Source organism: Nicotiana tomentosiformis, chromosome 12 (genome assembly GCF_000390325.3).
Source record: "Nicotiana tomentosiformis chromosome 12, ASM39032v3, whole genome shotgun sequence".
Classification (NCBI taxonomy): domain Eukaryota; kingdom Viridiplantae; phylum Streptophyta; class Magnoliopsida; order Solanales; family Solanaceae; genus Nicotiana; species Nicotiana tomentosiformis.
In genome coordinates, this window is record NC_090823.1 from 132,635,046 (window position 1) to 132,707,134 (window position 72,089).

The 72,089-nt window shown below is 40.2% G+C and overlaps 1 protein-coding gene, 1 long non-coding RNA gene and 2 pseudogenes across 2 annotated transcripts; all 4 read right to left on the reverse strand.

Annotated features, from left to right (window-relative positions):
- Positions 1-56: 56 nt before the first annotated feature.
- On the reverse strand, positions 57-5,348 carry LOC104097615 (uncharacterized; annotated as a pseudogene).
- A 10,542-nt stretch (positions 5,349-15,890) lies between these two features.
- Positions 15,891-43,019, reverse strand: LOC104097955 (uncharacterized). Its single transcript, XM_070191930.1, is given in 15 exon segments — positions 15,891-16,204; positions 16,321-16,615; positions 20,009-20,103; positions 21,009-21,074; positions 21,076-21,091; positions 21,177-21,226; positions 21,343-21,411; positions 21,532-21,630; positions 21,898-21,976; positions 22,120-22,220; positions 37,445-37,513; positions 37,973-38,013; positions 38,352-39,015; positions 39,128-39,548; positions 39,832-43,019. Coding segments are annotated over 14 exon segments (2,061 nt in total). The 5' UTR covers positions 39,996-43,019; the 3' UTR covers positions 15,891-16,204; positions 16,321-16,488.
- Positions 22,854-29,604, reverse strand: LOC104097956 (uncharacterized; annotated as a pseudogene).
- On the reverse strand, positions 34,688-37,438 carry LOC138903566 (uncharacterized). The gene is made up of 2 exons (XR_011412840.1): positions 36,322-37,438; positions 34,688-36,193 (listed from the first exon to the last, which is right to left on the reverse strand). It is a non-coding gene; the product is annotated as an uncharacterized lncRNA (long non-coding RNA).
- Positions 43,020-72,089: the final 29,070 nt, after the last annotated feature.

A 72,089-nucleotide genomic window follows, 5' to 3' on the forward strand; every position in this document is an offset into this window, starting at 1 on the left:
CAAAAGTCTTCTTTTGTTCCTTAAACTTTGTGTCAAGTCAAACTACATCATATAAATTGAAACGAAGAGAGTAATAAACAAGCTTCACTTGTAAGTGTTTTGAAACAATTTGTGTAACAAGTACATAACAAGATAATTCAATCCAAAAAGAGTACCTCACAGGGAATGAACAAGCTATATATACAGGAGTAGTCTCTTATAACAAACTTAAAAAAAAAGCTTAGCAACCACTTGGGAGTACAAAATACTAGTCTAAAACATGAAGGATGATCACAACAAATGGCTAATAAAACACTTTTTAGAGAGCAGGCAACTTTCTGGCTGTTGTTATTTAGAGTCTTCAGTCTTCACTTGATACAGTGCTTCAATCTCTTCAGATCAAATGTGTGCCTGAAATTCAAAGACGGCACGTTTCAATCGTATAGAAAAAAGAAATTCGGTCTAATGTAGAAGAACAGTTAATGGAAGGGCACCACAAAATGGCATTTGAATCATTACCCAATTTACCCGATAAGACAAACAGAACGCGCCAGCACGAACAGCCCTCTGAACTTAGGATCGGACTACACGAGCAGCTTGTGAGCTCTGACTGGCCAACTTTCATGTGACAGCCATAAAACCTTGAAGAGTTAGCAAAAATGCATCTGCTAGCAATCTGACGATGAACCTGAAGCACAAGCGCTTTCTGTATTTACTGTTCCTTATGGCTGCTACGTCAGTGCTACTTGCTGTCTGGGATTGAATAACATACTCCCTCTGCAGATCGTTAAGTTTCTCCACCAATTCTTGGAAAGATGGGCGATACTGTGTCTCACTGAGTTGGACGAAACAGTAAAGTTGCATACCAGGTCAGTTGAGAAGATGAGGAAAATTAAAGTGATTCAAAGCCAAAAGTTGCCAGGGCTAGCGTGGAAAATAGTGGACAATCAGGCAATACAAATTTAAAATGCAACTCAATTTGTACTACGTGTGGAAGTTAGTTATTAGGATGTGTATTGGCTACTGAACATGTATATTTGTGTTTTATGCTCTCAGTTTTTATAGGCAATCGGAGATGTTCCTAGCACATAGGCAAAATGGATCTTCTCTTCACTTCTGTTTGGTCCACAGATAGCAAAGCATTCATCAGATCAGATGTTGTCATTGTCTTAATCTTCCATATACTCTCCGTCTTTAATAGTATAGGTTCTTGAAAATCAAATAATTAACACTGATATAGCTATAGTGATGTTTCATGAAGAACTTTAGTCGTCAATCCAGGAGGATAACCTAAAGTTCTAGCAAACTTGCACCACGACCAAAGTATACGCAATGCTCCATCTTAGAAGTTAACATGATCAAATAATGAATTAAAAATAAGACTAACTAGACAGGCTTACCCATTGGCTCAGAGATCAAAATATCAGCTTTCTCAGGCAACTCTACATCTTCAACCTTTCCTATGATTACCTAAACATCCATAGATGAAACATTAACAAAAACGCATAAGAAGCACTACCAAGATACTATATGAATATGTCGGATAGCATTGGAAAAGACACCGGAAAAAAACAAGAGAACGATCAATAAATCAAAAACACCTCAATCCCATACTAAGTGGAGTCAGCTTAAACAAGTAAAAGAACACTTGCTGTAATTCTTTCATTCAGTGATGGATTTCCAGCAATCAGTTTTCTGGCATATTCGGCCATTTCAGAAGCTTCTATGGCATAAACATGCTTTGCACCAGCCTATGAGGTTTTTTGGGTGTGAAGAGAGGTTGGAAAAAGAAAAGATAATAGAGTAGAGATATCAGCATAAATGGCTGTGCTATGGTTGATATCGTTCATCGAAAAGCACAAGATGCATTGGTACAAACAGATCACCTGAGCTGCAAATAATGACAAAATGCCACTACCAGCACCAACATCAACCACTATGCGACCCTCTAGAAAAATAGCCAGTAAGATCTAGTCTTCAAGCGTTGATTAGAAAGATGAGTGTCAGAAACCTCATGTAATTAACAACACAAATACTGGTTTAGAGTAGGCTTAGACATCATCCATATGATAGGACCAAGAGACCAGAATTTAGACATTGCGGTACCACGCCATAAGCATAAGCTTGATTCCAAAAATTCTATGATCAAGTTTGGAGTAACTGATAGACTTGTCTTTGACAATTTAACCTGTAAAAGGAATTTCACGCACCTTCTCCAATATGTTCTTCAATTGTTAAGTCCTCCCACAAGATTTCGTAATCCGGGCAGTCAGTATCCATGTCCACCTTATTAACATCACTACTGCTGGTGCTTCCGAAGCTACTAGTACTGCTTATGCTGTTGACATCAAATGAAGTAGACCAGGATCCCGAAGCTTCATTGGTGGTTGTCCAGTTAGCATCAATGAACTGATTGTCTGGTATTAATGCATTATAACTGTTACTGTAATTAAACTCATGGTCAATGTTTAGCCAAGCCTGTACAAATCTCGTACTCCCTGTCTCTGACGCATCTCGCTTGTTGCCTTTCCATGGCCATGGTAAGCTCTTCTTCGCCATCCATGCCTCTGTCTTCAAGGTGATAGCCTTACAAATCCCTTGTTTTCCCTCACTCTCATCCCCAGAATAGCTTGAGTGTTTCCCCTGAGAATGTTCCTCTTTTGCAAGATTAGAGAATAATCCAAAGGGAGAAGTGTGAACATCTCCCAAACGCGTACGCGCTCCAATGGAATTTGCATCCTCCCAGTGATCTGAGAGAGCAGCCCCAGAAAATGCACGGCTCAAGTAATGACTATCTCCACTTCCACCTTCATGATGCACGCTGCTCTCTCCTGTCCTTATTTTTGACTTAACCTTGTTGCTCACCTTTGAGGCCTGTTATGAGATTTCGTCATATTAGCATATGCCTACCGTTGTATACAGACAGTAAAGAGAACTAAAAGAAAACCAGGCAACTATCCAAACAAAGTGAGTACTAACCAAATTAGAAATTTTGGAGGCAATGGTAACTTGCAGGGGCTGCTGGGGATCAAGCCCAAGTTTGGAAGAAGCAAGGGTTTTCTGGCTCTAAATCTTGCATCAGGTTCCAATTGCTTCACTTCCATTGATGCAAACCCTGTTTCTTGGAAATCCCTCGCATTACTCGATACAGAAATAACACCGACAAAAGTACCATCATCGTCATAAAAAGGGGTAGTGGTAGCAATGACTAGGAATCTATCCCCTCGCTTATTCTTAACTGGAAACAGTCCAGACCAACACTCACCCCTTTTCATCACTAGATGTACAATGTTATTAGCATCAGCATAATCCTGAGCATATGCTAAGAGCTGAACGGGATCTTGTCCAAGAGCTTCTTCAGCAGAATAACCATATAGTCGTTCAGCAGATCGATTCCTGTGCAACAATGGCTCAAATTACACTCCTAAATTAATAACATTGAAAAACATGACAAACACCAATCAAGGTCTAACAATGGCTCAACTTACACTCCTATGTTACATTGAACAAACGTGATAAATAGCAGTCATGGTCTAACTAAAAAGCAAACTCAGCTAATTTTAGACACAAACACAATCTCTCCCAGCCACTTCTTTTCTCTCCCAAGTCCGAATGAACAAAAGAAAAGTGAAAAGGCAAAAGATACGAAGTCTACTTCAATTACTCACCAGTAATTTATACGATAGTTGACATCAAATTTATGCAATGCTTGTCCCATTGACTGTAATATATTCAAATAGTGTCTATCAGTAAACTTCACTGCAGCATGGCCACCACCATTACTGCTGTCACCCTCGCCTTTACTACTACTCTCTCTTCCCAATGGTGACAAATGACTGAAATAAGTTGGCCCTCTCTTCCAAACAGAGACAGCACCACCATCAAAACCACCACCAGCCCTACAACAAGGCCGCTGCTGTGGGGAGATTGAATGGGACGTTTGTCTCTGTGATCTGGGATCATCAGAAATCGTGAGCTTAGACATCTCCTGCTTTAATCGAGCATGCCCTGCCTCAGCTGGTGATGATGGTCCTTGAGCTGATGCTGTTGTATTATCCATTTCGACCCAATATTCCAAGATCGATCAAACCCCACTTCAGATTCAGCCAGTTTGATATTCCCTCCTCCAATGCTCTGAGAAAAACCAATAGGATGTATCTATGACTAATTTACTGACACCCCACTATATATCTGTGTCTATGTAGCCAAATACAAATGAAAAATTTGAAGTGCATTTCTTGCTGAAATGGAGAAAATGGTCGCCTTTTAAGTTCAAGAAGCCACTTTCTTCGGCCCCTGACAGCTAGCTTTCTCATATCATTTCCGTTAAATAATGACCGTCAAAGGTTAATGACGTAGTTTTCCAGAACTCACGGAATGGACCCATATAAGATTCGGTAACGTGATGTCACGTGCCCCAAATGCAGTTTCTAGCAAAACAGCCTTTGAAAAGGTGAAAAGGTCTTAACATCAGTTCCAACTTTGATCATCTCAGGCCTCTCATGGTTCAGATACATTGGAGGTCAAACCAATGACCAGAAAATTGGCCTCATCTGCAGCTATTGCACAACGAGCCTAGATATCTGAATTATTTGCATTTAGGCATCACAATCCAGTCTAATCCCACCTCAACTTCACTCTTCTTATGCCGACTAAACTTGCAATACATACATTCAATCTTACTTCTATGTATCCAAAAACTCTTACTCTAGAGTGCTTCTGCATAGTTCAAACTTTTGGTTTACACTCTCGTTGGTTTCGTCAATTAGCAAAAAGTTGTCTTGGAAAATATTAATCCTCATAGTTTAGAAGTGTCTTGGAAAGGTTGGAGTAGGACGGCTTACCAAGCTATTTAATGCTATACTATGAAGTGGTAGCATGCCCGACGAATGGAGAAGCACTACCTTGATTCCAATTTATTATAACAAAGGAGATATTCAAAGTAATGCGAACTATCATTTAAAATTACCAAATAAATCTTTACCCATAACTACTGACCTAAAGTTTCTCACAGCTTGTACTAATCCTAACGTACACCAATTACATAAAAGGCAGTCCAAAATTTCTGCTAAAACCAGAAAATTGAATCTTGACTGATTAATGTCAGATTTTTCCAGAATTTCTGGAATAGATTCAATATAGGATTCAGTAAAGTGATGTCAGTCACGCACCCCAAATTGCACATATAGCTAAATAAGCATTGGAAAAGGTTAGAAGGACTTAGCATGAGTACCAATTTTGATGATCTCATGCCTCCCTAGTTTCAGAATGACTAGAAAATTAGCTTCATCTGCATTAATTTTTTGGGGAACATCTGCAGGGTGCAGCCAAAGGGTTGAAATTGCTTAGTGAAAAAAAAAGGGGTTGAATTTGACCTCTTGAAAATTTTCACTTACACACTATTTACACACGATTATATAACAATAATAACATATCTAGTAAAATTATACAAGTAGAGCATTTTTGAAAAAACAACTTTTTTGAAAAGTATTTTTGAGAAAAATACACTTAGAAGCACTTTTTAAAAGCTTAGCCAAACCCTAATTGTTGCTTAAAAGAGATTTTCAAGTTAATTAGTCAAACACAAACTACTTCTCACCAAAAATATTTTTTTGAAAAGCGCTTTTCTCAAAAGCGCCTCTTAAAATAAGCGGTTTTTAGAAACTTGACCAAACAAGATATAAGATAACTAATGAGAAAAAAAATAACAACAAGGGAGGCTTCATCAGCACACGAAAATTTGGAATTCGGTCCGAATTCTAATATTTTGGCCAAAAAATGCCAAAACACGAGTAACGGTCATGCTGAAACCCTGACTATTGTTCATAAGGTTATTTTTTATGTCCACACACAATTTTAGGTGAATTGGATCCGGTAGCCCGAATTCATGCAAATGGCGTGGACTATAACACACGAAAATTTGGAAATCGACCTAAATTCAAGATCTTTGGCCCTAAAATGCCAAAACATGAGGAACGTTCATGCCGAAGCTATGACTGTTGTTCATTAAGTCAGTTTTGATGGCCCCGCAAAATATTTGGTTAATCAATCTGGTAGCCCGGATTTATGCATACGGCAGCACACAAAAATTTGAAAATCGGCAAGAATTCTAGTTTTTTGGCCCTAAAATACCAAAAAACAAGGAACGGTCATGCCGAAGCAATTACTATTGTTTATTAGGTCATTTTTGATAGCCTCGCAAAATTTTTGGCGATTAGAATCCGATAGCCCATGTTCATGCAGATAGCGAGGACTATAACGCACGAAAATTTAGAAACCGGCCAGAATTCTAGTTTTTTTTTATCCTTAAATTCTAAAAAAAATGAGGAACACTCGTGCCAAAGCCATGACTATTGTTCATTAGGTCATTTTTTTAATGGCTGCGCAAATTTTTAGGCAATTTGGATCTAGTAGCCCGGATTCATGAAAATGGTATTGACTATAGCATAAGAAAATATGAAAATCGGCTCGAATTCTTGTTTTTTGACCCTAAAATACCAAAAAACAAGAAACGGTCGGGCATGATTATTGTTCATTAGGTCATTTTTTATCCGCAAAATTTTAGGCGATTCGGATCCGGTAGTCCCGATTCATGAAAATGGCATGGACTATATATAACACACGAAAATATGAAAATCGGCTCGAATTCTAGTTTTTGGCCCTATAATGCCAAAAACAAAAAGGAATGTTCATGCCGAAATTATGACTATTGTTCATTAGGTCATTTTAGATGGTCCCACATAATTTTAAACGATTCGGATCTGGTAGCTCAGATTCATGCAGATGGCATGAAATATAACTAGTTTTTTAAAAGGCATTTTCGGGGCGAGTGCACCAAAAATGCCCCAATGCGATGGTGTGGGGAGAAAGTCTCAAAAGGCGTACACCCAGCAATTCAGGGCGTACGCCCGAGCGTTTGAGGCACAATTTTTTAGTGAGGCATAAGCCCCAAAGACTTTTTCAAATTAAAACAAAATTTGTTGAATAAGTCATTCATATAATATCCAAATTCTCAAAAATCAGCTTGTAATTACTCAAAAGTTTTAAAAAGGAACTGAAATATATTAAATTAAAAAAGTTAAGGCCCTTTTTTTATTGATTAAATCCCTAATTTATGATATTTTTCAATTCTTTATCTTGTCCGCTAGTATACTAATATCTCCCAAAAGTAACGAATCTTTAATTTTTTTTACAAATACAAAAAGAACTCCATTCTCCTACATAGTAGCAAGTTCAAAGTTCAAATTGGAGGTTAGTCATCATTTTTGTTTCTCCATGTATAAAATTTTATTCTTTTCGACTCAAATTTTATATATATATATATATCACATATTTATAGTTTTCTTCAATTTTTAAGCTATTTGACATGTTTATAAATATTTACTATAATTATATTATTTTATAAAATATTAAAATTAAATACTCATGGGGCTTACGCCCGTGCCTCGGGGCTTATGCCTCACTGAAACATATGTAAAACACCTCGCCTTATGCCCACGCCTTTTAAAATACTAATTATAACGCACGAAAATTTGAAAATCGGCCCGAATTCCAAATTTGTGGCCCTAAAATACCAAAACACGAGGAACTGTCATGCCGAAACCACGACTATTGTTCATTAGGTCATTTTGGATGGCCCCGCAAAATTTTAAGAAATTCGTATTCGGAAGCCCAGATTCATGCGGATGGCGCTAACTATAGCACACGAAAATTTAGAAATCGGCCCGAATTCTTATTTTTTGGCCCTAAACTGCCAAAGAATGAGGAACAGGCATATCGAAGACATGACTATTGTTTATTAGGTCATTTTTTATGGCCCCGCAAAATTTTAGGCGATCTGGATGCGATAGCCGGGATTTATGCTGATGGTGTAGACTGTAACACACGAAAATTTAGAAATCGGCCAGACTACTAATATTTTGACCTAAAAATGCCAAAAAAGAATAACAACCATGCCAAAGCCATGACTATTATTCATTAGGTTATTTTTATGGCCACACAAAATTTTAGGTGAATCGAATCCGGTAGCCCGGATTCATGCAGATGACATGGACTATTGCACACGAAAATTTTGAAATCGACCTAACTTCAAGTTCTTTGGCCCTAAAATGCAAAAAAAAAAAAAAAAAGGAACGTTAAAGCCGAAACTATGACTATTGTTTATTAGGTCAGTTATGATGGCCACGCAAACTATTAGGTGATTCGATCCGATAGCCCGGATTTATGCAGATGGCGTAGAGTATAGCATTCAAAAATTTAAAAATCGGGCCGAATTCTAGTCTTTTGGCCCTAAAATGCCAAAAAACGAGGAACGGTGATGACAAAGCCATTACTATTGTTCATTAGGTCATTTTTATAGCCCCATAAAATTTAGGCGATTCGGATCCGGTAGCAGATTCATACAGATAGCGTGAACTATAAAACATGCAAATTTAGAGATCGGTCCAAATTCCAGTTTTTTAGTCCTAAAATGCAAAAAAATGAGGAACGATCATGCCGAAGCCATGCAGAAAATTTAAGGGGATTAGAATCCGGTAGCTCGGATTCTAGTAGACGAGTACTATAGCGCACGAAAATTTAAAAATCGGCTCTACACTCATGCCGATGCCATGACTATTATTCATTAGGTCATTTTTTAAATGGATGCGCAAAATTTTAGGCGTTTCGGATCCGGTAGCCAGGATTTATGGAGATGGCATAGACTATAGCACACGAAAATATAAAAATCGGCTAGAATTCTAGTTTTTTTAGCCCTAAAATGCCAAAACATAATGAATGATCATGCCGAAACCATGAATATTGTTCATTAAGTTATTTTTTATCCGAAAAATATTAGGTGATTCGTATTTGGGCCCGAATTCATGCAGATGGCGTGGACAACAACATAGAGAATTTTAAAATCGACCCAAATTCTAGTTTTTAACATAAAAAAGCCAAAAAAAGGAACAGTTATGCCGAAGCCATGAATATTGTCCATTAGGACATTTTAGATAGTCCCACATAATTTTAGACGATTCATATTTGGTAACCTAGATTCATGTAGATGGCAAGGACTATAACACACGAAAATATGAAAATCGGCCCGAATTCTAATTTTTTGGCTCTAAAATGCCAAATATCGAGGAACAATCATGCCGAAGTCATGACTATTGTTCATTAGGTCATTTTTATGGTCACGCAAAATTTTAGCCTAATCGGATCCGGTAGCCCAGATTCTTGCAGATAGCGTGGACTAAAGCACACGAAAATTTTAAAATCGACCTAAATTCAAGTTCTTTGGCCCTAAAATGCAAAATAAGGAGGAACGTTCATGCCGAAGCTTTGACCATTGTTCATTAGGTCAGTTTTTATGGCCCCACAAAATTTTATGTGATTCGATCCAGTAGCCCAGATTTATGCAGATGGCGTAGACTATAGCACACAAAAAATTAAAAATCGGCCCGAATTTCAGTCTTTTGACCCTAAAATGCCAAAAACGAGGAATGGTCATGCCGAAACCATGACTATTGTTCATTGGGTAATATTTTATTGCCCTGCAAAAATTTAGGTGATTCGGATCCAGTAGCACATTCATGCAGATGGCGTGGACTTAAGAACATGCAAATTTGAAAATCGGCCCAAATTCTAGTTTTTAGCCTTAAAATGCGAAAAAGAGGAATGGTCATGCCGAAGCCATGACTATTGTTCATTAGGTTAATTTTTATGGCCCCGCAAAATTTAAAGCTATTAGAATCCGGTAGCTCAGATTCATGTAGATGGCAACGACTATAGCTCACAAATTCTAGTTTTTAGCCCTAAAATGCCAAAAAAGAGGAACGGTCATGCCGAAACCATTAATATCATTAGGTCATTTTAGATGGTCCCACATAATTTTAGACTATTCGGATCTGTTAGCCCAGATTCATGCAGATGGCATGGACTATAACACGCGAAAATTTAGAAATTGGCCCAATTCCAATTCTTTGGCCCTAAAATGCCAAAACACGAGGAACGGTCATGCAGAAGACATGACTATTATTCATTAGGTCATTTTTTATGGCCCCGCAAAATTTTAAGAGATTCGTATCCGGAAGCCCGGATTCATGCGTAATGTGCTAACTATAACACATGAAAATTTAGAAATCGGCCTGAATTCTAATTTTTTTGCCCTAAACAGCCAAAAAATGAGGAACAGTCATACTGAAGCCATTAGGTCATGTTTTATGGTCCCTCAAAACTTTAGGCGATTCGGATCCGGTAGCTCGGATTTATGTTGATGGCGTGGACTGTAGCACACGAAAATTTAGAAATCGGCCCGAATTCTAATTTTTTGGCCAAAAAAAAGCCAAAAAACGAGTAACGGTCATGCCGAAATCATGACTATTGTTAATTAGGTAATTTTTTATGGACACACTTAATTTTAGGTGAATCGGATCTGGTAGCCCGGATTCATGTAGATGGCGTGGACTATAACACACGAAAATTTTGAAATCGACCTAAATTCAAGTTCTTTGGCCCTAAAATGTCAAAAAACGAGGAGCGTTCATGCCGAAACTATGACTATTGTTCATTAAGTCAGTTTTGATGGCCCCATAAATTTTAGGTGATTCGATCCGGTAGCCTGGATTTATGCAAATGACGTAGACTATAGCATACAAAAATTTAGAAATCGGCCCGAATTCCAAATTTTTGGCCCTAAAATGCCTAAAAACGAGGAACGGTCATGCCGAAGCCATAACTATTGTTCATTAGGACATTTATTATGGCCACACAAAATATTAGGCGATTCGAATCCGGTAGCAGATTCATGTAGATGGTGTGGACTATAGAACACACAAACTTGAAAATCGACCCAAATTAGTTTTAAACCCTAAAACGCGAAAAAACGAGGAACGATCATGCCGAAACCATGGCTATTGTTCATTAGGTCATTTTTTAAATGGCTGCACAAAATTTTAGGCAATTCAGAGCCGGTAGCCCGGATTCATGTAGATAGCATGAACTAACACACGAAAATATGAAAACCGACCCGAATTTTAGTTTTTTGGCCCTAAAATGCCAAAAAAGAACGGTCATGTCTAAGCCATGAATATTGTTCATTAGGTCATTTTGTATGGTCTCACATAATTTTAGATGATTCAGATCTAGTAGCTAAGGTTCATACATATGGCGTGGACTATAACACACGAAAATTTAAAAATCGGCCCAATTCTAATTTTTTTAGCCCTAAAATGCCAAAAACGAGGAACGGTCATGGTCGAGCCATGACTATTGTTCATTAGGTCATTTTTATGGCCTCACAAAATTTTAGGAGATTCGTATCTGAAAATCCAAATTCATGCGGATGGCGCACACGAAAATTTAGAAATCGGCCCGAATCTAGTTTTTTTTGCCCTAAACTGCCAGAAAGTGAGGAACGGTCATGCCAAAGCCATGACTGTTCTTTATTAGGTTATTTTTTATGGCCTCACAAAATTTTAGGCGATTCAGATCCGGTAGCCCGGATTTATGCTGGTGATAGCACACGACAATTTGGAAATCGGCTCGAATTCCAGTTTTTTAGCCCTAAAATATCAAAAAGCGAGTAACGGTCATGCCGAAACCATTACTATTTTTCATTACCTCATTTTTTATTGCCCAGCAAAATTTTAGGTTATTCAGATTCGGTAGCCCGGATTCATGCAGATGGCGTAGACTATAACGCATAGAAATTTGGAAATCGGCCTGAATTCTAGTGTTTTTGCCCTAAACTGCCAAAACATGAGGTACAATCATGCCGAAGCCATGACTAGTCTTCATTAGGTCATTTTTTATGGCCACGCAAAATTTTAGGCGATTCGTATCTGGTAGCCCGGATTTATGCAGATGGCGTGGACTATAGCATACGAAAATTTGGAAATTGGATCGAATTTCAGCTTTTTGGCCCTAAATGCCAAAAAACTAGGAACGGTCATGCCGAAACCATGACTACAAGCCAAGCCTCACGAGCTTTGAGGCCTGTTCCTTTCCTAGTCCGTGCATTAAACGTTTTCTACTTGAGTTTGGAGTTGAGGACTCCGACCCTAACCTATAAATACCCCCTAAACGTGATTATTGATGGGTGGGTCAATTTTGAAGGCAGCAAAGGCATAGAAACACAAACGGAGCACGTAATTCATCGATTCTTCCATCTTTCATCTAGTATTCATAACTTTTATGTTTAAAAATAATATTTCGATTATTTTTATGAACATGAGTAGATAAAAACCTCATTATTCTGGGGTTATGGTTGTTATTGACACTTGTAGTTTGACGGTTGATTATTTTGCTTGAGTTATCATATTAATTTGTTTATTCAATCTTGCACTTAATTATTTTATTGCGTAGCTAACAATAGAATACTATCTACGAATTTATAGTTGAACTGAACAGTGAGAATTATAGATTGCATATAAGATTGAATAGAGTAAGTTCTTGAATCTAAGCATCATAGAAATTATTCGCGATTAGGATATACATATTCTAGTTGCCTTGGTTATTTTCGCAAGAATACACATGCATTCTTGTAAATTCTGATTCTATAGACATATAGTATTAGGTTGGCTTGAATAGGCAAACGAAACATCAAAAGAACTTCGCGAGCATAATAAACTATGTTAATCAATAAATTAGATAAATCAAGTGATTAAATCAACTGGAAGAACGCAATAGGAAAGACATTAATCCCATAACTCCGAAATATTCCCATCTCATTGAATTCTTTCTAAATGTTTGTTTGTTTATTTTGCACCTTTGAATTGTTTGCTTATTTAGTAATATCGTAGTAAATTTTAGTAGTATAAATCACAATCATCTTCTTCACAACTACTTGAGCAATAAATTTATAAATAGTTTAGATTGGACAATAATTGATCATAATTCCTCGTGGGACGATACTTTCTTATTACTTTATTACTTGTCGATCGTGTATATTTGCGTGTGCGTTGGGATCCAAAAAGTTTTTTCCATCATTGTCGGGGTTTTAGAAATTAGCTACTTGTCTAAAATAAGCTTTTATTTATTTTTGTTCAAGATTTAATTTGTTTTTTTACTGTTTCTGAATCTATAGGTGTTCACATTGAATGCTAAGAAGAAGTAACAGTTTCAATAATCTTCCTCATTTTGATCCTGAACCCGAAAGGCTCTTTCACAAGTTAAGAAGGGAGACGGAAGCAAGAGTAAGAATTGCAGAGTTGAGCATTATAGTCCAACCATAGTCAATTGAGATGGCAGAGAATGATGAGAGACCGGTGATTGAGGCCGCAAGGCCTAGTCTCGCGAACATGACTTAGGCAATCATGACGCCTGACATAACTGGGCACTTCGAGCTGAAACAGTACACGGTGCAGCTGATTCAATTCATAGGGCAATTTGTAGGTTCGTCGAATGAAGATTCGCGTAGGCACATATAGAATTTTTTGGAGATTACGGATACATACAACTATCCGAACGTCTCCAAGGACTATGTCAGACTCACTTTGTTTCCCTTTTCTCTGTTGTGAGAAGCAAAGGAATGGTTGAACAAAGAGCCAGCAAACTCAATCCGCACACGGGATGATCTAGCACGGAAATTCCTCATTAAATTATTTTCCACAAAGAAAATAAAGTCACTGAGAAGCCAAATTTTGGGGTTCAAAAAAAAAAATGGCGAGACTATGTGCCAAGCCTGGGAGAGATATAACTACTCAGAGATTTTTCGCACCACTATCAAACTAATGAAGTGTTAGGATATACTTTTATGGATGGGTAGGACGAGACCTCCAAATTGAGCCTAAACTCAGCTTGTGGAGGTAGTACATGCAAAAGCAATACAGTGAGATTCAGACTTACTGAACAGTTTCACTGCTAACGATCATAACTGGCATGGTGAGGGTGAACCAAGAAGACTGTTAAGACAGAAAGTAGCAGGTACACTCGAGCTGGATGAGATGTCAGCCATGCGAGCAAAGATTGCTAAACTCACCAACCAAGTGACTAAGATGGCAATGGGTCAAGGGTATCAAATGCAACAGGTGCAAGGGATGGCCATATGTTGTGAAATTTGGGGAGATGGTCACATGAGTGACAAATGTCTGGTGAATCCATAATCTATTTATTATGTGGGCCAGCAAGGTAGAGGTCCAATGAACCAAAATGCACAATATAGAAATACTTATTATCCCAACTAGAGGAATCACACGAACTTCTGATGGCCTCTCATGGCGGTAGAGAGGTTGTCTCCGAAGACCCTCGGCTCAAAGAAAAATAAAAAAACGCAGTAGAAACAAGTAGTAACAACAACGATATAATAAGATAACTTATGCGAAAGAAATACAGATAGTCATATAACTTTACGAACAAGAAAATACAAGGCTAATACTAATGCAATTGGTATGGCAAAGAGATACTCTCAACTACCCACTAACCTTCTATCATAATCCTCGACTTGCACACCTTACTATCAAGGTTCATTTCCTCAATAAGCTAAAGTTCTCCATGTCCTACCTAATCACCTCGCCACAATATTTCTTAGGTCTACCTCTACCTCTCCTCTGGCTCGCCAAGGCCAATCTCTCACACCTCCTTATGGTGGCATCCACGCCTCTCCTCTTCACATGCTCGTACCATCTTAACCTCACTTCTCGCATCTTGTCCTCTACAGGGGCAACTCCAACATTGTCTTGAATAACTTCATCCCTAAATTTATCTCTCTCTTCATTCCTAAATTTATCTCTCTTGGTATGCCCACAAATCTATCTTTGCATCCTCATCTCTGCTACTTTTATCTTCTGGACATGAGAGTTCTTAATTGGCCAACACTCTGCTTAAAACAACATAGTCAGTCTAACCATCATTTTACAGGACCTGCCTTTAAGTCTAGGCGGCACTTTCTTGCCACATAAAATGCCGGATGCGAGCCTTCATTTCATCCACCCCGCTCTAATACGATGTGTGACTCCTCATCAATCTCCCCATAACCTTAAATTAGTGAACCAAGGTGTATGAAACATCCTTTCTTAGGGATGACTTGAGTGTCAAGCGTCACTTCCACATCCGCTTCATGAATTCCGTCACTGAACTTGCAATCCAAGTATTCCGTTTTGGTCCTGCTCAACTTAAAACCTTTTGACTCCAGGGCCTGTCTCCAAACCTCCAGCCACACATTACACACGATTATATACATATACTATATATTCGTTGGCTATTTTTAGTTTAAGCGCTGACTATTTAGGTCAATTCTTCAACTTAACCCAAAAGATACTTTAAATTCCTTATTCGGAATGACTTGTTAGGATTGTCTTCATCGTGTTTTCTAGAAAAATGAATGTGTATATATAATTGCTTTGTAAATAAGTTTTTTTTTAAAAAAAAAATTAAAAAAAAAATTGCTGTTTTATTATATAGTTTTGACTCTATCATCTCCTACTATCCGAATGTAATCTCTAAAGTTTATATTACCATAGTAAGAATTCTATTCAGCGTTCATTCCAAAATTCTTGACATGAATTAACAGTCACTCGGTTAATTACCGATAATTAACTTACTTACGCTTACAAAGCAAAAATTCTCGCCATTGTTAGTGTAGTTAATCTGTTGCAACATGTTACTACCTTATTTTTGGGGTTACAAACTCATGCATAAGATAAACAATTACCAGTAATATAAATAGCTTTTAAATGACCTGATACTTGATATTATATAAAATTTTGCAGTGAGTGAGTTTAAGTTGAACGGCAATTAATACAAAATTCTATTCATTCTTAATAAACAAATAAGCTTTACTTGTTAAGTCTTTTAAATTGTGCAATAAGCTCATAACAAGATTCAATCCAAAAAGAGCATCTCATAGGAAATGAACAAGCTATAAGCTGGAATAACAATGAATGTTATCATTTCTATATTGGCGAAAACTCCTCGTATGAAATTAATGAAAAGAGTTGTCTCTTATATAACAACAAAAAAAAAATCAGTATAATCTCACCTTGTAAAGATATAGAGCTTGTTTCCGATAAAGAAAAATACTTAGGCGACCACTTAGGAGTACAAAATACTAGTCTACAACATGAGGAAGAATGGCCACAACAAAAGGCAAACAAAACACTTCTATATAGAATGCTGGATAGAGAGCAGGCAACTTTCTGCCTGTTGCTATTGAGAGTTTCAGTCTCCACTTGATTTAGAGAACATACATGGGTGACGGTACAGAGGCAGAGGCTGCTTCAATCTCTTCTGATCAAATGTGTGCCTGCTATTCAAAGAGGTACGTTTCAACCTTTTAGCGACTAATAATTTTCTGTTTTAACATAGATGAATCGTAAATGGAAGTGCAGCACAAAATGGCATTTGAGGCATTGTTCAACTTACCCAATAAGACCAATAGAGCGTGCCAACATGAACAGCCCTCTGAACTTAGGATCCGAGAATACAAGCAGCCCGTGAGCTATGACTGACCAACTTTTATGTGACAACCATAAGACCTTGAAGAGTTAGCAAAACGCCAATGAAACTCAAGCATAAGCGCTCTATTTGTATTTACTGTTCCTTATGGCTTCGATTTCTTGCAGTTCTACTTGCTGTCTGCGCTTGAATTACATACTCCTTCAGCAGATCGGCAAGTTTCTCCATCAATTCTTGGAAAGACGGGCGACACTGTGGTTCACTGAGTTGGACAAAACAGTAAAGTTTCATACCAGCTCAGTCCAAAAGATGAGAAAAGTTAATGTGATTCAACGAAAAATGGTTGGCAGGGCTAGCGCCTACATGATCCTGAGGGGGTTCAATTGAATCCCGTTTGTCGAAAATTATAGTGCGGAAATAAGGTAAAACAATTGCATAAGGGAAAGCTTTAGTGTAGCGGTAAAGGTGGTTCAAAAATTTCTTTAGGTCATAGGTTTGAATTCCTAGGTGTGGCATTCTTGCTTTTTTCTAAAATCCCTTGTAAGAATTCCTGGATCTGCCACAAGCCAAGGCAGATGCTTTGCCATGGAGTGAAAATGCTGAAGTGATGGGATAGGTTTATCTAAGACTTTAGTCAGAGAATCAAATTCAGCCAGTAATACTTATTAGTCACTTGTAAATGAAATGCACTGGACTCCAACCTCCTTTTCCTAAACTGTTCGTTCTTAAACATATTACTAAAACCTTAAATGCCCAAATGTCAACAGCAAGCAGCTCAGAAGAATAAGAAGAAAAAAAAGGAGGAGAAGTGGGAATGGAAGTCTAAACCTAGTCAAACTGTGGTTGAAGAGGCTCTCAACAGTAAACGAAATGTCACTACTGCAGGACAAAGTGAAGACATGCAAGCATAGATAGATGAGAGGGGCAAGGCTGTGGTGTATCATGGTGAGACTAAGAAGCCAACCCACCATTGACTGTGAAATGCTTGCAAACGAAAACCAATTGCTTCCCTGAGGATTCAGGAAAAGGATCATGTTTTTCTACCAAACACAGGATAACTAATGCATGTATTAGTTATACATAGGTTGAAAAACGCTACCAAACAAGGATTAATAATATCAAAGCTAATAGATGTATTCTTCCCCTAATACATCCTACCAAACGAACCCTAAGTATTTCCATGGCCAGTTAAAAGCTAGACAAGCTAGAAACAGAGTATCCTGCATCTACACTGAATATGATGAGAGATTAACTGAACCTAAACTGATTCAGCAGGAATTTGTGGGTTTTTTTTCAGAAGTTACTGGGTGAAGCAGCATCAGAATTACCTGGGATTGACATAAAACCTTCAATGTTCCATACATCAATATAAATTAATGTCATTGCAAGAGGCTACCCAGGTTGCATATTCTTTTTTTTGATGAAGTAATTGTTTTCATTAACGGCATCAAGAAGATGCATAAATTACAAAAGAGTGTAGCAATTGTTAACTCCTTACAAATGTTTATACTAGTACTAGGGAGCTAACAAAATTCAAAAACTATCAGGGGAGTCAATAGGGGAAAGATAAGCCCAGTTATACAAATACATGAAGCATCTGGCCTAGAGTTTGTGAGGAGATGTTGATACTCCCTCGAAACACCTGATGTTTCTTTCATTCCAAATGCTCCAAAAAATAGCTGCTGGTATCATCTTCCATACTTTCCTGATGTTGCTATCAACTTTCCAGTAACTCCAAGACTCAAAAGCATCCCTGATATTATGTGGCATGACCCATCTAAGCCCAAAGAGTGATATAAACATGCTCCATAAATCAGTTGCAACATGGCATTGAAGAAAAAGATGACTGTGAGTTTCTGCCTCCCTCTGACACATGTAGCATCTATTCACAATCTGAAAATTCCTCTTGGCTAAATTGTCTTGTGTCAGACAAGCCTCATAAAGTGCAGTCCAGTTGAAACAGATGACTTTGGGTGGCAACTTGATTTTCCATATTAACTTCCAAGGCCATTGGTTAGTTATTACATTGTGAGTTCCTGCTAACTTGTAGGATACTTTGACTGAATACTTTCCTCCATCTGAACTACCCCATTTGAACTGGTCCGGTACTAGAATGTTGCTTGAAAAATTGTTGAGTGATGAAAGAAGTCTGAGCAGATCCTCATATTCCCAATCTTGCAAGTTCCTTCTAAAAGTTATATTCCATGAGTTTCCCTCTCTGCACTGATGAACTGTTGAGTCTGGATCAATAACCATTTGAAAGATAGCAGGGTAGTTATTCCTTAGGGGTGTGTTGCCTAGCCATTTGTCCTTCCAGAATTTTATTTGCTGTCCATCTCCTACTGCGAAGTGGTGGTTTTGTGAGAACTCCTCCCAGAGTTTGCAGATGCTCTTCCAAACTCCAACTCCATGTGGCGCTCTAGATAGCTTGGTGCACCAGTGGCTTTGGGTTCCATGCTTGGCATTGACAACTTTCTTCCATAGGCTCTGCTCCTCTTGTGTATATCTCCATAGCCATTTCATTAGTAAGCATTTGTTATGCAAAGCTAAGTCCCTGACCCCTAGTCCACCTTGGTGCTTTGGTAAGATAACTTTAGACCACTTTACCAGGTGAAACTTGTGACCATCTTTAGTCCCTTCCCATAGAAAGTTCCTTCTGATCTTGTCAAGCTGCTTCAGGACCTTACTAGGCATTGGAAAGAGTGACATCTGGTAGGTTGGGATGCTGTCTAGGACATTACTGATTAGAGTTAGTCTTCCAGCCATAGACAATTACTGCAGCTGCCAAGAAGCAAGTTTCTTTTCAAATTTCTCAATGACCCCACTCCATATAGCTTCTGACCTGAACTTTGCCCCTAGTGGAAGTCCCAGGTAAGTAGTTGGTAAACATCCAGTATTGCAGCCTAAAATTCCAGCCAATTCTTCTAAATTATGCACCTCATTAACCGGATAAATTACACTTTTGAGCATGTTAATGTGAAGACCCGAAATAGCTTCAAATATAAGAAGGGTTAGATTTAGATAGAGCACTTGACTTCTGTCTGCCCCACAAAAAATCAAGGTGTCGTCTGCATAGAGCAGATGAGAAATATTGACTGTGCTTCCTCTCCCAACATAAAAACCTTTCAACCATTGCAACTGCTTAGCTTTATCCAACATCTTACTGAGTCCTTCCATTGCTAATATGAATAAGAATGGTGAGAGCGGGTCTCCCTGTCTCAATCCCCTCTGTGAAGAGAAAAAACCGACTGGGCTCCTATTGATTAGAATGGAGTACTTCACAGTGGAGATATTGAACTTGATCCATTTTAACCATCTTTCCCCAAATCCCATTTGCCTGAAAATGGAAATGAGGTAGGTCCAATTTAGTTGATCAAAGGCTTTTTCTATGTCCAGCTTACATAGGATCCCTGCAATGTCGCCTCAGGTTGCATATTCTCCATTAATGTCTTCTTTTTTTTCTCTCAGATTAGCAAAGACGATATTGTATATGTTCTGATGTCATCTCAGCCTGGTTTGCTAAGGACAACTCCCTTATAACTTCAGAATATATTTGAAAGTCATGCAGTACACCTCAGAAGTTTTCAGCATTCCTCATAGGGCTATTTGCTTCAGCAAAACAAATTATGATGGCAGAAAGAACTAAGATGCAAACCTGTGCCAACAGCTCTCAATAATAGAAGCCCACTGTGGATGAACATCCTTTGGGATATCTAGCCACTGATTCATGAATCCTACAGCTCCAATCACCTGCAATCAACTCCAAATGGTTGTTCTTTATATATATTATGATGAAAAATAATCCAATTTTATCTTTTACTTATCTTATGCGTGAAGAGTGGGGGCTCATAGAATTCAGTCAAACCCCCTCTCTTACAGAATGGGGTGGATACACTATGGCGGCAGGGACACAGCAGGGGCATTTACAAGGTTAATATAGCATACAAGTTACTGAGTCAGCCAAACCAACAGATCACTAATTGGCCATGGAAGCATATCTGGAAAGTCAAGATCCCTTAGCCTGCTTCACTTGGCTTTTAGCAAAGGAGGCTGTTTTCTTTGTGGGGAAGAAGCAGAGACAATCACCCATCTATTTTTACACTGCAGGATAACAGACCAGTTATGGAAAACCTTTATTAATCTCAGAAGTATATCCTGGACTATGCCTAACAAGATTACTGAAGCTCTCTTTAGTTGGGATGAAGCTGGAAGTGGAGCTAGAGACAGATAGATGGAGGATTGTCCCAGCATGTATTTGGTGGACAATCTGGAATGAGAGGAATGCCAGGTGTTTGTTAGTAATTCTGTGCAGAAAATCAAACTAAATTGTATTTTATTTTTTTGTTTTTGGTGTAACCAGGATTACAGAGAAGCAGGATTACAGAGAAGATACTGCTTCTATCATAGGAATTCTAGTTTCTTGTTAGGATTGCAGAACAGTGTATCTTTTTTTTTTTTTTTTTTGAATGACTGTAAATATGGTTTCAGTACAACATATGTATTGTCCTTCGAATATACACAACATGTTATCATCACGGAAAAAAAAAAGGGGGGGGGGGGGGGGGGCTCTTCACCAACCTCTGCGTACACTCTACCCTCCCCAGACCCCACGTATGGGATTTTACTGGGTTGTTGTTGTTGTCCAATGATAATACCTGCATTGAGTTGAGGTTATCCCAAGGGAGTTTTTCAGTGGCGAGTTCCCATAGTATCACCCTGTAAACTGTATAGATCAGACCTAATCGCACATCCAAAGAAGGATTGATATCATTAAAATATTCAGGAATCTGCCTAAAAATGCATGTATCTCATAGTTGACATACTTCTCATCTGAAGGTTCACTTCGAAGAACTTCTCGAGCCATCCATTGAGGCTGCAGGAGAATTTAGGTAGAAAGTGATATGAGTCAGCTGAAGTTCAAACAACGTAGGTGAACTAAAATAGCTCTTACTACCACAGTAAGGAAGAGGTTTGAGTTCAAGCTGATACCGTTCCTTTAACCGTCTTTGTTGCTAGAAACGTTTCATATTTAAGACGTGACAGACCAAAGTCCCCAACCTATTGATAGTTTCACGGTTAGATTCTCTTTTTCCACATACTAAAACCTCTTTAGTAATAGACATTAAGGAGATTGGTGAGAAAGAGAAACGATGACAGTCAGATGAACTGAAGCCAGACCTTAACAGTCCAGTTCTTGTCCACAACAAGATTTGATGACTTCAAGTCATGATGAACAATAGGTGGGTTATGATGATGAAGATAATTCATGCCACGAGCCTGAAAAAGGTAGCAAAAGTGTAACATGATTGTCAACCTAAAAGAATAACCCTGGTAGCTCCAAATATCTGAGATAAATATTATAATACTAACAGAAAGAATTTGATGATCAGCCACACATGAAGGAGAAAAGACTAAAAATGATGCTACTCATGGTAACATTTAATATAACTGGTGGTACCCGGTGGAATAATCAAGGTGCGTGCAAGCTGGTCTGATATATATATATATAAAGTAACTGGTCTTCCAAGTCTTATAGGAACTTACAATGTCTAAAGCCATGTGGATCCGTCGTCTCCATTCTAATTTGGATGAATACCTCTGTAGTAGCCTGAACAAACTTCCCCTGCATAATGGAAAAGATGAAATGGTTAATAGTTACACACGAAAAATGCTGATACAGTCACAAAGAATAAAACCAAATAAATTGTCACACAGAAGGGGAAAATAGGAACGGGTTATTCAGCATAAAGAAGGTAGACAATTTACCGTGGCAGGAACTCTGTGACAATGCAGAAGCGTTGAGGTGAAGTTACTGCACCCATGAAAAGAAGAACATTTGGATGTCGAAGACGTTTCATAAGGGACACCTACAAAAAATAAGCATAAAGCCTGTCAGAGATGCTTCTGGATTTAGCATAATTTTAACAACCTTACTTGAATTGGAGTGGAAAAGCATTAAACTTAAGTCTCCATGAACTAGTATCAGGCAAATAACCTTTTCCAATATATACTATGAATGAGATGTTACGTTCTATTTTCTTTGGCCTTTAAATCCATAAAATCAGATAGCATCTGGGTTGGAAAATAAAAGGAGGAACTCCAAGTGGAAGCTGATCAAAATTAATAGAATACTATAGATAGATTCAGAACCATGGATGTCTGATTTACAATTATCCAGACAACCAAGACTCGAGCAAAAGAAGAACTCGAAGACAGATAGCTCTCAGTCTTTGTTCCTTGTTTAAGTGCATAATGCAGGTGGTGAAGGACTTAGATAAACTATTAGCATTTTTCAAATAATTTACCACTTATTTATGTACCTCTCTTGTTGAGAATTTTAATTTCAACTAGTACCTTAGCATATTTGGTTAACATTTTCATGGATTCTATTGTTATAGTCTCTAATGAACTGGGAAGTGGTATTTTTGTTTTAGACAAACTTAATTCTCATCATTTGAAAATTGATGCTGCATTAACTGGGATTGATTACAATAAAAAGTTCAAACTTTCAAGAAATCAGTGACAGAGAGCATAAAAAGCTCCATTTTAGTGCTCAGTGAGTATAATCCAGCTTTGTCCTTCTCTTCAACAATTCAAAGCATATAATTTGTAGCAAAATATTGCTGGTGTGTTTGACCTTGGTTCACTGCATCTAAGACCTCATTAAAGGCTACAGCAATTTTATGGCGATTTTTAGGAAATAACTGAAAGACCGTGATTATGATGGCCATATAGCTTAAAGTTCAATGGGAAAACAAATATTTAATCAGGGGGTAAAAAAGAGCAAAAGCATTTCATGACAAATTTATGGAAAAAAAAAAAGACTGACCTCCTGTTTGAAGGAATAGAATATATCACTTCATCAGAATATTCTTGCTTGGAAAATACCTTAACTAACAGCGACATCCTGCACAGCAAAGACATAATTATGTTACAAAGGAGAACCAGCAAAGTCACACTTATATGGATTTTCCCTCTAGAAAAAAGCTAGTAGATCCAGATTTCAAGTGTTGATTAGAAAGAGAGTGTGAGGAACCTAATGTAATATACAACACAAATACTGGCTTATAGAAATTTTAGACTTTGACATCATCCATATGATAGGGCCAAGAAGCCAGAGTTAGCCATTGTGGTACCACGCTATAAGCATAAGCTCCCAGAGTAAATGGTAACATACAAATGTATATTCGAACAAATGATATGTTTACGATGACATCTAATCAACATTGCAGTATGTTTAGAAATAACTGACAAATAATTGCTTAGAACATAGTTTCTCCATAAAGTTTAATAACAAAAGGGGCAAAGAACTCTTGGTAAAAAAAATTAATAATAAGAGAAGAGGCAAAGAACATACTGATCCATACCACATCCCATGATAAACAGTTCCACAAGAACCTAGAGAAACACAGATTAAAAGAAAAGTGAGAATGAAGAAGTAAAAGAAAATGCGATGGTTAAAACTGTCAAATGCAGCAGCTTCGGAAAGAGATATACAAAAAGTTAGGTAAATACATAAGCCTGATTCCAAAGATTCTACGATCAAGTATGGAATAACTGATTGTTAGTTGCTATGTTTTAGGACTGCAGTTTTACTGTGAATAGTTGCAGTTACTTAGTTTGAATTCTGCAGTTATTACTTTTCCCAGTATCTTCGTTAGTTTTTTTTTAAAGTAGATCATGTGCTGATATTCAGGACCATGAAGTTAGTAGTTAAGTTTTTCTTATAAATTATAACTTATATTACAATGAAAAGTATCCTTGTTCTATATTAGTCTTATGCTCTCTCTTTTCAGATTTCTTCTCTGTTCTTCATTCCTTTAATATTCTGCTCTTTCATTAATCACAAATATTCACTTGTTTTCTGGTTTGTTGATTAAAATTAACAACAATTGGTATCAGAGCTGTTTTTCTTGAGGGGCCTGTGTGAGTGCAAGCAGATCCTGTGGACGCCATGGACGGAGAAATAAGTTTTTCTTCAATCGCACCACCAACCTTTGATGGAGATAGTTATCAGATCTGGGCAGTTAGAATGCAGACCTATTTGGAAGCATTGGATCTTTGGGAGGCTGTTGAAGATGATTACGAAATTGCTCCCTTGCCAAACAATCCCACGATGGCTCAGATCAAAAATTACAAGAGAGGAAAACCAGAAAGTCAAAGGCAAAGGCATACTTGTTTGCTGCAGTTTCATCCACCATCTTCACTCATATCATGTCTCTGAAGTCAGCAAAAGAGGTATGGGATTATCTCAAGACTGAATATGAAGGAGATGAAAAAGTTCGAGGAATGCAAGTGCTGAATTTGATGCGTGAATTTGAGTTGCAAAGGATGAAAGACAGTGAAACCATAAAGGAATATTCTGACAAACTTCTTAACATAGCAAATCGTGTCAGATTGTTGGGTTCCACTTTAAACGATTCAAGGATCGTTGAGAAAATCCTTGTAACGGTGCCTGGAAGATTTGAGGCTACCATTACAACCTTAGAAAATACTAAGGACTTGTCCAAAATCACACTAGCAGAGCTCTTGAGTGCTTTTCAAGCACAAGAGCAACGACGTGTTATGAGACAAGAAGGAGCTGTTGAAGGAGCCTTACCAGTGAAGCATCAAGACTGTAGAAGAAACCAGAAGAAGCAGAACAAAAAGATCCAAGGAGAAAACAATGAGAATGTTGGAAACAACAACAAAATCAAGACTGGAAGCAAGAAGACAAACTTTCCGCCTTGTCAACATTGTGGTAAAAAAGGTCACCCTCCTTTCAAATGTTGGAGGAGACCTGATGCAAAGTGCAGCAAGTGCAATCAGCAGGGTCACGAAGCTGTAATTTGCAAAAGCAAAATTCAGTAACATGAAGTAGAAGCTCAAGTTGTTGAACAAGAAGAAGACGATCAACTCTTTGTTGCAACTTGTTTCACAAGTTGAAACAAGTTGCGATTCAAGTGAAAGTTGGTTAATCGATAGTGGTTGCACTAACCACATGACATATGATAAGGCTCTGTTCAAAGAGTTAAGGAGCACTGAGACGAAGAAAGTTAGAATTGGAAATGGTGAGTATATTCCTGCTAAAGGCAAAGGCACCATAGCCATTGCAAGTTGTTCAGGAACTAAGTTTATCACAGATGTTCTCTATGTCCCAGATATTGATCAAAATCTGCTAAGTGTTGGTCAATTAATGGAGAAAGGATACGGACTTCACTTCGTAAACAAAGCATGTGTGATAGAAGATCCATCAGGCCATGAGATATTCAAGGTCAAAATGGTGGGCAAGAGTTTCTCACTAAATCCATTGGAGGAGGAGCAAACTGCTTTTCAAGTCAAAAAAAGTGTCACAAAAGTTTGGCATAAGAGGCTCGGGCACTATCATCATGAGGGGCTGTTGCGAATGAAATCTAAAAGGATGGCAAATGATCTTAAATTACAAGGAGAGGAAAACCAGAAAGTCAAAGGCAAAGGCATGCTTGTTTGCTGCAGTTTCATCCACCATCTTCACTCGTATCATGTCTCTGAAGTCAGCAAAAGAGGTGTTGCGAATGAAATCTAAAAGGATGGCAAATGATCTTCCAGAGTTCGGTGATCCCATTCCAAACTGCAAAGCATGTCAGTTTGGAAAGCAAAATAGGAAATCCTTTCCTAAGTCAACCTGGAGAGCCACTCACAAGAGCTTGGTATAGTAGAATTGATGACCATTTACTCAGTTTAGGCTTTGAAAAAAGCTTATCTGAGTCCACTTTGTATGTCAAATATTGTGGAAATGATACTCTAATTATTTCACTTTATGTTGACGATCTTCTGGTTACAGGAAGTAGTGCATATCAAATTGAAGATTTCAAACAAGAAATGATGAAAGTGTTTGAAATGACAGATCTTGGGCTTATGTTTTACTTCCTCGGCATGGAGATTAAACAAGATCGGGGTGAAGTGTTCATTTGTCAGAAAAAATATGCAAAAGAGATACTAAAAAAGTTTTGCATGGAAGACTGCAAAGAGATGAGCACTCCGATGAATCAAAAAGAAAAATTGAGCAAAGAAGATGGAACACAGAAAGTGGATGAGTCATATTTCAGAAGTTTGGTTGGGTGTCTCATGTATCTAACAGCAACAAGGCCTGACATCCTCAATGCTGTAAGTATTCTATCTCGCTTCATGCATTGTGCAAGTGAAGTGCATTTAAAGGCGGCAAAAAGGGTGATCAGATATGTCAAAGGAACGACTGATTTTGGAATCAAGTTTAAAAGTTGTGAACAATTCAAACTAACTGGTTTTTCCGACAGTGATTGAGGTGGTTCAGTTGACGACATGAAGAGCACTTCTGGATACTGTTTCACTATTGGTTCAGGTGTCTTTTCATGGAGTTCCAAAAAGCAGGATACAATAGCTCGATCGACAGCGGAAGCAGAATTTGTGGCAGCAGCAGCTGCGGTGAATCAAGCATTGTGGTTGAGGAAAATATTGGAAGATCTTCATCTTGAGCAGAAAGAAGAAACTGAGATATTTGTTGACAATCAGGCTGCAATAGCTATTTCTCATAATCCAGTTTTCCATGGAAAGACGAAACACTTTAATATCAAGTTGTTGTTCTTGAGAGAAGTCCAGAAGAATGGGGAGGTGACTCTCATTTATTGCAAATCAGATGATCAATTAGCTGATGCTTTTACCAAACCATTGTCAGTTCACAAGTTCGAGTCTTTGAGATCGAAACTTGGTGTCTGCAGATCCTAAAGCAAGGAGGAGTGTTAGTTGCTATGTTTTAGGACTGCAGTTTTATTGTGAATAGTTACAGTTACTTTGACTGCAGTTACTTAGTTTGAATTCTGCGGTTATTACTTTTCCCAGTATCTTCGTTAGTTTTTTTTTAAAGTAGATCATGTGCTGATATTCAGGACCATGAAGTTAGTAGTTAATTTTTTCTTATAAATTATAACTTATATTACAATGAAAAGTATCCTTGTTCTGTATTAGTCTTATGCTCTCTCTTTTCAGATTTCTTCTCTGTTCTTCATTCCTTTAATATTCTGCTCTTTCATTAATCACAAATATTCACTTGTTTTCTGGTTTGTTGATTAAAATTAACAACACTGATAGAGTTGTCTTTGACAGTTTAACCTGTAAAAGGAATTTCACGTACTTTCTCCAATATGTTCTCCAATTGTTAAGTCCTCCCACAAGATTTCGTAATCCGGGCAGTCAGTATCCGTGTCGATCTTATTAACAGCACTACTGCTGGTGTTTTCACAGCTACTAGTACTGCTTGTGCTGTTGCCATTAAATGAAGTAGACCAGGACCCCGAAGCTTCATTGGTGGTTGTCCAGTTAGTATCAATAAACTGATTGTCTGGTTTTAATGCATTATAACTGTTTGTCTTGGTCATTTTTTAGCCAAGGCCGTTCAGACCGTGTAGTCCTTGCCTCTGACGCTTTTCGCTCGTTGCCTTTCCATGGCCATGGTAAGCTATTCTTTGCCATCCATGCCTCTGCCTTCGAGGTGATAAGTCTTATAAATACCTTGTTTTCCCTCACTCTCGTCCCCAGAGGGTTTCCCCAGGGATCACTCCTCTTTTGCAAGATTAGAAAATAATCCAAAGGGAGAAGAGGGAACATCTCCCCTAGGCGTACTCGCTCCAGTGGAATTTGCGTTCTCCCTGTTATCTGAGAAAGCAGCCTCGGAAAATGCACGATTAGAGTAATGACTATCTCCACTTCCACCTTCACGAAGCACACTGCTCTCTCTTGTCTTTATTTTTGACTTAACCTTGTTGCTCACCTTTGAGGCCTGTTATGAGGTTTCGTCATGTCAGCATATGCCCATCCTTGTATACAGACAGTAAAGAGAATCAAAAGAAAGCAAAAGAAAACCAGGCAACTACCCAAAACAAAGACCGTACTAACCAAATTAGATATTTTGGAGGCACTGGCTACTTGCAGAGGCTGCTCGGGATCAAGTCCAAGTTGGGAAGAAGCAAGGCTTCTGGCTCTAAATCCTGCATCAGCATCCAACTGCTTCACTCCCATCGATTCAAGCCTTGTTTCTTGGAAAGGCCTCACATCACTTGTTACAGAAACAACACCGACGAAAGTACCATCATCGTCATAAAAAGGGGTAGTGGTAGCAATGACTAGGAATCTATCCCCTCGCTTATTCTTAACTGGAAACAGTCCAGACCAACACTCACCCCTTTTCATCACTAGATGTACAATGTTATTAGCATCAGCATAATCCTAAGCATATGCTAGGAGCTGAACAGGATCTTGTCCAAGAGCTTCTTCAGCAGAATAACCATATAGTTGTTCAGCAGTTCGATTCCTGTGCAACAATGGCTCAAATCACACTCCTATACTAATAAAATTGAGAAAACGTGACAAACACCAATCAAAGTCTAACAATGGCTCAAATTACACTCTTATATTAATAATAACACGAACAAATGTGACAAACACCAATCATAGTCTAACTAAAAAGCAAGCTCAGATGATTACAGACACAAACTCAAACTATCCCATCCACTTATTTTCTCTCCCAAGTCCGAATGAACAAAAGGAAAAATGGGAAGGCAAAAGATAGGAAGTCTATTTCAATTACTCACCAGTAAATTGTACGACGGTTGACATCAAATATATGCAATGATTGTCCCATTGACTCTAATATATTCAAATAGTGTCTATCAGTAAACTTGACAGTGGCAAGTCCACCACCATTACTTCTCTCTCCCTCATTTTTACTACTACTCGCTCTTTGCAATGGTGACGAATGCCGGAAAGATGTTGACCCCCTTTTCCAGACAGCCACAGCACCGCCATCAAAGCCACCACCAGCACTAAAACGAGGGAGCTGTTGTGGGGAGATAGAATGGGACCTTTGTCTCAGTGATCTGTGATCGTCAGAAATCGTGAGCTTCAATATCTCCTGCTTCAATTGTGCATGACCTGCCTCCAGTTCTTGGATCTTCTTTAGCAGTTCCTCAGCTGGTGATGTTGGTCCTTGAACTGATGCTGTTGTATTGTCCATTTCAATCCAATATTAAAGATTGATCAAACCCCACTTCAATTCAACCAGTTTGGCTTTCCTTCCCCCAATGCTCTAAGAAGAACCAATAGGATGTATCTATGACTAATTTACTGACACCCCAATATATATCTGTGCCTATATAGCCATACACAAATCAATATCTGCAAACTTGAAGTGCATTTCTTGCTGATAATGAAGAAAAAGGTCACCCTTTGAGTTCAAGAAGCCACCTTTCTGGCCCCTAACAGCCTATTCCTCAAATCATTTCCCGTAGATAGGCTGTCAAAGGTTAATGACGCAATAGATCAAAGTACTTACGTTGGTCATGTACTCAGCATAATATGTCACAACCATGAGAAGCCTTAAATGTTGAACCTACATAAGTGATTCATGCTATATAAACTAGACAAATGCCAGAGTTTTCCAGAATTCTTGAAATGGATCCACATTATAGGAATCAGTTAAGTGATGTCATGCACTTTTTATAGCAACCACATGCCTTGGAGAAGGTGAAAATGTCTTAACATTAGTTCCAATTTTGATGACCTCGGGCATCTCATGGCTCCGAGACATTGGAGGGTCAACTGAATGACTAGAAAATTGGCCTCATCTGCAGCTATTGTACAACCAGCCTAGATATCTGAATTTTAGGCACTCTAATCTCACCTCAACTTGACTCTTCTTATGCCGACTAAACTTGCAATACATACATTCAGTCTTACTTCTACTTATCCGAAAACATTTACTCTCTAGTGCTTCTCCATAGTTCAAACTTTTGGTTCACACCCTTGTTGGTTTGTCAATTAGCACAATATTGTCAGAAAATAATCGGACCTCATCTTGTATTGTATTGGCTAGCTCATCCATTGCTAGGGTTAAACAAATACAGGATCAATGCTGATCCTTGGTGTAAATCCACTGTTATGGGAAACTCCTTTGTACCTCTAACTACTGTTTTCACGTCAGTGACGGCTCGTTCATACATGTCTTTTATGGCATTTATATATTTAACAAGATTTCCTTTCTTCTCCAATGCCCACTAAATCAGTTAAACCAGGTGACGCGTAATAAGGAAAAATGGAGAGACTATTTTGATTAATTGATTCAACTCGAATCACGAGAACAACAAGATCTACATACATCTGCATACGAGTAAAGAGTGTCATGAAAAATATGAAGTTTAGAAAAGCATGTGGTCCAGATAGTATCCTCACGTAGGTTTGGAAATGTCTTGGTGAGATTGAGTGGGATGGCTTACCAAGTTATTTAATGCTATACTAAGAAGTGGCTCGATGAGTGGAGAAGGATTATCCTGATTTCAGTTTCTAAGAACAAAGGAGATATCCAAAGTTGTGCCAACTATTGTGGCACTAAAGAAAAAATTCAATTTAAAATATGAAATAAACTATCTAAGCGCTTGACGCAGCTGACACAAATGGCAGTGCACAATCATCCAAAATTTCTGCTAAAACAAGAAACTTGAAGCTTGACTAATGTCAGAGTTCTCCAGAATTTTTGGAATGGATACAATATAGGTTTCAGTGAAGTGATGTCACGTACCCCCAAATGCACTTTCTAGACAATGACTAAAAATTGGCCTCATCTGCAGCTATTGTACACCCAAGGGCTGAATTTGACCTATCTGGATATTTCTTTTTAATAAGCTGTACATAATTTGCTGCTTGTAGACAGACTACGTGGTAAACTTTAACATTCTCCGAGTTTCTGCAATTAGCAGTGATTGTACCAGAAGACTGAATTTAAGGTTGAGGTAAGCCAATTTCTTGCATACTTTCTTGACGACTCCTGAGTCAGGGTTTTTCCATAAATGGGGCCTTTTATAAAACTAGTAAACTACTGTAAGTTATTTTTAAAGTCTGTCCACCTTAGTATAGGGGACTAAATTATCTAATTTATCCATAGAAATGAAAGTCTGTCCAACTACTTCAAAGGAAGAATTTAGGAATAATACATTCCTCTTCATACTTGTTCCAACTGTTGAAAGCTGTGAGAAAAGACTGAAAAATATCACAAACACTATTTTATTTAATGAATTCTTGAAAAGTTAAGCAAAAAGTTGGTAGAAATATACTGGGGTAAAGAATAATACATAGCAAGTTTGATCAACTAGAGATTTATGCTATGTATCAGAATACAAGATAAAAGATGTTCTCGCTCACAGATTTGGAGACAAAGCCCACAGATCCAGGTCTGTATAGCTTGCACTGAATATTGTTATCAATGGTTCCAGCAGTATCACCAATCCTAAAAGCTCCAGCTTGAATCCATCCGACAGTAGCTTGAAGTCATTGAACAGAATCATGCTAGATTCATGTAGTCAGTGAATGACGAGTACCAACTTGACTCCAATAAAAGGCAGCTGCTTTTTCTCTATCAGATTTCCTTGCAGGAAAAGCAACCTTAACATTTTGCCTCTGAACTTAGGATCCGACAACACAAGCAGCTCGTGAGCTCTGACTGACCGACTTTCCTGTGACAGACATAAAACCTTGAAGAGTTGGCACAATGCATCTGCTAGCAATCTGACGATGAAACTCAAGCACAAGCGCACTATTTGTATTTACTGTTCCTTATGGCTGCTATCTCCTGCTACATGCTGTCTGGGCCTGAATAACATACAGCTTCTGCAGATCATTAAGTTTCTCCACCAATTTTTGGGAAGACGGGCAAGACTGTGGCTCACTGGGTTTGACAAAACAATTAAGTTGCATATCAGCTAAAATCAAAAGATGAGTAAAATTAATGTGATTCAATGCAAAATGATTGCCAGGGCTAGCAGCAGAGTTACATGGACCTAAGGGGGTTCAATTGAATCTCCTTCGTCAAAAATTTATACTGCGCAAATAAGGTAAAACAACTGCATAAGTGAACAATTAGAGGAGCGGTAAAGGTGGCTCAAAAATTGCTCTAAGTCATAGATTTGAATTCCAGGTGTGGCATTCTTGCATTTTTTATTTTATTTAAGAATTCCTGGATCTGCCAGAGGCCAAAGCAGATGCTTTGCCATTGCAGTGAAAATGCTGAAGTGATGGGATTGGTTTATCTAAAAATGTAGTCTGAGAATCAAATTCAAGTAATACTTATTCGTTACTCGTAAATGAAATGCACCGAACTCGAACCTATGTTTCCTAAAATGTTCATTTTTAAACAAATTATTAAAACCTTTAATGTTCCCAACTAAACTAATATCATGAAAGAGGCTATCCAGATTATATATTGTCCATTAACGTCTCCTTTATTTTGATTGCAAAGACGATATTGATTGTGTTCTGATGTCATCTCAGCCTGGTTTGCTGAGGACGACTTCATTACAACTTCAGGACAAATTTAAATAATGCAATATGCCTTTGTAGTTCCAAATAATAGTTAGAATAATTCATAATCTTAAGCATATATCTTAGACAGACAATGCATTCGTCATATCTTAGACTGCCACTGTAGCTGTTGCAGCCACTGCCAAAGCGACATGGGATTCCCTCCATACTGCTTATGCCAACAAGTCTCAAACTCGCGTATTCAGCTTGCGAGATCGCCTTGCTCGTCTCACCAAAGAGAACCTTCCTGTCATGGACTATCTCACTCAAGTCCGTTCTCTCTGCGATGAACTTGCGACTGAAGGAGCACCTGTCACCAACGCGGAACTCATTGTCAAGATTCTCACTGGGCTTGGACCAAAATATCGAGAAATCTCAGCAGCAATTCGAGCACGTGACACACCTATCTCGAATGAAGAACTATTTGAAAAGCTTATTGACCATGAGCTTTTTCTCAAACACAATGCTCTGCCTCACACTTCCACCACAATCACTGCGGCTGTTGCTCAAAAGACCAGCTCTCAAACAAGGACCAACGCCACCAACAACAACAGGCGTCAAAATAACAACCAGCAGCATCGTTCTCAGCCATGGCGCAATCGTCGCGTCAATCAGCAAGACAACAACTTAGTGTGCTAGTTATGTGACCGCATTGGACACTCTGCTCGAGTTTGCTGCTCTCAGTCTCATAATCATTTTCAGGCACGAGCCAACTTTGCTGGACGACAAACGCAACAACCTGCTCCGTGGATAGTCGATACAGAGGCTACACACCATGTTGCATCGGATGCCCAAAGTCTTACAAACATTAATGATTACAATGGTCCAGAAGAGATTGCTATGGGAAATGGTAACACCATACCAATATCTCACACTGGTAACACTGATTTATATGCATCTAATTCTCGCTTTCAGTTATCTAATATCCTTTGCTCCCCTTCAATTGCCAACAACTTAATTTCAATTTCCCAATTTTGCCGTGACAATAAAACGTCCATTGAATTCTTTCCATTCTCTTATCTTGTGAAGGATTTGAGTACGGGGGTGCCTGGTTCAAGGATGGAGTAGAGGACGACTTTATGAATGGCCGCTAGACAACTCTTCTTCTCAACCGCAATGCAATGTGGCTATGCCTTTAGATTTGTGGCATCGGCGTTTGGGGCATCCAACACGCCGTAATTTAGATATATTTTTGAAAAAAATTTCCATTCCAGTTATGAAAGACTCTTTCGATTTGTAATTCATGCCAATCAAAGAAAAGCCACAGGCAATCTTTTTCGACAAGTTCTTTGCAGAGTCAAAGGCCGCTACAAATTATTTATAGTGATTTGTGGGGACCTTCACCAGTTTTGTCTATTGATAGAAAAAAATATTATGTTTTATTCGTCGATCAATTTTCAAAGTACATGTGGCTCCAAACAATACAGACCAAAAATGATGTTTTAGATGTTTTCAAAACACTACATCCTTTGCTCGAACGTCGGTTTCAAACAAAAATACTATCTTTTTACACTGACGGAGGAGGTGAATTTCAAAGCTTAACTTCATATTTAAAATCACAAGGCATCAAACACTTAATTTCCCCACCTTATACTCCACAAAGAGTTGCTCTGGTAGAACGACGTCATCGCCATGTCGTCGAGACTGCCAAAACTTTAATGCACCAAGCTTCATTACCAGCCACATTTTGGAGTTTTGCATGTCATCAAGCTATTTTTCTCATTAATAGAATGATAACTCCAATTTTAAAATACAAGTCTCCATATGAGATTTTATTTCAAGAATCACCAAATTATGAAAACATCAAAAAATTTGGTTGTTTATGTTATCCGTGGCTAAAACCGTATTCACAAAATAAGCTTGATTCAAAATCAAAGCCCTGTGTTTATTTGGGATTTTCAAATAAATATTATTGCCATCATCAATGCTTTGACCCAACCACCTCCAAAGTTTATCTTTCGAGAGATGTAGTATTTGCTGAAAATAATTATCCTTTTGCCAATATTTTCTCTAATTAGAAAAATCTGAATTTAAAATTAATTGGGATGACGTATCTTCACCAAAAGGCACACACATAGATATCCCAACAGAGTCACATTGTTTTGAACTACCTGTGCCGTTGTCTACGTGTATACAAAAGTCTTGCTCCGTTCCTTCTCCAGCAGCGTCACAGAGCTCAGGTAATTCTCCTCCTTATCCCAACAATCCAACTAGCACCTCTGATTATTCCTCCCCTACTCAACCCATCCTCCCTCCTCATGCGGAAAAAAGTAAACCACCCATTATTCAAACCTATAGCCGTCGGACCTCTAAAGTTACCACATCTGTCCAAGCCCCTCAACCACAGCCACCCATAGAATCCCAACCCCAACACTTTCTTTCTCCTCCATCACAACCAAAACCAGCCACCCTTCCTCATCCAATGGTTACCCGATCAAAAACAAATAGCCTGAAACCCAAGACTTTTCTTGCCAAAACCAACCTCTCACCACCAATCCCCCGCTCCTGCCGTCAAGCACAACTATACCCCCATTGAAAAGAAGCAATGAAAGCAGAATATGATGCTCTAATCAGAAATCAGACATGGGATTTGGTTCCCAGTAATCCCTCTCGGAATGTTGTAGATTGTAAGTGGTTCTTTAGAGTAAAACATAAACCTGATGGAAGCATTGACAGGTATAAGGCTCGCCTAGTTGCCAAAGGTTTCACGCAAAGGCCTGGGTTGGATTATCATTCTACATTCAGCCCCGTTGTCAAGCCCGCAACAGTCCGTTTGGTCCTTGCAATTGTTGCCCAACGCTCATGACCTATTCATCAGTTGGATATCAATAATGCCTTCTTACAAGGCAGACTTGAAGAAGAAGTGTACATGAAACAACCTCCTGGTTTCGAGTCCTCTGAACATTCAACATATGTTTGCAAGCTAAAAAAAGCAATATACGGACTTAAGCAGGCTCCTAGGGCGTGGTACACCGAGCTCACCAACTATTTGACAAGTATTGGGTTTGTTAAATCCAAATCTGACTCATCTTTGTTTATCCTTTACATTTTAGAGGTTACTGTCTACATTCTCATATATGTTGATGACATAATTATTACGGATAATATTGGAAGAAGTGTCAGGTCCATCATTGATACTCTTTCTCAACGATTCTCTCTAAAAGATCTTGGGCTCTTGCATTATTTTTTGGGTGTTGAAGTAATATCAACGCCAACTGCCATATATTTGTCTCAACACAAAGATGTCATGGATCTTCAGGATGAATTGCATATGGCTGAATGCAAGGGTGTCCCAACACCGATGACATCAACCTGCTCCTTCGCTGATTCTGAAGCCGATTCTGCTGTTGACATTTCACTTTACAGAAAAATCATTGGTAAGCTTCACTACCTATCCTTCACTAGGCCTGACATCGGGTTTGTTGTTAGCAAGTTGTCTCAGTTTATGCATTATCCAAAAGTGTCTCACTGGAAAGCTATCAAACGTTTGTTGCGCTACCTGAAACACACCAGCACAATGGGAGTTAAGCTATGTCGACAACCAACAGATCTTTACTTGCTTATTCTGACTCTGATTGGGCTGGAAATCCACGAGACAGAACATCAACAACAGGTTGTGTTGTCTACCTTGGGAACTCACCAATCTCTTGGTCTTCCAAAAAGCAAAGGTCTGTTTCACACTCATCCACGGAAGCTGAGTACCGAGCTGTTGCTGCTGTTGTTTCTGAAGTTAATTGGCTCACAAATTTGCTCCATGAGCTTCATTTCCCATTGTCTGCTCCACCAACAGTCCTCTGTGACAACGTTAGTACCACCTACATTTGTGCTAATCCAGTTTTTCACAGTAGGATGAAACATGTAGCTATTGACTTCCATTTCGTTCGCGAGCAAGTTCAACAAAAAGCACTTGAGGTTCGTCACCTTCACTCTGCTGATCAAGTTGCCGACATCCTCACAAAGCCTCTTCCGCGTACCACTTTTCTGCGCAATTTTCACAAGTTGGGGCTTGTTCCAGTCACCCCCAACTTGCGGGGGCGTATTAAAGGATAACAATTGATATCCTTCAGTTTAGGAGTTTGTTATTAGCTTCCTATTTTCTAGGTTTAGGATTTTGTTAGTTTCCTGTATTCTAGTGTATCCTACTGCACAGAATCTTATCACATAGTTTGTTCCACCTTTAATGTATTTCCGTTTGTATCTGCTCTATATAAAGAGCCTATTGTTCATGAATAAAATCATATTTCCTCTTGTGCATTTTAAAACTTCATAATATAGAGGTTTGACTATATTTTTCTCTTGTTCAGAATTTTAATTTTAACTAGTAACATAGTTGTGGCAGTGAACTGGGAAAATGATATTTTGTTTTAGACACATTTAGTTCCCATCATTTGCAGATACCTCTTCGCATTAGTCATGTGTAAACTGGGATTGATTACACTACAAAATTCAAATTTTCCAGAAATCACAAAGTCGAAGAGCAAAAAAGGCTCTGCTTAGTGCTCAGTATCTTCTAGCTTTGTCTTTCTCTTCAACAATCCAAAGCATAGAATTAGTGGACAATACATTGCCAGTGAGTTTAAACCTTGGTTCGCTGCATCCAAGACTTCTTTAAAGGCTACATCAATTTTATGACAACTTCTACGAAAAGAGAGACCACCATTATGACTGCATATAGCTTAAAATTTTATGGAAAAACAATATTCACTCAGAAAAAGACAAAAGCATTTCATGATATATGAGAAAGACTGACCTCCTGTTTGAAGGAATAAATCACTTCTTCAGAATATTCTTGCTTTGCAAATACTTTAACAGCAACATCCTGCACAACAACAACAACATTACGTTAGAATGGAGAACTAGCAAACAACCACTTGTGTGTTCCTTTTAGAAAAATAGTTAGTACATCTAGATTTCAAGTGTTGGTTAGAAAGAAAGTAAGAGATGCCTCATGTAAAATACAACAAAAATACTTGCTTACAGTTTGATTTGATAAAAAAATCTGCTGGCTTGCAGCAATTTTAAACTTTGACGCCATCCATATGATGGGACCAAGAAGCCAGAATTTAGCCCTTGTGTTTCAGGCTATAAGCATAAGCTCCCAGAATAAATGATAGCTTACAAATATATATTTGAATGATATGTTATACGATGACCTAATCAACATTGAAGTATGTTTAGAAATAATTCACAAATAATTGCCAGGAAGTTTAGTGAACGGAAGAGGCAAAGAACTCCTGGCAAAAAAAAAAAATATATAAAAAAAAGGCAAAGGACATACTGATCCATACCACAGCGCACGATAAACTTTTCCACAAGAACCTAGAGAAACGCAGATAAAAGAAAAGTGGGAATGAAGAGAAAAAGAAAAAGGTGATAGTAAGAACTGCAAATACATAAGAATATCATGGCTTTAAAGCTGGTAAGGATTGCTCGTTGCAAGATAAATGTATTAGCTTAGGAAAGAGATATGCAACATTTAAGTGCAATTGACTACTAACTTCTGATTATTCTGCACAACAGAAGCATCTACAGTGACTGGAAAACTAAAAATGAAAGTAAACTACATCCTTGTCCGATACCAAAAGATTCTATGATCAAGTTTGGAATAACTGATAGACTTGTTTTTGGCAATTTCACCCATAAAAGGAGTTCCGCACCTTCTCCAATCTGTTCTCTGATTGTTAAGTCCTCCCACAAGATTTCGTAATCCAGGCGACCAGTATCTACGCCCACCTTACTAAAAGCACTACTGCTGGTGCTTCTACAGCTGCTAGCACTGCATGTGCTGTTGACACTAAATGAAGATGACCAGGATCCAGAAGCTTCATAGGTGGTTGTTCGGTTAGTATCAATAAACTGATTGTTTGGTTTTAGTGCATTATAACTGTTACTGTGACTCAACTCATTGTCTTGGTCATTGATTAGCCAAGGCCATACAAATCGCGTAGTCTTTGCCTCTGACGCTTCTCGCTCGTTGCCTTTCCATGGCCATGACAAGATTTTCTTTGCCATCCACGCCTCTGCCTTAGAGGTGATAAGATTTGAAATTCCTTGTTTTCCCTCACTCTCATCCCCACAATCACTCGAGGCTTTCCCTGGGGAGTGCTCCTCAAGACTAGAGAATATCCCAACTGGAGAAGGGTGAACATCTCCCATAGGTGTGCTGCCTCCACTTGAATTTGCATCCTCCCTGTGATCTGGGAGAGCAGCATCAGAAAATGTGTGGTCAGAATGATGACTATCTCCACTTCCACTTTCACGAAGCATGCTGCTCTCTCCTGTCTTTATTTTTGGCTTAACCTTGTTGCTCACCTTTGAGGCCTATTATGAGGTTTTGACATGTCAGCTTATGCCACCATTGTATACAGAGAGAGAAGAGAACCAAAAAAACAAAAGAAAACTAGGCAACTACACAGACAAAGACAGTACTAACCAAATTAGATATTTTAGATGCAATGGTAACTTGCAGAGGCTGTTGGGGATCAAGTCCAAGTTTGGAAGAAGCAAGGGTCCTGGCTCCAACTGCTCTGAATCTCGCATCAGCTTCCAACTGCTTCACTCCCATCGATGCAACCCCTGTTCCTTGAAAAGGCCTCACATCACTTGATATAGAGATAACACCGATGAAAGTACCATCATCGTCATAAAAAGGGGTACTGGTAGCAACGACTACGAATCTATCCCCTTGCTTATTCTTAGCTGGAAACTGCCTAGTCCAAATCTCACCCTTTTTCACTTGGTGAACAATGTGATCAGCATCACCATGATCCTGAGCATCTGTTAGGAGCTCAATAGGATTTCGTCCAAGAGCTTCTGCAGCAGAATAACCATATAGTTGTTCAGCAGTTCGATTCCTGTACAAAAACAGCTCAAATAACACTTCTATGTTAATAACATTGAACAAACGTGACAAGCACCAATAAGGTCTAACTAAGGCCAAATAAAATGTTCTATCTATTTGTACAAAGTGTTTAGTGTTCACTGATGCAACATTTTACTAGCTAACTAAAAAGCAAACTCAGATAGTTACAGACACAAGCTCAATCTCTTCCACCCAGTTCTTTTCTCTCCCAAGTCCGGATGAAAAAAAGGAAAAATGAAAAGGCAAAAGATAGGAAATCTGTTTCAATTACTCACCAGTAAATTATAAGACAGTTGACATCAAATATATGCACTGATTGTCCCATTGACTGTAATATATTAAAGTAGTGTCTATCAGTAAACTTCACTGCAGCAGCGCCTCTACCATTACTGTTGTCTTCTGCCCCTTTATTACTACTCTCTCTTTGATAGTGAAGCATGCTGGAAAGAGGTTGACCCCCTTTTCCAGACAGCTACAGCACCATAACCAAAGCCACCACCATCCATAAGACGAGGCAGCCGTTGTGGGAAGATTGAATGGGACCTTTGTCTCTGTAATCTGTGATCATCAGAAATCATGAGCTTAGACATCTCCTGCTTCAATTGGGCATGCCCTGCCTCCAGTTCTTGGATCTTCTTTAGCAGCTCCTCAGCTGGTGATGTTGGTCCTAGAGCTGATGCTGTTGTCTTATCCATTTTAATTCAAGATCCCAAGATTGATTAAACCCCACTTCAGATTCAGCCAGTTCGACTTTTCTTCCCACAAAGTTCAGAAAAGAACCAATAGGATGGATCTATGACTAATTCCACTGATACCCCACTATATATCTGTATCTGTATAGCCTTTTTCTAAATAACCAACAAATCGCCAGTGATGCAAGGTTTGAAACTCAATGGACAGTGGGCCTGCCCCTCTACCCTTATCCAATTAAATCCTAGGCTTTTATCCGTGATGTGTGCCTAATCCACTAATCACATGTTGCAATGTTACCACTAGACCAAAGCCGTGGGGGAATGTCAATATAACCATATACAAACAATATCTGCAAATTTGAAGTGGATTTCTTGCTGAAAATGAAGAAATGGCCGCCCTTTCAGTTCAAGAAGCCACCTTTTCGGCTGCTAACAGGTAGCTTCCTCATATCATTTCTTTAGATAATGACTGCCAAAGGTTAATGACGCAATAGATCCAAGTACGTATATTGGCCTTGCACTGGGTGTAATACATAGCAACCATGAGGAGCCTTAAATCGTGAACCTACATTAGGGATCCTAAATAACCTGAACAATGTCAGCTTGATATGTATGCTATATGGACTCCTTTATGGGTATGCAATGGCGGAGTCCATGGGCTCACGGATGGTTAATTGAACGGCCTTTGCCGGAAAATTATCCCGTATATATTGGCCAAATATTACTTCTCATACATATATATTAAATTTCAAACACCCTTAGCAAAATATCTGGCCACTATGGGCATGTATCCTCGCTGGATTATTCAATACGGATTTGTCTATGTTTTTTTTTCTTTTTCTGGTCACTATTACTTTTTGTATATCTTAAGAGTTTAAACGAAGAACTCACATCAATATCATATCAGTTTCAATAAAAATATGCCAAGGCAAATCAAAGAACCTTGTAACATAAATGGCAGCAGTCGCTGAATCAAGTGGTGTCATCCAACACAGCTTCGCCTAAAAGTTTAATTCTGTCTGTGCATATAATTTTATTTTATTTTTGAAAAACAATGTGTATATACAGTAGGTGTCATTGTGTCATCCGAAACTGCTTCACCAAAAAAATTCTCTATATAAAAAGTTAAACCTCAAAACTTTATAGTGCCACCTAAGACTTAGCATTTGCAAATCCTAGCATACGGTACTGACATAAATGGCAGTCCATAATCATCCAAACCTCCTGCTAAAACAAGAAACCTGAAGCTTGACAAATGCCAGAGATTTCCAGAATTCGTGGAATGGATCCATATAAAATTTAGTAAAGTGATGTCACGTATAATGCACTTTCTAGCAAAACAGCCTTGGAAAAGGTAAAAAGGTCTTAACATAAGTTCCAAATTTGATGATCTCATGCCTCTCATGGTTCAGACTTCAGAGATAGTGGAGGGTCAAACCAATGACTAGAAAATTGGCCTCATCTGCAGCAATTGTACAACAAGCCTAGATATCTTAATTGTTTGCATTTTGGAGCCAAAATCCAGTCTAATATCACCTCAACGTCACTCTTCTTATGCCAACTAAACTTGCAATACATACATTCAGTCTTACTTCTACTTATCGAAAAAAACTTACTCTGTAGAGCGCTTCTCCATAGCTCATACTTTTGGTTTACATCCTCGCGGTTTCGTCAATTATCAGCAAATAACATATATCATGGGACCTCATCTTGTATTGGTTAGCTCGGCCATAATTAATGTAAACAAGTACGCGCTCAATGCCGATCCCTAGTGTAAACCCATAATTATGGAGAACTCCTTTATATCACTTAGTATTGTTCTCACGCTAGTCATGGCTCCTGCATACATGTCTTTTATGGCATTTATATATTTAGTTATGAATTCATTTGTTCTCCAACGCTCACCAAAGGACTTAAACGAGGTGAAGTCGATTCTCAATAAGTGTTGACAGGACAATTTGTATCTACATACATCTGTGCACAATAGAAACTCAATTTAAAATACCAAAATAAATACTTACCCACAACTCCGGACCTAAAATTTCTCAATGCTTGTACTAATCCCAGCGTACGCCACTGACATAAATGGAAGTCCACAATCATCCAAAATTTCCGCTGAAACAAGAAACTTGAAGTTTGACTATAGGATTCAGTAAAGTGATGTCAACAACAACAACAACAATAAACTTGTATAATCCCACCAGTGGGCTTTTGGGAGGGTAACGTGCCTGCAGACCTTACCCCTAACCTGGCACAGAGAGTTTATTTTCGATAGAACCCCACCTTGTTATTGGTGGGGCGACTCCAACTCACAACCTCTTGCGCTCGTCACTACATCAACTCACTTTTGGCAAAGTAAAGTGATGTCACTTACCCCCAAATGCACAAAATTGGCCTCATCTGCAGCTATTATACAACCAAAGCATTAAATCTGACCTCAGCTCGATTTCGTAAAAATCAAAAAGACTAGAACACCCCCTTTTTTCTTTCGAAGCAGAAATTTTTCTGTTGTACACAGACTACATGGTACTTTCACATTGTTGGAGTTTGTGCACTTATCGTTTGAGGTTGAGGTAAGCCACTTTCCTGCACACTTTCTTGGCTGTCTCACGAGTTCTTCACGGCATTTTATCAAGAAATAATTACAAGAAAATACACTTGCTTCGCGCAATAACAAAAAATGGCGACTTAGCTCATATATTGTACATATTTTGAAAGCACTGTCAAATTCAAAATGTGTATTCTTACGATTATTGCTTCTAAAAGTTATGGAATTAAATTTGTGTTGTAACAAGCGTTGCTTTCACTCTCTCGTCTTCTCACATATGCTTTAAGCGGTCGTCCGCCATATCTGTTTCTCCTAGTGTATTACCTCATGCAGTGTAAGAAAATTGAAGAGTACAAGTCCACCGTTGAAGGCCATTCAAAGTTTTACTTTCCAAAATAGGATTTTTTGAGTTTGTTAGTTGTTTGGATTGAGTGTTGTTGCAATTGATTGAAAATATCAAAAGTTAGTTCAAAATTTAAATTTGAAGTGATTTGGAATAGATTTGAGCAAGATTTGAGTTAAATTTCAGAAAATACGCAAGGAAGGAGACGAAGTCAGTTTTTTATATAATTATGTATAATATTGTATAATAGTGTATGAGAGTGTATATACACATCTTATATACTATTATATACCTTTATACAAGCGTCGGTAGACGAACTTATTCCACGATTTTTAGTTGCAATTCTTGTTCAAAACCAGTCCAAATCTCCATTAAATGACTTTAAATTTTATATACAATCCCCTTATACTATTTTTAACAAGTTTAAATAACACCCACTCCAAATTTCTCACAAAATCAAATTCGAAATTTAAACACACATATTTAAGCTTGTTAAAAATCTAATTTTCACCACCCAAATAAATTTGGTTTGTTGAACTAATATTTGAGTCACAAATACTAATTTGAAAATTAGTTTAAAAGCTTGAGCAATCTTTTTAAAAAATTAAATAGTAATTTCGAGAACCTATTGGAGTTGAATGTTGAATCTTAGCCGATTATTTTTGGACTAGTTGGTTGTAAATTGAAATATGGGCTATAAAATTGAAAAATATGGAGCCCAGTTATTCTTATATGAAATTTTCCCTTTTATCAAACAAGTACAACCACACGGTTGAATTTGTTTGTGTTTCTAGACATATTAATCAATTTGATACAAGATGCAAGATATTTAGCTCAAATGAAGATAAAAGGATAGATTTGGAGAGCCCGAGAACCGGATTTCCGGGCGCAATGATGACAAGATCAACAGAAAAATAGTATCAAGATGTTATATTAGAACCTATTTTTTTATGTCAAGAAAACACGTCTCTTACAATGATACTTGAGCATATTATTTATAGCTTAGTAGGCGTAATGGTCGGGCCCACCACTAATGATAATTATTGAAATGTGATAATGGAAATATAATGGTAAACATAAGTACCCAAATTTCTATAATGAGTCGTTACCCTTTAATGTTGTAGAATATTCTTCATCAAATGCTACCAGGTGCGGCATGCTTAATGCCTTTATGCACTTGCTTTTCTAAGTGACACACGAGATAGATGTGCCCGGTTTTCCGCCCTCTCAACTTTGATTCCACGTGTCCCCTTCTTTAGTGGCCACGTACCGTAACGTATTTTACCTAATACAGATAGCCCTCTGCTTTTCGGTAACATAACTTTGTGTTACCGGGAAGTTTGTGAGAATCTTCTTTTGGCGGGAATTACTATAATTACTTTTGAAGGTTACTGACAGTTGATTAAACGCATGTCTCTCCGCATTTAATGCCTTGAACACGCGTCCTCTATGATTTAGCACGCATTTTACCAGTTATCGAGGTAATTGGAACTAAGTATTTTAGCCGTCCAAATTGTTTACCTATACGTATCGACTCCCTTTTCCTTTAGGTGTCACTAGTTGCTTGAACTTCTAACCTGCATCTATGTTCTACATTTCTTCTCTAATTTCTTTCAAACACCGAACTTTTTCTTCCCCTCTTCCAATGGCTTCTTCATCTAAACGTTCTGGTTCTTCGAAGAATAAGAACAAAAACGAAGATTCTGCTCCTCCAACAGTAAGTTTCATAATCCCCAAAAGGCTTAGTACTTTGAAGGATTTGGAGGAGAAATTTCCCACTAATAATCCTCATACATGGTGGTTAGCAGGTATCCATCTTCCTTTTCGTCCTTCCAGTATCTCTACTATAAAGGAAAACTGCTGCTACCCGAATTTGGACATCATCGTTTCCAACCTATCGGAGCGAGTGACCCTTCCCAAAGAGGGTTTCACATATTTTTACACCCTTTTACCTTGGGTAGGTTCTCTTTGAGTGGGGAGCTTGATTCAGCGATATCGGAATTTTGTCTTCGCTATCATGTATGTTTGGCACATGTAAGCCTCTCTGTGTGGAGGACGATTGCTTGCCTTCGGTGCTTGTGCTTTGAAACTAGAGAAGAGCTGGCCTTTGCTCACACGATGAATCTGTACTCCCCCAAGATCTTCCGCGGGGATGATAAATCTTTGCAAGCGTGGTCACCATGCTTTGATTTTCAGCAAGGATGATGACAATGACTGAGGGTGGATGGAACGGTTTATTGCATTTACCTCTAGTGACATTATTCCAATAATTGCCTCATCCGTTCAGGTTGCTTGAAACCGTTCCCGTAAGTTTCATTCAATACGTTCCGGTTGCTTGGAACCCACCGGTGGTAGAAGGCTTGGACCGGTAGGTTTAAAAGATCTTGGACATCACCACGCTTGAAATCCGCTTGTGGAAAGAACTATCCATCAAATACGGGTAGAAGGCCAAAAATTATGGTAACTATAATTTGCTTTGCTTTAGTTTTTGCATATGTGGATTTTGGCCGAATCTCCTGACTTGTTTGTCAAATTAGGTCTACCCCGGGCTCAGTCGAGATCCCCGAAGAGGATGTTTTGGCTGATCCTACTGATGCGGCGAGGCTGCTCCAGGAGGTGTTTGCTCGAACGGGTGCCTCCGGGTCTACTCCGGGCACAAATATTTCTTCACGGAGTCCCTCTCTAGAGAACAAACAACCAAAAAGAAGGCGTTCCTCTACGTTCGGGGAGAAGAATAAGAGAGCAAAGGTTGATGCCCCAGAATCATCCCAGGTGGCGATGTTGGTCGGTCCTCCCTCCAGGCCGGTTATAGACACCGTAGTGATTGATGATGATGAAGCTAGTGATGAGGGAGCTTCTTTTCATAGAAGACAACGATCCTTATCCTCTCAACAGGATGCTCAACCTGTTGATGCAGTCACATCCGTCGAGGACGATGTCTCGACGCTTTGGGGAGAGTTTGATTTGGTGGAAAATTCCAACTCTCATTCTCGACACCCAGTTGTTGTGCCCGGTACTGTGAGGCAGAGTACCGGGTCCTTGTCTCGGTTGGTGAGCACCCAACAACCAGTGTTGCCTTCGATGCAGCCGTTTCCCGTTCTTCTCCTTTACCAGCTTTGTCACCACCTTCTTCGCCACCAGCAGCTGCTATATCTTTTCCGTCTTCATCCTCGCTTTCCCCAACAACATCATCTCCAACGGCTACACCTAGTCATGTTGAAGGCGTTCCTCTTCCCCAGTCTCCTGTTCATGGGAATTTGGGGCAAAATTATGCTGCCCCTTCTGAAGATCCTCAGAGGGTGAGGAATGTTACCCTCTCGGTCTCTACCGGGTGAAACCTTCTTTCACGACCGGTGGAGCTTGCGAATTACGTGAAGCCCTTGGCTTCATAGAAAGATTGGGAAAAGATTCAGACACTCTCGGGAGAGTGTTTGTTGAACAATGCCATGCATAATGCCGCAACGGTATGTTTCTATCTTTCTCTTATATTTTCCAGCTTTTGACTGAGTGCATTTTAAATTTTTACCTCTTCTTATCTTGCAGGTCAATTTTCTTGCTTCCAAGGGCCTACAAAGGTTAATCCGCGAGAAGAAGGAACTCTCTTCTGAACGGGATTAGCTTTTGGCGGAACGTGACCGGACTATTCTTCGCCTCTCGAAACTAGAAACCATGGCCACTGAGGCTGATGTTTTGGAAGCCCGTTTGCAGCAAAGTGAGCAGGAAGTGGTGACCCTGGCCAGGAAGTTGGGCCGCGTAGGGCCGGTTTTGATGAAGTCAAGGCTAAATGGGCTGAAGTCCAAAATGGCATTCTTGCTGCCAATGATCGTGAAGTTGTTGCTGTTGAAAGGGTAACTAATTTAAAAGCATCCTTGAATTCTAAGGTCGAAGAACTTGTTGCCGTGGGCGAGACATGCCCGGTTGGAGGAGAAGTATAAGAAACCTATCGAGCACAACAGGCTTTATAGTTTAACTGTCCATGATCTTGATGTCATTCTTCGATCTACTAGGTCTGCTCGGGACAATCTTTCTGCAGAGATCGCTCAACTCAGAGAAGAACTCAGGCGTCGAGAGGCTTCCCTCGTTGTTGAAAAAACTTACGACATGTACAAAATAAGAAAAAAGACCTTGGAAGGAGCCAAAGCTGGCATTTTTTATATTGATGCCGAAATTGTTAAGGCATGCGAGCATGAGTTGGCTGCAAAGAAAGGACTCCCAGTGCGGTCTGATGCTCCAGGTTCTTCTGATTCTGGTTACGTGATTTCAAACACTAAAGAGGAATCAAAAGGCGATGATGCCGAAGATCAAGCCGGGGAAGATGTTGAGCCATCGATTGAACCGGTTACTGCTCCCGGGGATATGGATACTTCTCTTCCTCCCGATTCTAGTGATGTTGTACCTTAGATTTTTCTTTCCCTGTTTTGTATTTCTTTTGGCACATTCTTGTAAACGAAGACATATTTTTGCTCGAATGTTTGATCGAGTCTTACTTTTGCTTGAATGTCTAATCATATTTTCCTGTATGTGGTCTCGAATGCATTTTCTTCGATGCACTTCTGTCTCCAAAAATTATCCCTTTTACATGAGGGTTTCAATAAGTATTTGCGCAAGTTTTGTTTCTGCGCCTTTTTCATACGTGGCTTCGGGTGTATTTTTCCCCGATAGTATTATTGGTTCTGGGCATATATTCTTCCGGAACAACCCTTTAACGGGAGGGTTTTAAGAGAGGGCCCTCTTATGTTTACGGTGCTCTTAAAGAGGACGTCTCATATTCATTACGACACTAACATTTGAAATACTTGTTTAACTTTCAAATGACAAAATTAGCTCATCGTTCAGACAAGAAACAAGATAAAAGCAAAAGGATTTCATTTAATTCCTTATGTTTTCATAGTTTACATAGGCATTTTGCTACGTAGAAAAGAAGTTGACATGACTTGTGACTATCTTGTACAATTTATTTCTACGGGGCTATCTGTGCAGTCCCCGGCCCCGATGGTGTGTGGCATTCAGTTTTGCCTTGCCGGATTTTCGTTCCCGGTTGACATGGCATTCAATGTTGCCTTGCCGTATTTTCGTTCCCGGTTGACGTGGCATACAGTGTTGCCTTGCCAGATTTTTGTTCCCGGTTGACGTGGCATTCAGTGTTGCCTTGTAATCATATCATTATCCTCCCCCCAGTGTTCTAATACGAAGAATGCGAGTTGGAACACAGGAAGTCTTGTATCTTCTAAGGTTCCACCAATGAATTACTACATAACCCTTCGCTCGGTAACAGATTTTGCTTTCCCCTTAGGAATTCATGTTGTCGAGCGAAAGAATACCTAACAATCCTCTAGTGGTTTATGCTCGTGAACGATCGTGTAACCTATGTTCGGTAGCAAACTTAACTTCCCAGTGGGATTTGCTATCGAAGCAAAGATTACATTATCATCCCCGAGTGGAGACTTGTTTGTTTTCCTACTTGTGGTTTCTGCCTCGTAAAAAACTTTACTTTCTGTTTGACAGTTGTTTGTTAAGTAGTAATATTTTTTTAGATGAGCCATGTTCTAGTTGCTGGGCAACTTGTCTCCGTTGCTGTTTTCCAACTCGTATGACCATTTACCGGTGATAGCCGAAACCCGGTAAGGCCTTCCCATGTATAGCCTAATTTGCTGACATTGAGTTCTCGAGTGTTCTGAGTCACCTTCTTCAAGACCAAGTCCCCCCCCCCCCCCGAAATAACGGTAGTTAGTTCTTTGATTATAATATCGCTTCATTCTCTGCTTTTGGGTTGCCAGTCTGACATGTGCTAATTCCCTGCGTTCCTCGAGCAGTTCTAAGTTGATTAGCATCGCCTCATTATTTGATTCTTCGTCTGCCTGGAAATACCTTAAGGTTGGATCCCCTACTTCCACCGGTATTAAAGCTTTTGCGCTATACAGAAGGGAAAAAAAGATTTCTCCTATGCTTGACTTGGCCGTTGTCTGGTAGGCCCATAGCAATCCCGGTAACTCTTCGGGCCAATGGCCTTTTACTGCTTCTAGCCTTTTCTTTAGATTTTGCACAATTGTTTTGTCTGTTGACTCTGCTTGTCAATTTGCGCTCGAATGGTAAGGTGAAGAGGTAATCCTTTTTATCTTCAAATCTTCGAGGAATTTCGTAACTTTTGCCCCGATAAATTGTGGCTCGTAATCACATGCAATCTCTTTCGGTATTCAGAACCTGCAAATTATATTTTCCCACAGGAAGTCGACCACTTCGTGTTCTTCGATCTTTTGATAAGAACCTGCTTCCACTCATATTGAAAAATAGTCAGTCAAAATTAAAAGAAATATTACCTTTCCAGGAGCCGGTGGTAATGGTCCAACGATGTCCATTTCCCATTTCATGAACGGCCACGGTGACAGAATTGAATGCAGGGGTTCCGCTGGTTGATGCACTAGTGGTGCGTGGCGTTGGCACTTATCACATTTTTGTACAAAGTTTTTGGTATCTTGTTCCATACGGGCCTAGTAATATCCTGCTCGGCCTAACTTCAGCACCAGAGAATCTGTGCTCGAATGGTTGCCGCATATCCCTTCATGGACTTCTCTCATGACATAATTGGCTTCTGATGCTCCTAAGCACCGGGCCAACGGGCCTTGAAAGGATTTTCTATACAATTGGCCTTTACTGAAGCTATACTGCGTAACTTTGGTGCGCAATGCTCTTGAAGCTTTGGGGTCCTCGGTCAACTTTCCATATTTGAAATAATCGATTATCTCATTTTTCCAGTCCCAAACCAAACTGGTCGAATTTTCTTCCCTTGGGATGTGGGTTATTTACCCTTTTCAGAATCGTGATAATAAGGCCTGAATCTTTACCACGTATTGTTGCATTCGCTCATCTTTGGTATCAAAAAATCCGTAAACCTGCTTTACCACCAACTGCGAGTCACATTTGATGTTGATGGCTTCAGAGTCGAGCCCCCGAGCCAATTCGAGCCCTTCAATCAAAGCTTCATACTCTACTTCATTGTTAGTTAGAGGAATTGTTCTGATGGTTTGCCTTAAGGTTTCCCCTGAAGGCGTGATCAAGATTATTCCGAGCCTAGACCATTTCACGTTTGAAGCTCCATCTGTGAATAAGGTCCAGACTCTCGGTGCCGGTTCTGACACCATTATTGCCTCTTTGGCGGCCAGAGGCAATAGTACTGGGCTGAAATAGGCCACGAAGTCAGCCAGGACTTGCGATTTAATCGATGTCCTCGATTTATACTTTATGTCTAACTCGCTCATTTAAACGGCCCATTTGGCCAATATGCCCGAGAGTTTGGGTTTATGGAGTATATTCCTCAAAGGAAAAGTAGTCACCACTGTTATCGGGTGGCATTGGAAGTAGGGCCTCAGCTTCTGGATGGCTACCACGAGAGCTAAAGCTAACTTTACCAGATGTGGTTAGCGGGTTTCTGCTCCTGTTAAAATTTTGCTAACGTAATATATGGGGAATTGCGTACCTTTTACCTCCCGGACTAAAACCGCGCTTACCGCAACTTGTGAGACCGCCAGGTAGACCAATAATGTTTCTCCTTCTTTAGGTTTCGAGAGCAACATAGGGCTTGACAGATTTTTCTTCAATTCCTTCAAGGCTTGCCGACACTCTAGTGTCCACTCGAAGTTGTTTTTATTTTTGATCAATGCGAAGAAGCGATGACACATTTCCGATGATCGAGAAATGAACCTGATCAAAGCCGCTAATCTGCCTGTGAATCTATGTACTTCTTTTATGTTGAATAGTTGATCAGGGATGTCCTCTATGGCCTTTATTTTGTCATGATTCACCTCAATTCCTCTTTGTGAGACTAGGAATCCTAAGAATTTACCTGATCCGATCCCGAACGCACACTTCTCGGGGTTAAGTTTCATATTGTGCTCCCTCAGTGTGTCAACGTTTCTTGCAAATGTCTCAGGTGGTTACCTGTATGCAGAGACTTAACGAGCATATCTTGTATATATTCTTCCATAGTTTTTCCTAATTGTTTTTCGAACATATTATTTACGAACCGTTGGTAAGTGCCTCCAGCGATTTTTAGTCCGAAGGACATTACGTTGTAACAATATGTACCAAAATTTGTTATAAACAAAGTCTTTTACCGATATTCCGGGTTCAACTTGATCTAATTGTACCCATAATAGGTATCGAGAAAACTCATTAACTTGTGCCCAGTCATAGCGTCGATCATTTGATCGATATTTGGCAATGGGAACAAGTCCTTCGGGCATGCCTTATTAAGATCTTTATAATCTACGCACATGCGAAATTTATTCTTCTTCTTAGGAACTACTACCACATTAGCTAGCCAGTCCGGATATCTTCCCTATCGGATTGAACCAATCTTAAGTAGACGGATTACTTTTTTTCTGACGCATTTAGTCCTTGCTTCGGCAATAGGGCATTTATTTTGCCTTACCGGAGGTATGCTCGGGTCCAAGCTTACCTTGTGCACGTGTATCTCTGTTTGGGATTCCTATCATATCCTCGTGCGACCATGCAAAACAATCAGCATTAATTTTAAAGAATTCAATAATATCTGACCAGAGCTCTAGGTGTAGTCCTGTTCCCAAATAGAATTTCCTTTCTCATAATTTTTCAAACAGTCTAGTTCTCCTGACATGGATTTTATTGCGTCTGTTTCTTCCGGTACTTGAAAATACCTTGGTATATGATATTGTCCCGACTCTCCTGCCCTCGAGGAAACTTCCTCTGGTTTGGGGGTGGAAGCCGGTTCCAGTAACTGCTATGCCGGAGGTTCCTTTCCTTTGCTATGGGAGGTCGATATTGCGTTCATCTTTCAAGCGACCGGTTGATCACCTCTTATCGATCTGTTTGATCCCCTCGGGTGTGGGAAATTTCAGCAATTTGTGGTACTTCTAAGGCACATCTTTCATCTCGTTCAGCCACGACCTTCCCAAGATGATATTTTAGCCCATGTCTCCATCTACTATCACGAAGAGAGCCGTCTTTGTTACGCCCTCGGCCTCTACGAGCAGTAAAATTACCGCTCGGGTTGTCACGCTTGCAAGGTTGAATCCAACAAGGAGCTTTGTCGTCGGGATGATGCTCACGGTGAGTTTAGTTTGATCTAGAACTCTCTGTTGTATGATATTAGCGGAACTTCCTGGATCCAATAAAACAAGTTTAATTTTAAAGTTTAACACATTTAAAGAGATTACTAGCGTGTCATTATGTGACAGTAGTAGTACGTCCGTATCTTCATCCGTGAACGTGATATCATCTTCTCGGAGCCTCTTGCTATAGGTTGTTGAAATTTTTGTCTTCTTTGCGGACGAGAAGGTGATCCCATTAATTTCGTCCCCTCCGAATATCATGTTGATCGTTTGGCGTCTCTCTTGGTTTTGAGGTTTGCGCTTCGCCCCTGCCCCGTCCATAGCTGTTTTGGCTCGGTCACTCAATAATTCTCTGAGCTGACCATCCTTTAACATTGCTGCCACTTCTTCCCGGAGGTGCCGTCAGTCCCCAGTCCGTTGGCCATTAGTGTCGTGGTATTCACACCATAAATTTGGGTCCATCTTGATTGGATCGGACTTCATCGGTCTCGAAAATCGTGCCTATTTGATATCTCTCATGTCCGACACTAACTACACCACGTTGACGTTGAAGTTATACTATGATAACTTTGGATAAGAAGAACCTCGTGATCCCGAGATTTCTTTATCCCGCAACACTCTGTTGTTCCGCCCATGATCGATCGTCCTGTCAATGGTGGACTTGTTTGATATCCGGAATCTCCTGTCACGACCTTCCTTCCGCTTGTACGGCAAAAAACGGCCCCTTGAGGTCCGCCTACCCGGGTCAATACCATCTTTCATATTTTTCCTGTTCTTATCCGGTCCTTTGGTCGATGACGTAAAGCCGACCTGATCGTCTTCGATCCTTATTTTTGATTCGTACCGTTTATGGACATCTGCCCAAGTCGTTGCTTGAAACTCAAGCAGACTTTTCTTCAGCTTCCGGGAAGCGTCAGAACTACTTGGGTTTAAACCCTTAGTGAACGCTTCAGCTGCCCATTCATCCGAGACAACCGGTAACAACATCTTTCTTTCTGGAACCGGCTAACGAACCTTCATAATAACTCGGATTCTCCTTGCGCGATCCTGAATATGTCGGACTTTCAGGCTTGTACCTTTCTGGCGCCAGCATGGGCCTTGATGTACGAATCCGCGAGCATTTTGAAAGAATCTATGGAATGCTCGGGCAATAATGAGTACCATGTCAAGGCTCCCCTCGTGAGAGTCTCACCAAATATCTTCAATAACACGGACTCAATTTCGTGATAAGCCAGATCATTTCCTTTCACCGTCGTTGTGTAGGTGGCGATGTGTTCCTGTGGATCTGAGGTCCCATCGTATTTTGGCACTTCAGACATTCTAATCGCTTTGGGATTAATTCTGGGGCCGCACTCGGATTGTATGGCAATTGGATGTACTTCTTCGAGCTCGGGCCTTTCAATACCGATTGTGCTCCCTGGATTTGGTCCATGTGGGCATTTACTTCCTTCATGAACCGCAAGAGTTCCTCCTTGATCGGATCATTACTGTTGAGGCCAGACCTACTCCCCCAAGCCCCGTCAGAGCCAATTTCGCCTCTGGTGTTGTTGTCGACTGATGTTTGGCATATTTCGATCTGTGTTGATGTTACTTTGCCCATGCTTTAACCACTTTTTGATGTTATTTAATCTTTAAAACACCCAACATGGTGTAATTATTGGTTTGATGACTAATTAAGTTATGTGTGACGATTTAAGGTGTTCGGAGTGCAAAATATGAAGAAAAGGTGGTTTAGCTAGAGGAAGAAGGGTTGGATGCGTCGCATCCAACCTAGGAAAACATCATCATGCATGCAACCTTAGCAGTGAAGTTGGGCCATCGCGTCTGCCATCGCATGCGAAACTGGGAAGTAGAAGTGAAGCTGGATGCGTCGCGTCCACCATCGCATGCAAGCTGAGAAATAGAGGACAAGGTGGATGCGTCGCATCCACCTTCGCAGGCAAAAAATTGAAATGGAGGACAAGGTGGATGCGTCGCATCCACCTTAGCATCAACCCCTGAAGCCGATTTGGACTAGGAATAGGAGAGCTTTGGCCCACGACTTTTGTACGCAATATATAAGCTAAAAACGCCTCTTTGAGGTTATCTAACATATTGGGAAGAGGAAAAAAGCCAGGAAAAAGCTGTGAAGGCCGGAATTCATCAAGTTTCATCTTTCTCCCACCAAACTTAGTAATTTTTATGTTTCTTTATATGATTTGTTGTTTGGCTACCATGTCTATGTGGAGCTAAACTTCACGTTCTAGGGTTGTGGTTCTTTCATGACTATTGTTATTCGGATATTGATTTTGACTTCTTGATTTATCATATTAGTTTATTTATTCAATCTTGCGCTTAATTATTTAATTGCTTGATCATCAATTGAATATTATCTACGAATCTAGAATTGAACTCGAAAGTGGGAATTCTATATTGCATATAGGATTGAGTAGGGCAAGTTCCTGAACTCGGGCATCGGGGAACGGATTCGTGGTTAGGATAGACATATACCTAATTGCCTTGCTTGGTTGATTTACAGGAATTATAAATGCGTTCTTGTTGATTCTAACTCCATAGACATATAGGCGTTAGGTTAGCTTGAATAGGCGAGTAAGAACTCGACAGATTCTTATGAGCATTAACCCTGTCAACCAATAAGCTAGATAAATTAGTCGGTCAATTCAATTGAAGAATACAATAGGATTGTTAGATAGCCCATAACCCTAGATTGTTTTCATTACATTGATATCATAAAAGTCTGCTCTTTCTCTGTTCAAAGTTTATTATTTATATTATTCTTATTTAATTAGTTAGAATAAAATATTTTTAGATTTAATTCTTGTTTAGATAATTAAGATAGGCTAATTTAGTTAATAGTTAATCATAAGTCCTCGTGGGTTCGACATCCGACTTTGAGTCACTTTATTACTTGACGACCGCGTATACTTGCGTGAGTGTGTTTGGTCGCAACAAGTTTTTGGCGCCGTTGCCGGGGACTTAGAAATTAGCTACGTGACTAAGTTAAGCTTTTATTAGATATTTGTTTTCAAGTTTTAATTTTCAGTTTGCCTGGTTTGTGTCAACGCAGGGTTTACTCTCGAATGCAGAGGAGTAGAAGTGCAAACAACCTCATTCCTCTTGATCCAGAAATCGAACGAACATTACATAGAGTGAGAAGGGAACACGAAGCTAGAACGAGAATAGAAAGAGATTTGGACATCGCAATCCAACCACAGCCAATAGATATGGCAGGCAATGAAGAGCGTCCGGTAATCGAAGCCGCAAGGCCCAATCTTGCGAATATGACTCAGGCTATTGTGAAGCCTGATATCACTGGGCATTTTGAACTCAAACAGTACATGGTACAGCTGATTCAGTCAACAGGACAATATGTGGGTCTATCTCATGAGGACCCGCAGAGGCATATTCAGAACTTCTTGGAAATCACGGACACTTACAATTATCCGAACGTCTCCAAGGACTATGTCAGGCTGACACTATTCCCTTTTTCACTGTTGGGGGAAGCTAAAGAATGGTTGCAAAAGGAGCCCGCGAACTCTATCCACACTTGGGATGATCTAGCAAGGAAATTCCTGATCAAGTTTTTCCCAACTAAGAAGACAAAGTCGTTGAGGAGCCAAATTCTTGGGTTCCAACAACGGGATGGCGAGACACTTCGTCAAGCTTGGGAAAGATACAAGAAACTACTCAGAGACTGCCCGCATCATTGTCAAACTGATGAGGTATTGGGTCACACTTTTGTTGATGGGTTAGATGAAGCATCAAAGATGAATCTTGACTCAGCTTGTGGGGGTAGTTGCATGGCAAGACCGTATAGTGAAATACAACTCCTGCTAAATAATTTCACTGCTAATGACCATAATTGGCAAGGAGAGGGGGATTCACGAAGGGTAATTAAACAGAAGGCCGCCGGTTTGATTGAGCTTGATGACTTTTCCGCCATGAGAGCCGATATAGCAAAATTGGCAAATCAGATGAATAGAATGACAACACAACAAATGCAACATGTACAGCAGATGTCTATTTGTTGCGAACTATGCGGAGACAGTCATATGATTGACATGTGCCCCACGAATCCTGAATCTATATACTATGTGGGACAACAAAACAGAGGTCCTATGAATCAACATGCGCAATATGGGAACACTTACAACCCAAACTGGAGGAATCATCCTAACTTCTCATGGGGCGGAAGTCAACAGAATCAGTATAGGCCTCAAGGGAATTTTACTCAACCTCAGAAGCCACCCCAACAAATGGAAGAAAGTACGAATGACTTGCTGAAAAAGTTGTTACTAGACAATCAACAGCTCAGGACCGATTTCAGAAATCTTGAGAGGCAAATGGGGCAGTTAGCAGCAAACCAAAATACTAGACCTACAGGCTCACTTCCCAGTGATACAGAGAAGAACCCTCAAATTAATGCAGTTACACTTAGAAACGGGAGGGAACTAGAGGAAGCGCCAAGGAAGATAAAAGAAAAACCTATACCTGGGGGGAGTTGACACCTAAGGCAACACAAGAGTCAAAGGAAGATGATGCAAGTTCAGAGCGAATGGAGGTTACAAGGCCACCACCACCTTTCCCCCAAAGATTGCAGAAAAGGAATGACGATCGCATGTTCAACAAATTTCTCTCCATGTTGAGTCAGGTTCAATTAAATATTCCATTAGTGGATGTACTTCGTGAAATTCCAAAGTACGCTAAGTACATAAAAGACATAGTGGCTCATAAGAGGAAATTGACTGAGTTCGAGACGGTTGCACTTACTGAGGAGTGCACATCAAGGGTCCAAAACAAGCTTCCCCAAAAGCTTAAGGACCCTGGCAGCTTCACTATTCCAGTACAAATCGGTAATATTAACGTGGGACGTGCTCTGTGTGATTTGGGTGCAAGCATAAATCTGATGCCGTTATCCTTGTTTAAGCAATTAGGTCTGGGAGCTCCGAGACCAACCACCGTGATGTTGCAATTAGCTGATAGGTCCATAGCCTACCCCGAAGGAGTGATTGAAGATGTGCTGCTGCAAATTGGAAAATTCATCTTCCCAGCTGACTTCATTATTCTAGACTTCGAGGCTGATGAACAAGTTCCAATCATATTGGGACGACCTCTCTTGGCTACTGGCGATGCAATAATTAAAGTGAGAGAAGGGAAAATGATTATGAGAGTGGACAACGAGGAGGCAGTCTTCAATGTCTACAAAGCAATCCAACTCCCCCGCCACTATGAGGAGCTCTCTATGATATCTGTGGTGGAGGTGGATGAGAAACTTCTTAACACGAGTGTATATCTAGGCGACTGTTTAGAAAAAGCAATCATGCTGTTTGATAGCTTGGATATGGATGATGAGGTTGAGGAGATGAAGGGAATCCTAGATACATCATGTGGTTACATGCAAGGAATAATCCCGTTTGAGCCCCTGAATAGGCCAAGTGGCCCCCACCAAAGCCGTCAATTGAAAAAGCTCCAAATTTGGAACTTAAACCCCTACCCCCTCACCTTCAATATGCTTATTTGGGAAGTTCTGACACTTTACCTGTTATTATTTCTGCTCACTTGTCTAAATTACAGGAAGAAAAGCTATTAAGGGTGCTACGTGAGCACAAGCGAGCAATTGGGTGGACAATGTCTGACATTAAAGGCATTAGTCCAGCTTTCTGCATGCACAAAATCCTCATGGAGGACGGACACAAGCCGAGTGTAGAACACCAACGCCGACTAAATCCAATCATGAAAGAAGTGGTAAGGAAAGAAGTGATTAAGTGGCTTGATGCAGGTATTGTATTTCCAATCTCTGATAGTAAATGGGTAAGCCCCGTTCAATGTGTGCCGAAGAAAGGGGGGATAACCGTAGTAGTTAATGAAAATAATGACTTAATTCCTACAAGAACTGTAACTGGATGGAGAATTTGCATAGATTACAGAAAACTAAACAATGCCACCCGGAAAGACCACTTTCCCCTGCCTTTTATTGACCAAATGCTTGATAGATTAGCTGGCCAGGAATACTACTGTTTCCTGGACGGTTATTCGGGGTATAATCAGATTGCTATAGCCCCAGAAGACCAAGAGAAAACTACATTTACATGTCCTTATGGCACGTATGCGTTCAAGAGAATGCCCTTCGGTCTTTGTAATGCACCTGCGACTTTTCAAAGGTGTATGATGGCTATTTTCACTGACATGGTTGAAAGATATGTAGAAGTATTCATGGACGATTTTTCTGTGTTTGGATGTTCTTTTGATAGTTGTTTGATGAACCTTGATAAAGTGCTAGCTAGGTGTGAAGAGACGAACTTGGTGCTAAACTGGGAAAAGTGCCATTTCATGGTACGTGAAGGTATAGTTTTGGGGCACAAGGTTTCAAAAGATGGTCTACAGGTGGATAAAGCAAAGGTGGAGATGATCGAAAAATTGCCCCCGCTGACATCCATCAAAGGCATTCGCAGTTTCTTGGGTCATGCAGGTTTTTATCGTCGTTTCATTAAAGATTTTTCGAAAATTTCTTCCCCTTTGTGCAGGCTTCTAGAGAAAGACGTTACCTTCAAGTTTGATAATGCATGTCTGAAAGCATTTGAGGAGCTGAAGGGAAGATTGGTGACTGCACCAATTATCATTGGCCCCGATTGGGCACAACCATTTGAGTTGATGTGCGATGCAAGTGACATAGCAATTGGAGCGGTGTTGGGGCAAAGGAGGGATAAAATCTTTCACTCCATTTATTATGCAAGCAAAACTATGAATCCAGCTCAGATGAATTATACAGTGACTGAAAAGGAGTTGCTTGCAGTGGTGTGGGCGTTTGACAAGTTCAGATCCTATCTAGTGGGAACCAAAGTCATCGTCTACACAGATCATTCAGCTATCAGATACCTATTTGAAAAGAAAGACGCCAAGCCGAGGCTGATTCGTTGGGTCCTCCTCTTGCAAGAATTTGACTTAGAGATCCGAGATCGAAAAGGGACAGAAAATCAAGTGGCCGATCATTTGTCCAGATTAGAGAGCCGGAACCATGTAGCTGAAGGAGGGTCAATTAAAGAAAACATTTCCGGATGAGCAAATATTGGCAATCACCTCAGGTGAAGCCCCATGGTATGCAGATTATGTGAATTTTATTGCAAGTGGGGTAACGCCACTAGAATGGACAGCTGACAATAGAAGAAGATTCCTACATGATGTAAGGTTCTACGTGTGGGATGAGCCATTCCTATATAGGCAGTGTGCAGATCAGTTGGTGAGAAGGTGTGTTCCTGAGGAAGAGATGAAGGCTATACTACATGACTGCCATGCGTCACCATATGGAGGTCATCACGGCGGGGATAGAACCGCCCAAAAAGTGCTACAATCAGGTTTTTATTGGCCAAAATTGTTTAAGGATGCACATGCCTTCGTTAAAAATTGTGATAGATGCCAAAGAACTGGAACTATCACGAGGAAGCACGAGATGCCCTTGCAAAATATACTGGCGGTAGAACTTTTTGATGTTTGGGGGATTGATTTTATGGGACCATTCCCATATTCTAACGGACACAGATACATCTTGGTGGCGGTCGACTATGTTTCTAAGTGGGTAGAGGCCATAGCTCTTCCTACTAACGACGCAAAAGTTGTGGTAGGCTTTGTAAAGAAGCACATCTTCACACGTTTTGGGACCCCAAGAGTGTTGATAAGCGACGGGGGAACTCACTTTTGTAACAAACTGCTGAATAATATTCTCGCAAAATACGGAGTCAAGCACAAAGTTTCCACTGCCTATCATCCCCAAACGAGTGGTCAAGTAGAAGTTTCCAACAGAGAGGTCAAGCAGATTTTGGAAAAGACAGTAAGTATGAATAGAAAGGACTGGGCCGGGAAGCTGGATGACGCATTATGGGCATATCGCACTGCGTACAAGACCCCAATAGGCACTTCTCCGTACAGGTTGGTTTATGGGAAGGCCTGCCATCTGCCCGTCGAGCTTGAACACAAAGCATATTGGGCGATTAAAAAGCTAAATATGGAGATGGACTTGGCCGGTGAAAAGAGATTGCTACAACTCAACGAGCTTGATGAGTTTCGATTGCATGCGTATGAAAATGCCAAATTGTATAAAGAGAAGACCAAAAGATGGCATGATAAGCATATCCAACATCGTGAGTTTGAACCAGGTCAACAAATTCTACTGTTTAATTCAAGGCTAAAGCTTTTTCCAGGAAAGCTTAAATCTCGATGGTCGGGTCCGTTTGAAGTGGTTAGTGTGAAACCTCATGGTGCGATAGAATTGTGTGATAAGGGGTCCAATACGACATTCTTGGTAAATGGCCAAAGAGTAAAACACTATTGGGGTGGTGACATTGCACGTCACAAGACCACAATGGATTTAGTGGAGGCATGAAGAACATGTTGCGTCGTGCCGCGACGTTAAATCAGGCGCTTCTTGGGAGGCCACCCAAGTTAGTTAGTTTATTTTTATTTTTATTTTAATTTTTTTTTTCTCCTTTCTTTTCGTAGGACATAGATTTTATTCAAGAAAACGAGGCGGATGCGTCGCGTCCCCCTCAGCAAAAATTTTTTTTTGACGGGCCAATTGCTCAAGGCAGTGAAGTCTGCCTATCGCGCCCGTATCGCGTCCGAAAATTTTTGAAGGAAGACAAGGGGATGCGTCGCGTCAAAGCTCGCACGCACAGGTAAGTAATATATATTTTAACACATCTTAAGATAACCTATTCGAACAAAAACGTTTCTTGCGACGCATCCACTCGTCTCGTTTTGGCGACGCCTACGAACGCAGAACAGAATTCTCTCATCGAAATTGTAACGCAATAAGATCAAACGCGACAGGTACGCATCATCCTCTTCGTTCTTCCGTTGGCTTCTCTCCAAATTCGTCTCTCCTCCCTCCTTCAATGGTAGCAACAAGTAGGTTTTGCAATTTCAAGATTTTTAGGGCTGTCGTTCTTGGTAGTTGTAATGGTTGAGAGATGATAAACTATAATTCCCTTCATCTCGTCCAACTTTGGGAGGGTAGTTGCACTGCTCAACTGATAGAATGAACTAGGCACACTTGTTGCATACCACATGTTCGACGAATTGTCCCTGAGAAAAATTTAGGCGTCGGTGAAGTCTGAGTAACCGAGCAACATTGGTGTATGCTTGAGAGTAAGTGTGGGGTCGAGTGAGGGGCTATGTGAAATTGAATTTTTGAAGAAAGTTATCACATACTTGCTGAAAGTCATGAGCTACAATTCCATGAAGAGTGAATGGCATGACTTTACGAATAAATTGAAGTCTGCAAGCTGTTGCAATTGCTTTCAAGCTGAACTTCGCTGTTTCATCTGCTAATTGTTGAATTCTTTGCATTGCAGGTACTTAGATTCGTAAAATGACAGCAGCGAGTAAACCATCCAAGCAACAAGACAAAGATGGTAACAAGCAACCGCCCAAAAAGCCTACCGGAAGGGCAGCGGGCGGTCCAAATCCACAGAAAAAGAGGAAGCGGACGGAGAAGGAAATGGAACTGCTGCCTAGGCAGTTAAGTGATGATTCAGAGCAAGAGGAGGAAACATTGGTCCGGAGGACAGTGAAGAAGGGTATTACACCAAGCAAAGGAATAGAGATACGAGAGCCTGTGACATACCAAAGAAAAGCTTCGAGAATGAGTGCTCCAACTGATAAAGGGAAGGAGAAGATTACTACAGAATCTGAATCCGATTCCGATTCGGACAATGACCACCTACAGATCAACATGAGTGATGAAGACGAAGGTGAACCCATAGACCGAGTTGATTGGGAGAAATACTTTGTTAATGAGAAGGCATTCCGAGCCTATAAGAAGATATTGGTTTCAAAGAAGTACATTCCGGAAAAGCCGATAAACATCGGACCACTTAAGACAAAGTACTCAGAGTTTCTCAAGTCAATTCGAGAGGTGCAAAAATGGGGACCCATTCTGAAAGGTCATGGCAAAGCCAACCTCACCATTGTTAGAGAGCTCTACGCCAATTGGCGTCACGCACGGGGAAACATTGTGCGAGTAAGAGGGGTAGATATTAATGTGTCAGCTGAAGCTCTGAATAACTTCTTAAGGGTGCCACACACACTCACTGACAGGTTTGACGCCATATGCAAAACACCAGATTATGCACACATTAAGTCTGTCCTATGCCCTACCAGGAAGGATGCAGAATGGAAGCATGGGAGTATGGAGTACCACTCTATAGCAAAGGAATTCATGAGTGCGTTAGCACGTGTGGCTCTAAATTTCATTTGTAACCGACTGCTGCCATGCCAACATAAAACTGATGTCCCTCGTTACCGTGCACTCGTATTATATGCTTTATTAGAGGGGATACCACTCAACTTCGGAGCCATCATGCATGATCAAATGCAGCGAACCAGGATGAATTACAAGTGGAGGCTGTTCTTTGCTAATACCCTAACGGCTTTTTAACAGAGAGGGGAGTACTATGGGACAAGGAGAATGACGACATTGAGGCTAAAGATCCAGGACCATATGATGTCACTCATGTTCTAGAGCCGAACAAGGGAAGGTCTTCTAAGCTCACCGTCCAACAATTATTTGAGCATATGCAAGCAGATATGCATGAGAACAGGGCTGAGCTGATAGCGACTCGTGTCGAGTTGAGTGCCACCAGGGATGAGTTGAGACAGACTCGTGCGGATCTAAGCCGAGTTCAGACCGAGCAGGCCACGATGATGAAGGAGATATCATTACTCCTCAGAGCTCTGGTTCAATGTGCAGGTACAGACATCTCCCAGCTGATTGCATCATCCACTGCCGGACCATCCACTCCTGTTCCTCCCATAGTCACCGAGGCTCCACTCAACAGGCCTATTGAGGTCGCTGTAACACCTGATACAGAATCAGCACCAGTTGTTGATGATAGGAATGCTATGGATGCAGATGCTCCTCCACAGACTGCGGATGAGCCCTCCACCTTGACTTAAGGGAGTCCTTCTCACCCTACTTTACCTTGTTTGCGTGCGTTGGGGACAACGCACAGTCCTAAGTGTGGGGTGGGGGTGATTTATGTTTGATGTATGGATGAATGTACTAATATATTCACTGGATTAATGGCATAAAATAGCAGCAAATTCATCTATATGGAGTAACTATCAGTTTATCTATTAGTTTATTTAAAAATATATATATATATATTAATTAAGTTATGTGTGACGATTTAAGGTGTTCGGAGTGCAAAATATGAAGAAAAGGTGGTTTAGCTAGAGGAAGAAGGGTTGGATGCGTCGCATCCATATAGATGAATTTGCTGCTATTTTATGCCATTAATCCAGTGAATATATTAGTACATTCATCCATACATCAAACATAAATCACCCCCACCCCACACTTAGGACTGTGCGTTGTCCCCAACGCACGCAAACAAGGTAAAGTAGGGTGAGAAGGACTCCCTTAAGTCAAGGTGGAGGGCTCATCCGCAGTCTGTGGAGGAGCATCTGCATCCATAGCATTCCTATCATCAACAACTGGTGCTGATTCTGTATCAGGTGTTACAGCGACCTCAATAGGCCTGTTGAGTGGAGCCTCGGTGACTATGGGAGGAACAGGAGTGGATGGTCCGGCAGTGGATGATGCAATCAGCTGGGAGATGTCTGTACCTGCACATTGAACCAGAGCTCTGAGGAGTAATGATATCTCCTTCATCATCGTGGCCTGCTCGGTCTGAACTCGGCTTAGATCCGCACGAGTCTGTCTCAACTCATCCCTGGTGGCACTCAACTCGACACGAGTCGCTATCAGCTCAGCCCTGTTCTCATGCATATCTGCTTGCATATGCTCAAATAATTGTTGGACGGTGAGCTTAGAAGACCTTCCCTTGTTCGGCTCTAGAACATGAGTGACATCATATGGTCCTGGAGCTTTAGCCTCAATGTCGTCATTCTCCTTGTCCCATAGTACTCCCCTCTCTGTTAAAAAAGCCGTTAGGGTATTAGCAAAGAACAGCCTCCACTTGTAATTCATCCTGGTTCGCTGCATTTGATCATGCATGATGGCTCCGAAGTTGAGTGGTATCCCCTCTAATAAAGCATATAATACGAGTGCGCGGTAACGAGGGACATCAGTTTTATGTTGGCATGGCAGCAGTCGGTTACAAATGAAATTTAGAGCCACACGTGCTAACGCACTCATGAATTCCTTTGCTATAGAGTGGTACTCCATACTCCCATGCTTCCATTCTGCATCCTTCCTGGTAGGGCATAGGACAGACTTAATGTGTGCATAATCTGGTGTTTTGCATATGGCGTCAAACCTGTCAGTGAGTGTGTGTGGCACCCTTAAGAAGTTATTCAGAGCTTCAGCTGACACATTAATATCTACCCCTCTTACTCGCACAATGTTTCCCCGTGCGTGACGCCAATTGGCGTAGAGCTCTCTAACAATGGTGAGGTTGGCTTTGCCATGACCTTTCAGAATGGGTCCCCATTTTTGCACCTCTCGAATTGACTTGAGAAACTCTGAGTACTTTGTCTTAAGTGGTCCGATGTTTATCGGCTTTTCCGGAATGTACTTCTTTGAAACCAATATCTTCTTATAGGCTCGGAATGCCTTCTCATTAACAAAGTATTTCTCCCAATCAACTCGGTCTATGGGTTCACCTTCGTCTTCATCACTCATGTTGATCTGTAGGTGGTCATTGTCCGAATCGGAATCGGATTCAGATTCTGTAGTAATCTTCTCCTTCCCTTTATCAGTTGGAGCACTCATTCTCGAAGCTTTTCTTTGGTATGTCACAGGCTCTCGTATCTCTATTCCTTTGCTTGGTGTAATACCCTTCTTCACTGTCCTCCGGACCAATGTTTCCTCCTCTTGCTCTGAATCATCACTTAACTGCCTAGGCAGCAGTTCCATTTCCTTCTCCGTCCGCTTCCTCTTTTTCTGTGGATTTGGACCGCCCGCTGCCCTTCCGGTAGGCTTTTTGGGCGGTTGCTTGTTACCATCTTTGTCTTGTTGCTTGGATGGTTTACTCGCTGCTGTCATTTTACGAATCTAAGTACCTGCAATGCAAAGAATTCAACAATTAGCAGATGAAACAGCGAAGTTCAGCTTGAAAGCAATTGCAACAGCTTGCAGACTTCAATTTATTCGTAAAGTCATGCCATTCACTCTTCATGGAATTGTAGCTCATGACTTTCAGCAAGTATGTGATAACTTTCTTCAAAAATTCAATTTCACATAGCCCCTCACTCGACCCCACACTTACTCTCAAGCATACACCAATGTTGCTCGGTTACTCAGACTTCACCGACGCCTAAATTTTTCTCAGGGACAATTCGTCGAACATGTGGTATGCAACAAGTATGCCTAGTTCATTCTATTAGTTGAGCAGTGCAACTACCCTCCCAAAGTTGGACGAGATGAAGGGAATTATAGTTTATCATCTCTCAACCATTACAACTACCAAGAACGACAGCCCTAAAAATCTTGAAATTGCAAAACCTACTTGTTGCTACCATTGAAGGAGGGAGGAGAGACGAATTTGGAGAGAAGCCAACGGAAGAACGAAGAGGATGATGCGTACCTGTCGCGTTTGATCTTATTGCGTTACAATTTCGATGAGAGAATTCTGTTCTGCGTTCGTAGGCGTCGCCAAAACGAGACGAGTGGATGCGTCGCAAGAAATGTTTTTGTTCGAATAGGTTATCTTAAGATGTGTTAAAATATATATTACTTACCTGTGCGTGCGAGCTTTGACGCGACGCATCCCCTTGTCTTCCTTCAAAAATTTTCGGACGCAATACGGGCGCGATAGGCAGACTTCACTGCCTTGAGCAATTGGCCCGTCAAAAAAAAAAAAATTTCTGAGGGGGACGCGACGCATCCGCCTCGTTTTCTTGAATAAAATCTATGTCCTACGAAAAGAAAGGAGAAAAAAAATTAAAATAAAAATAAAAATAAAAAACTAACTAACTTGGGTGGCCTCCCAAGAAGCGCCTGATTTAACGTCGCGGCACGACGCAACATGTTCTTCATGCCTCCACTAAATCCATTGTGGTCTTGTGACGTGCAATGTCACCACCCCAATAGTGTTTTACTCTTTGGCCATTTACCAAGAATGTCGTATTGGACCCCTTATCACACAATTCTATCGCACCATGAGGTTTCACACTAACCACTTCAAACGGACCCGACCATCGAGATTTAAGCTTTCCTGGAAAAAGCTTTAGCCTTGAATTAAATAGTAGAATTTGTTGACCTGGTTCAAACTCACGATGTTGGATATGCTTATCATGCCATCTTTTGGTCTTCTCTTTATACAATTTGGCATTTTCATACGCATGCAATCGAAACTCATCAAGCTCATTGAGTTGTAGCAATCTCTTTTCACCGGCCAAGTCCATCTCCATATTTAGCTTTTTAATCGCCCAATATGCTTTGTGTTCAAGCTCGACGGGCAGATGGCAGGCCTTCCCATAAACCAACCTGTACGGAGAAGTGCCTATTGGGGTCTTGTACGCAGTGCGATATGCCCATAATGCGTCATCCAGCTTCCCGGCCCAGTCCTTTCTATTCATACTTACTGTCTTTTCCAAAATCTGCTTGACCTCTCTGTTGGAAACTTCTACTTGACCACTCGTTTGGGGATGATAGGCAGTGGAAACTTTGTGCTTGACTCCGTATTTTGCGAGAATATTATTCAGCAGTTTGTTACAAAAGTGAGTTCCCCCGTCGCTTATCAACACTCTTGGGGTCCCAAAACGTGTGAAGATGTGCTTCTTTACAAAGCCTACCACAACTTTTGCGTCGTTAGTAGGAAGAGCTATGGCCTCTACCCACTTAGAAACATAGTCGACCGCCACCAAGATGTATCTGTGTCCGTTAGAATATGGGAATGGTCCCATAAAATCAATCCCCCAAACATCAAAAAGTTCTACCGCCAGTATATTTTGCAAGGGCATCTCGTGCTTCCTCGTGATAGTTCCAGTTCTTTGGCATCTATCACAATTTTTAACGAAGGCATGTGCATCCTTAAACAATTTTGGCCAATAAAAACCTGATTGTAGCACTTTTTGGGCGGTTCTATCCCCGCCGTGATGACCTCCATATGGTGACGCATGGCAGTCATGTAGTATAGCCTTCATCTCTTCCTCAGGAACACACCTTCTCACCAACTGATCTGCACACTGCCTATATAGGAATGGCTCATCCCACACGTAGAACCTTACATCATGTAGGAATCTTCTTCTATTGTCAGCTGTCCATTCTAGTGGCGTTACCCCACTTGCAATAAAATTCACATAATCTGCATACCATGGGGCTTCACCTGAGGTGATTGCCAATATTTGCTCATCCGGAAATGTTTCTGTAATTGACCCTCCTTCAGCTACATGGTTCCGACTCTCTAATCTGGACAAATGATCGGCCACTTGATTTTCTGTCCCTTTTCGATCTCGGATCTCTAAGTCAAATTCTTGCAAGAGGAGGACCCAACGAATCAGCCTCGGCTTGGCGTCTTTCTTTTCAAATAGGTATCTGATAGCTGAATGATCTGTGTAGACGATGACTTTGGTTCCCACTAGATAGGATCTGAACTTGTCAAACGCCCACACCACTGCAAGCAACTCCTTTTCAGTCACTGTATAATTCATCTGAGCTGGATTCATAGTTTTGCTTGCATAATAAATGGAGTGAAAGATTTTATCCCTCCTTTGCCCCAACACCGCTCCAATTGCTATGTCACTTGCATCGCACATCAACTCAAATGGTTGTGCCCAATCGGGGCCAATGATAATTGGTGCAGTCACCAATCTTCCCTTCAGCTCCTCAAATGCTTTCAGACATGCATTATCAAACTTGAAGGTAACGTCTTTCTCTAGAAGCCTGCACAAAGGGGAAGAAATTTTCGAAAAATCTTTAATGAAACGACGATAAAAACCTGCATGACCCAAGAAACTGCGAATGCCTTTGATGGATGTCGGCGGGGGCAATTTTTCGATCGTCTCCACCTTTGCTTTATCCACCTGTAGACCATCTTTTGAAACCTTGTGCCCCAAAACTATACCTTCACGTACCATGAAATGGCACTTTTCCCAATTTAGCACCAAGTTCGTCTCTTCACACCTAGCTAGCACTTTATCAAGGTTCATCAAACAACTATCAAAAGAACATCCAAACACAGAAAAATCGTCCATGAATACTTCTACATATCTTTCAACCATGTCAGTGAAAATAGCCATCATACACCTTTGAAAAGTCGCAGGTGCATTACAAAGACCGAAGGGCATTCTCTTGAACGCATACGTGCCATAAGGACATGTAAATGTAGTTTTCTCTTGGTCTTCTGGGGCTATAGCAATCTGATTATACCCCGAATAACCGTCCAGGAAACAGTAGTATTCCTGGCCAGCTAATCTATCAAGCATTTGGTCAATAAAAGGCAGGGGAAAGTGGTCTTTCCGGGTGGCATTGTTTAGTTTTCTGTAATCTATGCAAATTCTCCATCCAGTTACAGTTCTTGTAGGAATTAAGTCATTATTTTCATTAACTACTACGGTTATCCCCCCTTTCTTCGGCACACATTGAACGGGGCTTACCCATTTACTATCAGAGATTGGAAATACAATACCTGCATCAAGCCACTTAATCACTTCTTTCCTTACCACTTCTTTCATGATTGGATTTAGTCGGCGTTGGTGTTCTACACTCGGCTTGTGTCCGTCCTCCATGAGGATTTTGTGCATGCAGAAAGCTGGACTAATGCCTTTAATGTCAGACATTGTCCACCCAATTGCTCGCTTGTGCTCACGTAGCACCCTTAATAGCTTTTCTTCCTGTAATTTAGACAAGTGAGCAGAAATAATAACAGGTAAAGTGTCAGAACTTCCCAAATAAGCATATTGAAGGTGAGGGGGTAGGGGTTTAAGTTCCAAATTTGGAGCTTTTTCAATTGACGGCTTTGGTGGGGGGCCACTTGGCCTATTCAGGGGCTCAAACGGGATTATTCCTTGCATGTAACCACATGATGTATCTAGGATTCCCTTCATCTCCTCAACCTCATCATCCATATCCAAGCTATCAAACAGCATGATTGCTTTTTCTAAACAGTCGCCTAGATATACACTCGTGTTAAGAAGTTTCTCATCCACCTCCACCACAGATATCATAGAGAGCTCCTCATAGTGGCGGGGGAGTTGGATTGCTTTGTAGACATTGAAGACTGCCTCCTCGTTGTCCACTCTCATAATCATTTTTCCTTCTCTCACTTTAATTATTGCATCGCCAGTAGCCAAGAGAGGTCGTCCCAATATGATTGGAACTTGTTCATCAGCCTCGAAGTCTAGAATAATGAAGTCAGCTGGGAAGATGAATTTTCCAATTTGCAGCAGCACATCTTCAATCACTCCTTCGGGGTAGGCTATGGACCTATCAGCTAATTGCAACATCACGGTGGTTGGTCTCGGAGCTCCCAGACCTAATTGCTTAAACAAGGATAACGGCATCAGATTTATGCTTGCACCCAAATCACACAGAGCACGTCCCACGTTAATATTACCGATTTGTACTGGAATAGTGAAGCTGCCAGGGTCCTTAAGCTTTTGGGGAAGCTTGTTTTGGACCCTTGATGTGCACTCCTCAGTAAGTGCAACCGTCTCGAACTCAGTCAATTTCCTCTTATGAGCCACTATGTCTTTTATGTACTTAGCGTACTTTGGAATTTCACGAAGTACATCCACTAATGGAATATTTAATTGAACCTGACTCAACATGGAGAGAAATTTGTTGAACATGCGATCGTCATTCCTTTTCTGCAATCTTTGGGGGAAAGGTGGTGGTGGCCTTGTAACCTCCATTCGCTCTGAACTTGCATCATCTTCCTTTGACTCTTGTGTTGCCTTAGGTGTCAACTCCCCCCCAGGTATAGGTTTTTCTTTTATCTTCCTTGGCGCTTCCTCTAGTTCCCTCCCGTTTCTAAGTGTAACTGCATTAATTTGAGGGTTCTTCTCTGTATCACTGGGAAGTGAGCCTGTAGGTCTAGTATTTTGGTTTGCTGCTAACTGCCCCATTTGCCTCTCAAGATTTCTGAAATCGGTCCTGAGCTGTTGATTGTCTAGTAACAACTTTTTCAGCAAGTCATTCGTACTTTCTTCCATTTGTTGGGGTGGCTTCTGAGGTTGAGTAAAATTCCCTTGAGGCCTATACTGATTCTGTTGACTTCCGCCCCATGAGAAGTTAGGATGATTCCTCCAGTTTGGGTTGTAAGTGTTCCCATATTGCGCATGTTGATTCATAGGACCTCTGTTTTGTTGTCCCACATAGTATATAGATTCAGGATTCGTGGGGCACATGTCAATCATATGACTGTCTCCGCATAGTTCGCAACAAATAGACATCTGCTGTACATGTTGCATTTGTTGTGTTGTCATTCTATTCATCTGATTTGCCAATTTTGCTATATCGGCTCTCATGGCGGAAAAGTCATCAAGCTCAATCAAACCGGCGGCCTTCTGTTTAATTACCCTTCGTGAATCCCCCTCTCCTTGCCAATTATGGTCATTAGCAGTGAAATTATTTAGCAGGAGTTGTATTTCACTATACGGTCTTGCCATGCAACTACCCCCACAAGCTGAGTCAAGATTCATCTTTGATGCTTCATCTAACCCATCAACAAAAGTGTGACCCAATACCTCATCAGTTTGACAATGATGCGGGCAGTCTCTGAGTAGTTTCTTGTATCTTTCCCAAGCTTGACGAAGTGTCTCGCCATCCCGTTGTTGGAACCCAAGAATTTGGCTCCTCAACGACTTTGTCTTCTTAGTTGGGAAAAACTTGATCAGGAATTTCCTTGCTAGATCATCCCAAGTGTGGATAGAGTTCGCGGGCTCCTTTTGCAACCATTCTTTAGCTTCCCCCAACAGTGAAAAGGGAATAGTGTCAGCCTGACATAGTCCTTGGAGACGTTCGGATAATTGTAAGTGTCCGTGATTTCCAAGAAGTTCTGAATATGCCTCTGCGGGTCCTCATGAGATAGACCCACATATTGTCCTGTTGACTGAATCAGCTGTACCATGTACTGTTTGAGTTCAAAATGCCCAGTGATATCAGGCTTCACAATAGCCTGAGTCATATTCGCAAGATTGGGCCTTGCGGCTTCGATTACCGGACGCTCTTCATTGCCTGCCATATCTATTGGCTGTGGTTGGATTGCGATGTCCAAATCTCTTTCTATTCTCGTTCTAGCTTCGTGTTCCCTTCTCACTCTATGTAATGTTCGTTCGATTTCTGGATCAAGAGGAATGAGGTTGTTTGCACTTCTACTCCTCTGCATTCGAGAGTAAACCCTGCGTTGACACAAACCAGGCAAACTGAAAATTAAAACTTGAAAACAAATATCTAATAAAAGCTTAACTTAGTCACGTAGCTAATTTCTAAGTCCCCGGCAACGGCGCCAAAAACTTGTTGCGACCAAACACACTCACGCAAGTATACGCGGTCGTCAAGTAATAAAGTGACTCAAAGTCGGATGTCGAACCCACGAGGACTTATGATTAACTATTAACTAAATTAGCCTATCTTAATTATCTAAACAAGAATTAAATCTAAAAATATTTTATTCTAACTAATTAAATAAGAATAATATAAATAATAAACTTTGAACAGAGAAAGAGCAGACTTTTATGATATCAATGTAATGAAAACAATCTAGGGTTATGGGCTATCTAACAATCCTATTGTATTCTTCAATTGAATTGACCGACTAATTTATCTAGCTTATTGGTTGACAGGGTTAATGCTCATAAGAATCTGTCGAGTTCTTACTCGCCTATTCAAGCTAACCTAACGCCTATATGTCTATGGAGTTAGAATCAACAAGAACGCATTTATAATTCCTGTAAATCAACC